The sequence below is a fragment of the Akebia trifoliata genome, chromosome 2 (genome assembly GCF_017979445.1).
Source record: "Akebia trifoliata isolate Shusen 1 chromosome 2, ASM1797944v1, whole genome shotgun sequence".
Classification (NCBI taxonomy): Eukaryota; Viridiplantae; Streptophyta; class Magnoliopsida; order Ranunculales; family Lardizabalaceae; genus Akebia; species Akebia trifoliata.
The window spans coordinates 5,084,461-5,137,747 of record NC_141376.1 but is presented as its reverse complement, the minus strand read 5'-3'; the positions used below and the strand labels follow the sequence as shown (position 1 = coordinate 5,137,747).

Genomic DNA, 53,287 nt, shown 5'->3' with positions numbered 1-53,287 from the left:
AAAAAATCGAGGGTTTAAAGGCCGAAAGTTTTTTTTTTTTTTTTATAATAAAAAAACCAACGGTTTAAGGGTCAATTTTTTAATTTTTTTAGTTTAAAAAAAAAATTCAGCCCTTAAAAGACTGGTTTTGATTCATTTTGACAAATTCTACCAAATTATTGTTTTTTTTTTTATTTTTTTATTTTTTTATTTTACTAGGTTTTTTATTTTATTTTATATAATTTCCCCTTAATCTCTTTATTGTGGGAAAGCCATCAAAATGGAAAGAAGGAAAAAAAAAATAACATATACTATCAAAAGCAGAGTTGTAAATGGATTGAAGTCCCCAATTTTTTTGTAGATATTTCTAGAGAGTTAATATTGGCACCCCCAACTTTTACTTATTACACCCCAATTAGAATGAAAATAAATAAATCAATGGTTTAGAATAAGTAAAATTCGAGGTGCCTATATAAATTCTCTCTCTTTATATTTTTTGTTTAGATTTCTATTTGTTAGATTTAGGATTTTACACAAGTCTAACCATAATTTTAGACTTCAATGATGAAGTTATGAATGTTTGTGGCGCCCTTCGATCTTCTTATCATAGACAAGCTTCAAAACGGAAAGAAGGAAAAAAAACAAATATTATCAAAAGCAGAGTTATAAATGGATTGAAGCCACCAATTATTTTGTGGATTTTTCTAGAAATTTGATATTGGCACTCCAATTTTTACTTTTTACACCCCTAATTAGAATGAAAATAAATAAATCAATGGTTGAAATAAGTAAAATTTGATGTGCCTATATAAATTCTCTCTCTCTCTCTCTCTCTCTCATTTTTTTTTTTTTTTAAGATTTCTATTTGTTAGATTTAGGATTTTACATGAGCCTAACCCTAATTTTAAATGATTGTTTCAATTTGTAACGTTGATGTAATAACATGAACCAAACTTTTGTAATGGGTTTAAAAGTGTGTTTTCATTAAAGGTGTGATAAATAATTTAAGAAATTAATGATGTAATAAGTAAAATTTAGGGAATCAATAACAGCTCCCTTCCCCTAATTTTAAGCAATGTTTGAGGCTCTGCACTAAACAAACATATAACTGGAAGAACTATGATTGATCCAATACCTATCCAATATATTATCAAATTGGATACTTAATTGTCAAAACCCAAATGCCTAATCCAAATTCGAAAATGACTCCAATTTTGGATTTGATTTAACCTATTGATAAACATACTGGTCCTAAACAGTACAAGGATCATGTAACTCAATGGCCAATCAATTAGGGTTTGGTATGTTCATGCCTAATAAGAGGTTAAAGCCACGAGTCACAATAATCTAACTTACTCATGTGGCATACTCAATCAACATCCCTGGCATGACATGTTCAAAAATCGTAGATTTTCACTTCTCAGAATATAAAACTGCACTTTTTATGGGAAAACACAAATCTATTCGAGAGGAGTGTAGATCTCCAATTCCCAAATATGTCATGCCATGAGTGTCGATTGAGTATGTCACGTGGGTAAGTCAGATTATCATCATTCTAAAGCCATACTTACGTGCAGGCCACCTCCTTAGAGTTGAGTCGGGAGGTTAAGACTGATATTAGAATTTTCCTTCTCACTTGTCACTATCTCATAGAGATGATTGTGCACAAACAAATCTGGCCAAGGAAATTTTTGCATTCAAATATCTATCTATGGTCCCATGTACAACATGCTAATATGGACAATTTAGATTTTGACTTTAATGACTAATCTTATCATCGAAAGTGTTAAAGTAAACAAATTGGATAGCAATTGTTAAAGTAAAATACTGGCCACACAAAGACTTCTGAGGCTCTCCACTAAATAAGGTTCAGTAGCGTGTGGCTTCAAATCTCAATTTGACGTCACCTCTCGTTTGTGGCTACCTTGTCATAGGAAGTAATTTATGGATTGTAGAAATAATTTCAAAACCTTTGAAATTTGTAATCACAATCTCTTAAATTCTACAAAGATTATTATACTTTCTTAAAGATAAGTGGAAAACAATGACTTAATAGCTTAGTCAAGCTAGCCTGACTAACTTAGTAAGATTTCAAATCTTACTGATCAGTACTACTCACATTGTGGCATCCAAAAACATGATACAATACTACTCAGGTGCATGCAGTGCACAAAATTTTAAGGACATATATTTGTATGGGTCCCGTTTAGCAACAAACATTTTGGCAAAACATTTTTCAAAACATGGGTTAGAGGTTTTGGAATTGGCTCATTTTTGGTGAAGATGATCTCTACGGTGAGGAGATCATCCACACCAAAAATCAGCCCATTCCAAAACTTCTACCCATGTTTACAAGTTGAAAAATTGTGGACCGTCCATTTTTTGTAAACCATTTTTGATGGAGTTAGAAGTTTTGGAATGAGCTGATTTTTGGTGATAATGATCTCCTCATCGTAGAGATCATCCTCACCAAAAATCAGCCCGTTCCAAAACCTCTAACCCATGTTTTGCCAAAATGTTTGTTGCTGAACATTTATCTATATATATATATATATATAGGGAAATGTTCAGCAACAAACATTTTTCAAAACATGGGTTAGAGGTTTTGGAATGAACTGATTTTTGGTGAGGATGATCTCTATGGTGAGGAGATCATCACCAAAAATCAGCTCCTTCCAAAACTTCTAACCCCATCAAAAATGGTTTATAAAAAATGGACGGTCCACGATTTTTCAACTTGTAAACTGGGGCTAGGAGTTTTGGAATGGGCTGATTTTTGGTGAGGATGGTCTCCTCACCGTAGAGATCATCCTCACCAAAAATCAGCCCATTCCAAAACCTCTAACCCATGTTTTGAAAAATGTTTTGCCAAAATGTTTGTTGCTGAACGGACCCATATATATATATATATATATATATATATATATATATATATTGCTTAATTCTGATTTTAAATTGTAGAGCTCAATAACCATCTATTTTCAACACTTTAGATAAATATCAAAACAGATTTTTTTTTTCTGAATTTTTTTTTTTAATCTGAGTTTTCATGAAATCCAGAAGATTGTGGTGACTGGTGACACTCAATCTACTCTCCTAATGTGATAAGTTTGGGTGCCGCAGATCTATATGCCTCGGGATACACAACTGCACCTCCCCATAAAAATGTGTAGCCCAAGAGAACTGTGTATCCCAAGACTTACATATCTACGGCTCCCAAACTTTTCATGTCAGGATACTGATTGAGTGTGCCACGGGTAATCCGATTATCACGACTCTTTAATAGAGAGTAGTCGGTAGAGACCAGCAAATTTAAAGGGATAAGAATAATGATAAATGCACGCGGTCTTGGTAAGTGGCTGGATACATAGCTGACATGGCAAGGGCACAGAGCCACACATCTTTTTCTTGTGTATCCCAACGAAAATGATCTATGATTCTATGCCCTTATCACGTACCAAGGCCACATGCATTCACCACAACTCAAAGGCTAATTATGACTTTACTATTATTCCATCTCAACCGTTTATGTGGAGATTACTGTTTTCCATGTTTTTATTTTTTTGATTATAATTATTTCCCAAGTCTATAAATGAATGTAAAGTTATACTGAAGTAGTACGAAAACTGAAAGCCATGGAGTCCCTTCAATATTTCTCATCCCCGGCTACTATTACCACCATCTTTGCTTTCTTATTCTTTCTCTATTATCTATTCTCATGGAGAAGAAGTGCAATTGGTAAGGGTAAAATGGCTCCCGAAGCGGGTGGAGCATGGCCCATCATCGGTCACCTTCCTATGTTAGGAGATCACCAACCACCCCACTTTACGTTGGGGACCATGGCCAACACGTACGGACCAGCCTTAATGATACGGCTAGGTGTGTGTCAAGCACTGGTGGTAAGCAGTTGGGAGGTAGCAAAGGAATGTTTCACAACCAACGATAAAGTATTTGCCACCCGCCCAAGCTACATGGCCATGAAGATTATGGGCTACAACAACGCCATGTTTGGCTTCGGTTTTTACGGGCCTTATTGGCGTGAAGTGCGCAAAATAGCCACGATCGAGCTTCTCTCGAACCATAGGCTTGAGTTGCTAAAGCATGTACGGGTCTCCGAGGTTGATGTGTGTGTAAAGGAGTTGTACCAATTGTGGGCGAAAAATAACAAAGGCAATGGTGTTTTTGCAGAGATGAAGCAATGGTTGGGTGACATGACACTTAACTTGGTTGTTAGAATGGTTGCTGGAAAGAGTTATTTTGGTGCTAGTGCTGCATGTGTGGATGACGAGGAGGCGCGGCGATGTCAAAAAGCCTTGAGAGATTTTTTTTACTTGTCAGGATTGTTTGTGGTGTCGGACTACTTGCCACTATTAGGGTGGTTGGACGTGCAAGGTCACGAAAGAGCCATGAAGAGAACTGCAAAAGATTTAGATGATCTTCTTGAGAGATGGTTACAGGAGCATCGACGAAACAAATTGTCGAGTAAGGCACAAAGCGATAGAGACTTCATGGATGTGATGCTTTCAACTCTTAATGATGAAAAGCTCTTTGGTTGCGAGGCCGATGTTGTGATCAAGTCCACGAGTTTGGTACGTTTAACTCAAATTAGTTTCGCTATATAATTTCTAAGGAATGCTTCCCATCTTGTGGGGGCCTTGGGGATAAGAATTTTCTTCTATTTTTTAAGAATAATGATAAATTGACTCCCTCTATACAAACTCTCTTTACATGGCTATGCATAGAACCATGGAAAAACATAGATTTTTTCCTCTGGGCACACAATTGCACATATTAATGAGAATGTGCAATTGTGTATCCTTATGAAAAAATCTATGGTTCTATGCAAAGTCACATGAGGGAGGGAGGAAGGGAGATTTTGTCAAAGAGGAGAATTAGAAAATCATGACTCAATTTTTTAATGAATCATGATAAATGACTCCCCCATGTGGCATATTCAAAATACGCTCCTGACATATCATGTGCTAGAATCATAATTTTATGCCTTGGGATATGCATCCCCATAAATATGTGCAATTGTGTATCACTAGGAAAAAGATTTATAATTGTAGCATATGCCTAATCAAGAGAGTATTTTTAGTATGTCACATGATGGAGTAAGAAAATCATTACTGTTTTTGAATAGTTGGGAAATTGAAGAATCAGTGATTATTTGCTCACAACTCAACATTATTTTGACACGTGGCACTGATGATATGAGTAATAAGAGGAAAACTTTTCTCTTTCCCGTGATAGCGAAAAAAATTGAAAATTTCTAATTATATCATCTTGTGGTATTAAAAAACATGATTCTTTATCACAATCCCACGATACATTTTAAGATTTGGAATCTAAAAATTAAAGTTTCTAAACAGTGGGGAGAAAAAATTTGTCTTATTACTTACAAATCAACCTCAAATGTCAAATCAGTGTTGAATAGTGGCTCTCTCTTTCCTTTTTGGGAACGTTCTAGTTGGTATACGTGCCTACAAGGATTAGTTAGGACTTAAGGACCACCGATCCTTATGAGTCCGATTTTAAAGCGGGCAGTCCGCTTCAAATTTTGAAGAAACGTTCCTCGTTATCAGACACGTGGAGCTTTGCATTTATTTTACACTCTTATATTTTCATCAAAATTTGAAACACCTCCTTGAGGGAGGGAATGCCACATGTCATCCAATGGAGAGGGTTTCTTCAACATTTTGAAGTAGGCTGCCTGCTTCAAAGTTTTTTCTAATCCTTATGGGACCAATACTCTCATCTCTTCTCTAGAAAAACGGTCCTTACCTCCCATCGCAGCTTTTTCTTACTTTTCACCCCTCTTTACAACTATAGGAAGACAAGTTAAAAAAAACACATAATTTCTAGAGATTTGTGGCAATCCTCTGGATTAGTACAAGTCATCTAAGGATATGTATTTTCTTGGAAATCCAAGCATCTCAATTTTGGCTTGAGAATAGACTAGATCTAGAATAGATCGATTCAATATCGGATCAGTACAAAACCGTCACCGATCCGAAATCTTTGGCCTATTATCCAGATTTGATCTAATTAGATAATTGAATCTTTGATCTGATCAAAATTTCACTCAACCCAAAACTAGTTCAATCCGACACCTATTTTCTTTCTTTTCATAAATTAGATTTTAGGAAGAAAAGCCTAGGGTTGGGGGGAGAGGGAGAGAGAGAGGACAATGGATGAAGATGATGGATTTGGGGAAAAAGGTTTGGAAGAATTTATTAGGTTGAGGAAGATGGGATTTAGGGAGATTTTTTAAGAGAGTAGCTTTTGTATTAATAAAACATCGGATCAGGTCAAGGTTAATTTGAATCTGATCCAAAATTTTATCAGATTTTTTAAATTTATATTCGAACTTGATTCAAAATCCTAATTTCTACATCCGAATCCTATTTTTTCAAATCAAGTGCCGAATAAAAATCAGATCATTGCCATTTCTATTATAAACAAGTTAGGTTATCCTAACTAACTTTGTAAGATTTCTTATCAAAGGTCGTTCAGTCCACATGATTCACCATATCCAACAACACAAACTTTTAGATTTCATGAAAAAAATTCATATTCAAAAGGGAGAAAATAAAATTATAGACTAGACCCAAGCTTTTGAAAATGAATCATTACAAACTCCCAAAATTGAAATTAAAATTTAACAATAAAAAAAATAATTTTTTAATATATGTTCTTTCAAAGTTCTTCAAATTTTGTCCTTGGTATCCGTGTAGCATCCGATCATGTTTTTGGATAACACAAGGGGATGCAGCCATGAAACTTTTTTTAGTATGGAAAGTGATTTTCTATAAATAAGTATGGGAGGACACTAACTTAAAGATCGATGAGTGTGTATCCCATGACCTAGGTTCAGATACTATGAAACCTAACCACTAAGTCGATACTTATCTAAATAAAAAATTACAACTATAGCTCACTAATCTAGTAGATGTTGCTTGTATATATAGGTCCCTTTACTTGATGATTATGCTTCTTGAAATTAGAAGGTAAAGTGACTAATCGACTATTGCTGACCCATTGTAGATACGATTTGTAGTTTTGTTAATGGACAGCTGGTTCGGGCTGGGCTTAGTTGGGCCTCAACCTAGCCCTACAGAGCTAAGCTATACGTTAAATCAGTCCTACAGGTTCAGGCTTAAGTTGGATGGGTTCAAGCTGATTTTCAGATTATATATATATATATAATATATATAATATATTCATTCAATTTAAAAAATAATTTGGAGTCATTCGATGTTGTTTTCCATCAAAATAGAGTTCTATTAGCTATTATAGTTGAAAAATAGTTAGACTTGGTTACATTTATTTGTGCATAATATATGGCTGGACCATGTGAGCATTGTTAGCCCTATTTTGGTCCAGATTTAATGGGTTGAATTTTTTTTAACCCAACCTTACCTTTCTAGTCTCAAAATAAAGCCCCTAACCATTGTATTCCAGATGGTATGGGCCGAAGTAATGATGGGCAGTGAACTCAATTGACACCGCTAACGATTTAGATTCGGAGAAATTAAATTTCGTAAAGGGCTTGTCCAAAGAACAATTTAGAGAGTTGCTATTGCCATGCCAACTTTTGTTAACGCTACACCAACTGTGTGCAATTCTTTGGTGATTAACAAAAGTTGGTGTGGCAATAGTAGCTCTCAAAATTTATATCAGCATATAATTAAATATGGTGTACCATTCTTATAATAACATAAATTAAGGGAAAAAATATAAAAATATATCTCGACTCACCGAATTGTTATACCAACCAACCCATGCTATGTTATTTTCTTTTGTTTTCATGCGTTGTTTTTGTTGGATTTGCAGAATCTAGTCCTTGGTGGAAGCGATACCACATTGATCACTCTAACATGGGCACTTTCTTTACTACTGAACAATCGTCACATACTGAAGAAGGCCCAAGATGAGATTGATTTCCATGTTGGAAAGGATAGATCCTTGGATGAAGCAGATATAAAGAAACTTGTGTACCTCCAAGCCATTGTCAAGGAAACGTTGCGCTTGTACCCGGCCGCTCCATTGTCTGCACCACATGAGGCTATTGAGGATTGCACCGTAGCTGGCTACCACATCCCTGCAGGCACACGCCTAATAGTAAATGTTTGGAAAATTCAGCGAGACCCACGTGTATGGGCCAACCCTACTGAGTTCCAGCCAGAAAGATTTCTCACAAGCCAAGCGAACGTGGACGTTAGGGGCCAGCATTTCGAACTTATCCCTTTTGGGTCTGGCAGAAGGGCGTGCCCAGGGATCTCATTCGGTCTCCAAGTAGTGCACTTGACTCTAGCACGTTTGTTGCACGCGTTTGAGTTTGTGACCCCATCTAATGCACCAGTAGATATGACCGAAAGTGCCGGCCTCACCAATCTCAAAGTTACCCCACTTGAAGTTCTAATCACCCCACGACTCCCTTCTAAACTTTATGATTAATTAAATTATTTAAATACTGGGACAGATGACAGGTTGTGATACCTGCTATATGTACCTGTATAAGAAATCCTATGTTGTGTATGAGCTCCATAAATCAATGTAGCATGTAATAAAAGATGATCTTATCTCTAAAGAGAACTCTACATGCTTATCTTATGCTGGTGGCGATTTTAGGGCAGTTGATCTATTTGATTAGACCTAAAATTTCAATATATTCTGATGATTAATTGCTTGGGACATTACTCAAGAATTTGGGTTTCAATAAAATCCTGATCCCAAAAACTAACCTTAATTTACTACGTGAAAAAAGGGTAAATTTGACATGAAGTTCCGTACAATTTGGCTAAATTTAAGCAAATTTGATGTACCAATGGCATCGAATTTACCCTTTTTCACGTAATGTAAATAAGTTTTTCTTATAAAATAAACATGAGTAACATTGTACATCTTTTGTTCAATCAAAAGTAATATCAACATTTATCATAATGTATACATTAATGAAAAGAATAACAATGATAAATTAACTCAAAAAAGATACTCAATTGACGTGGAATGTGCACAAAACCATAGATTTTTTTTTCGTGTGTATCTTGAGGAAAAAGAAAAAGAGTCGTCATAATATGACTCATCATGTGGCATACTCAAATGACTACATGACATGACAAGTTTGGGTACTGTAGATATGTACACCTCGGGATACATCATCGCACTTTCCCATAATAAAGTGTATCTCAAGTGAACCGTGTATCTTAAAGCGTAAAAATCTACAGTATCCAAACTTGTCAACGTCATGGAGTCATTTGAGTATGCCACCTGGTGAGTCATATTATCAGGACTCAGAAGAAAAAATATTTGATTGTGTGCACATGTCATGTCAATCAAGTCTGGTTGGTTTTTTTTTTTTTTTCGGTTTATCACAACTCTAATGAAAATTCATAAGAATAATGATAAATGCACGTGGTTTTAATATGCATTTAACATGGCAAGGGCACATAACCGTACATCTTTTTGTTGTGTATCCCGATGAAATCATCTACGATTCTATGCCATTGCCATGTCAGCTGTGTACCAAAATTGCGTGCATTCATTACGACTTAATTATTAATTTATCTTAAAACTTCCCTTAAATACTTATGCTCATAAAATTAGCAAGAACTTCACAGACAAGTTGGGAGGCTTTCTAAGAATTGCCTTTAAATATAAGTTCGTGAATAAGAGTAGTTTTTCTATGAAAAAACACTTTCCTTACCACCCATCCATGTGGAATACAAAAACATAATCAGGTGTTACATGTATAGCACAAAATTTAATAATGCTAAAGTGATCTCAAGGATTGACCTCATTTCGCACTTTCCTGATGTGGAGGTGTGTATAAATCATAGATTTTTTCATCAATATGTAAAACATCTATGATTCATACACACCTCCATGTCAAGAAAGTGCGAAATGAAGTTGATCTTGAGGTCACTCCATGACCCCACCAAATTTCAAGAACTTGAAAAAGAAATTAAAAAAGGTCATTTCCCATAGTTGGATTTTATTTACTTTTAAATTTGGAAGTGTCCTGGCTATTAATTATCAACTTGGATCAAGATATAAGTAAATAAAAAATTCTTTTTTTCAATTTTGTTTAAATATGATCCATGCCGATTCTAGAGGGCTGCAGTGTTATTTTGCCAACATGGCAACCCATGTGGGTTCAACGACTTTAGTAAGATTTGAAATCTTATTAAATTAGTCACATTAGCGTAATTATTTTTCTATTACCTTAGTTTTGGTATAGGGTAAATCTGGAGTTAAATCTAGATATCCTACACATGTCTGGATCTAAGAGAGGTTCGATGACCGAGTTGATCTAACACAGCCGAGACCTGTGTTACCCATGAAGCACAGGAGCTCCACTTGGCACAATTCGGGCAAGTGAGCGGAAGGTCTACTCTTCCTTAGGTAAGGAGAGACAAACCTGACTGTCATGACAAGGTAAACTGTCATATTATGTTAGATAAACTACGCCATACATTTTTCCTTGTGTACATCGAGGAAAAATATATGATTCTCGGTGCACATGCCACGTCAATAGACTATGTTTTTTAGTTGAATAATGATTTGTTGACTCTTGCTCTAACTTACTGTCATGGTGCAGTACATAGGACCATAGATCTTTTTTCTTAGGATACTCAACTACACATAATTATCATGATATGCAATTGAGTATCCCGAGAAAAAATCTATGATTTCATGCACTATCACGCCAAGGAAGTATGTCAGAGGGGTGTCAGATTATCACGACTCCTTTTAATTTATCACCACTCTTCTCATTATCAAAACATTTTCCTTTCGTAATTGTGCTTGAGTGACATTTTTTCTTACATTATTAACGTGGAGGTGCACACAAAACCATAAATGCTTCTCACATGCATTTTGAAGAATGGTTCCGCACACAAATCTACATCAGTAATGTGTGAAACTATGTAAATTTTAATGTCACTCAAGCATTTTCCTTTAAAAATAAATCCATCTCTAGGTGAATATTATTTTGCAATGTGTATCTTCTAAATCATGTGTTTTTCCTCCTTTCTTGTCCGTGTGAGTCATACAGAAAAAACTTCAAGCAATGTATGTGAAGTTAGCCAGGTTCAGGCAAAATTTTAAGGGAGAAAATGAATTTCATTCACAAAAGCAATCAATCAGCTCCACTCATTTCGCAGCCATTTTTGTCTTGTCTAATGTACTGTAAGATACAGAGCCGTAAACGGATTGAAGTCCTCATTTCGCAGCCATTTTTGTCTTGTCTAATGTACTGTAAGATACAGAGCCGTAAACGTACGGATTGAAGTCCCTAATTTTCCGTGTATGTATTTTTCAAACATTAAAGCAATGTTTGCTGAGGCTCTCCACTAAGCATAACAGCTTGATATAAGTGGAAAAACAATGATTTACTTAGGGATTAGTGGATCATTAAAGGTATTTAATCATTGCTTTTATATTGTATACATTGTTCTAGGAATATTATCCCATCTCAATCATTTGTTTGAGATAAATAAACGTTTTCAATTTTTTTTTCTTTTTTTAGTATTGATTTTCAGACTTCTCCACGTGCATACTCAAAATACTTTTCTAATGCAGCATGTTTTAAAATCATTCACATTTTTTCTTAGGATACACAATTGCACATATTTATGGAGATGTGCATATGTGTATCCCGAGACATAAAATTTATGGTTTTAGCATATGCCATGTTAGGAGTAGGGGTGCAACTTGATCTGGTTCAAATCGAGAATCAAATCAAACCAATAGTTTTGGGGTGGTTTGATTTGGCTTGGAACAAGTTGTGGTTCAATTCCAGATTACAAAAATAGATAACCGATTAATTTGATTCGATTCTCGGATCAAATTTGCATAGAACCAAACCCCATGCAATAAATATACATATATATATATATACATGGATTAGTATTTTTTGTGTGGATAAACTAATGACTTTTTATGGATAAATTATTGATTATTGTATGAAATTTTATGTTTATTTTATATGTTTGTTTTTTATTAAAATTATTATTTAAAATTTATAAAATATTGACAATCCGTAGAACTGAACTTAACCAAACCGAATTTAGTTTGGTTTGGTTCCAATGGAATTTGTTTAAATTTTGGTTCTTATTTAGTGGAATTGACCTATATTGATTTAATTCCAATTTGACCTCAAAACGAACCAAGGTGGTCCCCTAGTTAGGATAGTATTTTGAGCATGCAACGTGGGGGAGTCAGATTATCATGACTTTATTTTTTTTCCTTCAATTATTTCCCAAGTCTATAAATGGAGGTAAAGTTGTGCCACACTGAAGCAGCGAAAACTGTAGGCCATGGAGTCCCTTCAATGTTTATCATCCACTACTACTATAACCACCATCTTTGCCTTCCTATTCTTTCTCTATATTCTTTTCTCATGGAGAAGAACATCAAATGGTAAAAGTAACAAGGCTCCCAAAGCAGGTGGAGCGTGGCCCATCATCGGTCACCTTCCTATGTTAAGGGGTCACAACCCGCCCCACTTCACACTGGGGGCCATGGCCGACAAGTATGGACCGGCCTTAATGATACAGCTAGGTGTACATCGAGCACTGGTGGTGAGTAGTTGGGAGGTAGCAAAGGAGTGTTTCACTACCAACGACAAGATGTTCGCCACCCGCACAAGCACCATGACCGTGAAGATTATGGGTTACAACCAAGCCATGTTCGGCTTAAGTTCTTATGGGCCGTATTGGCGTGAAGTGCGCAAGATAGCCACTCTTGAGCTTCTCTCGAACCATAGGCTCGAGTTGCTCAAGCATGTACGGACCTCTGAGGTTGACATGTGTATAAGGGAGTTGTACCAATTGTGGGAGAAGAATAACAAAGGTAATGGTGTACCAACGTTGGGTGACATGACACTTAACATTGTTGTTAGGATGGTTGCTGGGAAGCGATATTTTGGGGCTAGAGCTGCATGTGAGGATGAGGAGGAGGCTCAACGATTCCAAAAAGCCATGAGAGATTTTTTTTACTTTATGGGTTTGTTCGTGGTGTCGGACTATATGCCATTGTTGGGGTGGTTGGACGTGCAAGGTCACAAAAAAGCCATGAAGAGAACTATCAAAGAATTGGATGATCTTCTTGAGAGATGGTTACAAGAGCGTCGACAAAACAAATTGTCAAGTAAGGCACAGAGCGATAGAGACTTCATGGACGTGATGCTTTCAACTCTTGGGAATGAAAAGCTCTATGGTTATGAAGCTGATGTCGTTAACAAGGCCACATGCATGGTACGTTATCTCGCTGATTAACAACGAAAAGTATGTATTAAGAGCATGCGTTTTCTTTTTTCTTTTATTTATTTATTATTTTTTTTTTTTGTAATTTTTCATTCCAACTACCAAGCTAGAATCAGTTTAGCTACGAAAATCCTAGAGTATCTCAGTGAACAAGAATTTTCTTCTATTTTTTTATTATTTGGAAAAATGTAAACTAGGATCTCTCTCTCTCTCTCTCTCTTGTTTTCACACATTTTTTGGTTGACTTTGCAGACTCTAATTTTGGGTGGGAGCGATACCACATCGATCACTCTAACATGGGCACTTTCCTTGCTACTAAACAATCGCCACATATTGAAAAAAGCCCAAGATGAGATTGATTTCCATGTTGGAAAGGATAGACCCTTGGATGAAACAGATATAAAGAAACTTATGTACCTGCAAGCCATTGTTAAGGAAACATTGCGCCTATACCCAGCCGCTCCATTGTCTGCACCACATGAGGCCATTGAGGACTGCACCGTAGCTGGCTACCACATCCCTGCAGGCACGCGCTTAATTACAAATCTTTGGAAAATTCAGCGAGACCCACGAGTTTGGTCCAACCCTACCAAGTTCCAACCAGAGAGATTTCTCACTAGCCAAGCGACCATGGATGTTAGGGGACAACATTTCGAATTCATCCCTTTTGGGTCCGGTAGACGAGTATGCCCAGGGATCTCATTCGGCCTCCAAGTGGTGCATTTAACTCTTGCACATTTGTTGCATGCATTTGAGTTTGTGACGCCATCTGATGCAGCAGTGGATATGACCGAGAGTGCCAACCTCACTAATCTCAAAGTAACCCCACTTGACGTCCTAATCACCCCGCGACTCCCTTCAAGACTTTATGAGTGATAAAAGGTATAGAGGTTGTGATACCTGCTATACCTTTATTAGAAATCCTACACCATATGTGAGCTTGATAAATCAATGTAGCATGTAATAGCATAAATTATCTTATGTAGGGCTGCTGGCTTGATTGCTTCGATACAGATGACTGTGGCCTGTGGGTTGCATTACCCTTCATTGTAGCCTTTTTTTTTTTTTTGTGAGTTGTTGTCAATCCTTGATCAGGATAGGAGTGGTAAGCTTTACCGTAGGTTGTATGGCTGGTTTGGGTCTGCCTAAACCCCGATAACTTTTCAAATAAGTGAATAAATTATCATATCTCTAACGAGAACAATATGTGCTTATGAAGTACCACTGGAGGTTTTAGGGTTGTTGATCTATCCGATTTGACCCAATACTCTTAATCTATTCTGATCCAATAACTTACGAGCCTAACCAAGAATTTTAGTTTCAATAAGAACCTGATCCCAAAAAGGTTAAATAAGTTTTTCTTATAAAATAAACATGTGTAACATTGTCTTTTTGTTAAATCAAATTATAGATATCAATATTTACCATAATGTAATCTGGCTCGTATTACATTAATGAAGATTCTTAATTAAGGAAGGTTTTAATAAAACTGCCCTTAAACAAGTTTTCCTTTTAAAATAACAAGAACTTCATGTCCAAGTTGGGAGGCTTTTTTAATAATTTGCCTTCAAATAAGTTGTTGAATTAGCGAAGTTTTTTCATAGAAAAACATCCATTCACATGTGACATCCAAAAACATAATCAAGATGCCACATGTATAGCACAAAATTTTAAGAACTTAAAAAAAAAGTCATTTCCATTGGTGGATTTTTTTTTTTTTTTTTTAATTTTAAATTTGGAATTTGGTGGACAGTAATTTTCAACATCTTAGATCAAGATTAAAAATGTTTTTGTTTTTTATTGACTTTTTTTAGGGCTCTCTCCCATGCTCGTTCATGGGAGAGAATACATATAATTTTTTTTTTTTTTGTTTTTGTTTTAATTCTAATATATGCCATGAACTCTAGGGGCTCAGGTGTTATTTTTCGAATATGACAACCCATGTGGATTCAATGACCCTTGGGAGAGATTATTTGCTTACTGAGTTTTCCTCACCATGCTCACAAGCTCTCCATTACACGCCACATCAAACCTAACAAGGGTAGTTTTGTAAATTAGGGATGCCATTATGTTGGTCCCAGAGCTTGTGAGCACTGTCAATAAAAACTTATGAGAAAAAAAAAAATCAACTCTAAATAAGATTTGAAATCTTATTAAATTAGTCTATATATGTATATTTGATGACGAGAGCATCCAAACCATGTAAACCTGAGTAGGGGTTGAGGAATTGGCCTCTTATTAGAGCATATCTCACCCACATCCTCCAGGTACATGTGATACCCGACAAAACTTGTATGTGTGGGTTACTTCTTTTATATTACCTCAACTTCTTTTGCAAAACTTTTATATTACCTCAACTTCTTTTGCAAAACTTTTGGGGATTTGGATTGCTAATGTGATAATCTATGGTGAAGAGATCATTTTCAACAAAAATCAGCCTAATCTAAAACTTTTAACCCCATCAAAAATGATTTACAAATTAACGGCAGAAAATCGATAATTCAAAATTTTAAATCACTTTTGATGGGATTAGAAATTTTATACTGGGTTGATTTTTTATGAGCATGATCCCCTCACCATAAATATTTTCTTTATCAAAATGCAGTCAAATCCGAAACTTTAAAGTCTTATATGATAAATTCTATCTCCCAATGAAATTTCTAACCCCATCAAGAGTGGTTTGTAATTAACGGTAAACAATCGACGGTCCACAATTCTAAATCACTTTTGATGGGATAGAAAATTTCATATTGGACTGATTTTTAAATGTTTAGCGATCATCCTCACTAAAAATCAGTCCAATCCGAAAATTTTAAGTTTTATAGGACAATTTTATTTTTCAACGTTATCTTGCTAATATTATGTCCAACGTTACCTTGTACATATATGATTTGGGTTTGGTGCAAAGTGTTGAAAGAGGATGAGAAGCCCCAAAACTTAAAATTAAATTTTAATGATGAAAAATTATTTTTTCGAAGTTCTTAGAGTTAGAAGTTTGTGGCATGGATCTTGTTTTTGGATGCCATATCTGAGCTCAAGACCCAGTCTAAGTATTGAAATCTTACTGAGTTAATCAGGGTAGACTAACGCTTTTTTTAAATGGCCAATGATGTAATAGTTCCGGTAGTAAGTTAAGATATAACTATCTTAACGGACAGCCCTAAGATTGGGGATAAGATGGCGCGAACGCAATTCGAGGACAGTTTGAGCTGAGATATGTAAAGATGGTCCAGAGATTGATGAGGGATGGAAAATAAAAGAAATACAAGTTTGAGAGGGAGGAGAAACAGAGATGCAAGGTCTCCAACACCACCGACAGCAGTTAGCAGCTCTACTCTCTGTAGCTCTCCCCAAAGAAGACTCCACTACCTCATCTTCCTCCAACGAAGAAGACGATTCCACTCGACTCGGAGCCATTAACTCACTTCACCGAGCGATTCTCTACCCTCCTAACGCGTTGCTTGTCGCCCATTCTTCCTCTTTCCTCTCTCAGGGTTTCTCTCAACTTCTCTCAGACAAGTAAGCTCTGTTCTTCTTCTTTTTAATCAAATTGAAATTAAAGTTCCTTTGTACTTGGTTTCAGTTTTTGGAATTTGGATTCACAAATCACAAGAACTGCTTGAATTTGGTTTATAGTTTGTTTTTTTAGGGAAATTTTAGGAAATTGGATTAAACTCAAACCCTTGATTTTGTATGTTAAACTTCGATGATGATGGATTAGCTTTTGAAACTTACATCCCAGGCTGTACTCGGTGAGGCGGGCAGCCACAATTGCCTACGGGGCTCTCTGTGCCATAGTTTGTTCCAGCCCGATAACATCAAATGGAAGGCAAAATCACGCAATAACTGGAAATTTAGTTGATAGGTTTATCAATTGGGCTTTGCCTCAGCTAAGGGAAGTTGTCGGGGGAGATGGGTCGGTTGAATTGGCCCTGGAAGGCCTCCGAGAGTTTCTTAATATTGGAGATGCAAATGGAATCGAAAGATATGTTTTACCAATTCTCAAAGCGTGTCAAGAACTTCTCGAGAATGAGAGAACCTCCTTGAACTTACTTCACCAACTTCTTGGTGTCTTAACTTTAATTTCATTAAAGTTTGGTAGATTTTTTCAGCCTCATTTTGTGGACATTGTTGATGTGTTACTTGGATGGGCATTGGTACCAGAACTTAACGAATCAGATCGATCCGTTATAATGGATAGTTTCTTGCAGTTTAGGAAACATTGGTTGAGTAATCTTCAGTTTTCATTGGGATTGTTGTCGAAGTTTTTGGGTGACATGGACGTTCTACTTCAAGATGGAAGTCCTGGAACCCCACAACAGTTTCGGAGATTGCTTGCTTTGTTATCCTGTTTTTTGACTGTTTTGCGAGTTACAGCTACGGAAATGCTTGAAATGAATTTACTTGAACAAATTAGGGAACCCCTCACTGTGATGCTTCCTCAATTGTTGATTTGTCTCTCCATCGTTGGAAAGAAATTTGGGTGGTCGAAATGGATTGGAGAATCGTGGAAATGTTTGACTCTCTTGGCCGAAATTCTGTGTGAAAAGTTTTCTACTTTTTATTCAGTTGCTATTGATATCTTATTTCAAAGCTTGATCAAGGAGAGTGCCACCCGACCAATAAAGGTTCCATCTTTTCAGATTCATGGGGTGCTGAAAACTAATCTTCAGTTACTATCTCTACAAAAGCTCAGCATCCTCCCATCATCTGTGCAGAAAATTCTGCAATTTGAGTCTCCGATATCTCAGCTGCGTTTGCATCCGAATCACGTTGTGACAGGAAGTTGCGCTGCCACTTACCTTTTCTTGCTTCAGCATGGGAATGGTGAAGTTGTTGGACAAGCGATGTCCTCGCTGATTGAAGAGCTAGAGTTATTAAAGGGTCTGATTGGAAAAAAATTGGATCGGGAAGATCTGACCAATGAAACAAATGGTTATAAACCATATTCGAAGCTTGAGTTATTCGCATTAGTTAAATTTGATTTGAAAGTCTTGTTAAGTTGTGTATCCTTGGGTGTTGGTGAAAGTTTGCTGGGTCAGCTGGACATTACTGTTTCCTACAATCAGAGGTCAATGAAATTGGTGTCTTTTATTCTTGAAAAACTGAATCCTTTTGACTTCCCTATTCAAGAGTTCATGGAGTTACAAGTCAATGTTGTGAGGACACTGATCAAGCTCAGTGAAGTTGAATTCTTAAGCAAACTCACCATAGCAAAACATTCAAACACGTTGGCTCCTATTGATATTGTTGCTGAAAAACTCTTGGGTCGGAATGATTTCAAGAATGAGCTTTCTGTTTTAATTATTGAGTATTTGAGGAAGTACAGCTTACTCCTTATTAAATCTCTTCATGCTTCTTCTCCTCTCACAGTTAAATTAGAAGCCCTGCAATGGGTTCGTAGTTTCTCCGAGGTTGTTATAACTGTGATTTGGGATCCGAAATCGATCAATTATTATTTTGATGCGTGTGGTTGTATTGGTATTGGCCGTAATTTGATTTCTGCAGTCTTGGAGGCAGCTTCAGATAGGGAGATGAAAGTGAGGTCTCATGTTGCATCTCTCTTGGAACTTCTTCTGCAGGCAAGGCTTATTCATCCCGAACACTTGTACACCATCTCAGAAGTTGTCCTTGACAGACTTGGTGATCCGGATATTTCAATTAAAAATGCATTTGTGAAGGTTCTTTCTCTTGTCTTGCCTGCCACAATTTGTGCACGTGGTCTGTTTGATAATGAAGTGGGTACCACCACTTGTAGGCCTGCCATTCTTAGGTTGGGCAATAGATCTTTCCTGCACTGGAAACAAGTGTTTGTGCTCAAGCAATTACCTCAGAAACTTCATTCACAGCAACTTGTTACCATTTTGAGTTACATCTCACAGAGATGGAAGGCACCCACCCTTTCTTCTTGGATTCAACGCCTCATTTACAGCTGTCATGGTAAAAAGGACTTCATAGAAGAAACCGGAAAGCTTGGTACTGATGGGCTATGGATGGACCTAAAAGTAGAGGGAAATATGCTCAATAAAATTTGCTCAGTAAACAACCTGGCCGCTGCGTGGTGGTCCATACATGAAGCGGCTCGTTACTGCATTACCATCCGCCTTCGAACCAATCTTGGCGGCCCCACACAAACTTTCGCCGCCTTTGAGCGCATGCTTTTGGACATAGCTCACATGCTGCAACTGGAATCAGAGCAAAATGATGGTAATTTGAATATTGGTTCATCTGGTGCTCATTTGTTACCAATGCGGCTACTATTAGATTTTGTTGAGGCCCTAAAGAAAAACGTATATAATGCTTATGATGGGTCTTCTGTTTTACCGTGCGCTACCCGGCAGAGTTCCTTGTTCTTTCGGGCAAATAAGAAGGTCTGCGAGGAGTGGTTTTCTCGTATATGTGAGCCAATGATGAATGCGGGAATGGCACTGCAGTGTCAAGCTGCTACATTTCATTACTGTGCATTGCGCTTGCAAGAACTTCAGAATCTAGTTGCATCAGCTTTGAACGACAAATCTCGGGGACAGATAGCTGAGAATCTTCATCATATGAGAGGTAGATTTTCAGGAGACATCATGAGGGTTTTACGGCATGCGGCCTTGGCTTTGTGCAGGAGTCATGAACCTCAAGGCTTAATTGGTCTCCGAAATTGGGTTTCTATGACATTCTCTTCCTTGTTTTTGGAGGAAATCCAGGTTATAGGTCACACTGGGATTCTTGGACCTTTTTCATGGATCACGGGGCTTGTATATCAGGCACAAGGCCAGTATGAAAGGGCTGCTGCTCACTTTTCCCACCTACTTCAAACTGAGGAGGCACTCAGTTCAATGGGTTCGGATGGCATACAGTTTGCTATTGCACGTGTCATTGATAGTTATACTGCACTTTCTGATTGGAAATCTCTAGAATCTTGGCTATTGGAGTTGCAAGCACTTCGAGCTAAACATGCGGGTAAGAGTTATTCTGGTGCTTTAACTACGACTGGCAATGAAATAAATGCTGTTCATGCCTTGGCCCGCTTTGATGAGGGAGATATTCAGGGTGCATGGGCCTACCTTGATTTGACACCCAAAAGCAGCAATAAACCCACCCTTGATCCAAAACTGGCATTGCAGAGGAGTGAGCAGATGCTTTTGCAGGCAATGCTTCTTCAAAGTGAGGGGAAGATAGATAAATTGCCACACGAAATAGAGAAGTCCAAGTCGATGTTGGATGAAGTCTTGTCAGTTCTTCCCCTTGATGGATTAACCGAGGCAGCAGCATATGCCACGCAGTTGCACTGCCTGTTTGCTTTCGACGAGGGCTATAAACGAAGGGGCAACCAAGATGGATCAAAACAACTCGAGACAATTCTAAGTTCATATAGTCAAGTAGTGCAGTCTCCAATTAGTAGAGTTCATCAAGATTGTAACCTGTGGCTTAAGGTTTTTCGTGTATATCGTACTGTGCTCCCAATTTCTCCCATAACTCTGCAGCTTTGTTTGAAATTAATCAGTCTAGCTCGTAAGCAGAAAAATTTAATGATGGCACACCGTTTGAGTCTTTATCTAAGTGATCAACTCTCAAGTTTCTCTGAAGAGAGGTATCATGGTTTACTTTCTGAAAATTTGCAGTATGAGGGTATCCTGTTGATGCATGCCGAAAGCAAGTTTGAAGATTCATTAAAAAATCTCTGGTCTTTCGTATGCCCTTTTATGCTGTCTCCAATAACATCGGTTTCTGACATTGCTGAGAATAATTTAAGGGCAAAGGCATGCTTGAAACTCTCAGCTTGGCTAAGACTGAATTATTCAGATACGAATTTAGAAAATGTTGTTTTCAAGATGCTTGATGATTTCAACACTTCCAATGATTTAACTTCCAAGCCAAGCTTCAGTCTCATTCTTGAAGAAATTATTGGTACGTCTACAAAATTGTCTTCACGTCTCTGTCCCACTATGGGTAAGTCATGGCTTTCTTATGCATCTTGGTGTTACAGTCAAGCTAGGCAGTCCCTCTCTGCACCAGATGATACTGTTCTCCAGTCATGTTCTTTGTCTCCCATTCTTCTTCCAGAAGTTCTACCTGATAGATTTCATTTAACCAATGAAGAGATATCAAGAGTGGAAACTATAATCGTAGAGCTTTTTCAGAAGAAGAGAGATGCCGAGAATACAGACGGTACAGGTGGAGAATGGATTGTCTGGTCTGATTCTGGAGAACTTCTGCGAAATGAGAATCTGGTGAAGGATTTGGTTCATCAGGTAGTAAATGTAATTGAAGCCACAGCTGGAGCACCTGGAGTAGAAGATTCTGTTGGTGAATGCCCCTCTGCTATGCTAACTTCTCAGTTGCTGATGTCTTTCCTCCGTGCGGATGCTGGCCTAGAGAAAACCAGCATTTTATCTTCAGTTAATGAATTGGTTGATGTCTGGTGGTTATTAAGGCAGAGAAGGGTTTCACTCTTTGGACATGCAGCTCATGGTTTCATGCAATACCTTTCATATTCATCTTCCAAGCTTTGGGAGGGCAACTTGACTAGCTCTGATTTTGATTCTGTGAAGCAAAAGACTGAAAGTTACACTCTCAGGGCTACGTTATATGTCCTAAATATTCTTCTTAACTATGGAGTGGAATTAAGAGAGACACTAGAAGCTGGTCTTTCAACAGTTCCGTTGTTGCCATGGCAGGTGTGGTATATTTGTTTGTAGCCATAAAAGCCTAATATAGTATTCTTTCAACCAAACTCAAGTAGTTTAGTTTAAGTCTGTCTACCATCTTTTTGTAGGTAATAACACCGCAACTGTTTGCTCGGTTAAGTTCTCATCCTGAACAAGTAGTTCGAAAGCAACTAGAGGGCTTGCTGATGATGCTGGCCAGGCTATCTCCTTGTTCCATAGTCTATCCTACACTAGTTGATATAAATGCTTATGAAGGGGAGCCTTTGGAGGAGCTTCAGCACATACTGGGGTGTTTGGTAATGCATCCATCTTCAAAAAGTTGTTTAACATTGGTGGTGTGCCTTTACTATATACTATAAACTTTATATTGTCTTTTTGTGCCAGTCATTTAGGGTAAAAGTTGAATGCAAAGTTGCTTAGGATGTTAGCTTTGTTTTCAGCATTGGTGATATTTTTATTTGACTAATCCAGTTTTTGGTGTTCATATTATGTAGTTGGGACCTTGTGTTTCATTTATTGTATTCAATATATCAGTCTTCTGATTTGGTGCGGTGATGTTTATTTATTCATTCTGTTTGTCTGAGTGGCTTTGGAGCTTGCTGACATCTTCATTCATCATAAACTATGGGCCTCTTGTCACACGGGTTGATAATTATTCCATGTTCATGGCTTCATCTCGTGTGACTCTCTCTCTCTTCTTTTTTTTTTTTAACTTCTAGCTCTGTTAGTTGCTTTACCCATAAACAAGTGTAGTAAGTTTCTTTAATTATTTTTTTAATAAATAGTTCGGAGTACAGCTAGAGCTGAACTGAGGTTGCCACCATTGAGAACTTGAAAGATATGATCAGTCAGATACGAGTGGACCTACCTACTATAAGCATATGGTTATTCAAGGAATTTCCTCTCTCATTACAAACCGATTCCCATATAAAGATACTATCTTCGAAGGAATCTGTTGGATGAAATTGAAAGAATGGATAGAAAGGAAGATACATTTCTACATACTTGCCATAGGAATATTTAATTCAGTCAGATATTTTGTTTCTAGCTATTATTTATATTTAATGTCTATCAGTTTATCTAAATTTATTCATAATAAGAAAATATCAGCTTATCTAAATACATTACTTTTATATTGTATACTCATTATGAGCTAACGTATCGTATCCCCTCATAGAAAAATAATCCTCTGGTCCTTAACCCCATTTACCATTTATTGTGGAACTTGGATGAGAGTGGAAAAATAGGATTTTTGAAGGAGAAGGAGCATTCCTTGCAAGAGGTCCTTCTGTCCGTAGTGGGGTCATATTCTTCTGGAGCAATATCTTGAAAAGGAATTCAGAGGGGTCTTCTTTGAGGATTTTTTATTAGGTATAATCTATTATGTACAACTTGAGAGTATTGTAGCTAACCCTTGCTTGCCTGGCAAAATCTTTGTGAAACCACTTTGGCCTCTATTTTTCTTTATTGATTACTAAGAGCTTTACCTATAAAAGTTGTAAAAAAGTGTCGATGTATTGGGTTTGTGGGAGTTTGCATGTTTGACATTCCATACACTTGTTTGATGCTAACCCACATGTCTCTGTCTTTGCTATCAGGATTACTGGGGTCCAGGATATGTATCATCCTTGACTTTGCTTGAGTCAGCCTGATTCAGTTTCGACTCAGTATTCAACTCATTTTTTACACAAGTTGGACTTAGCAATGCCTTTGTCTCTCTTTTGTCTCACATTTACTTGGTTCAGATTGTCTGAGTCAACTCGGGTTTGGCATTGGACGATCTGAACTCGTCCTTGGACTGAAACCTTGTTTGTTCTTGTTGTAACTTGCTTACTTTTGATGTATGATATATATAAATAGTTGATTATCTTAAATTATATATATTTTTGATCTATAATTTGTTTGTTTAATTAGGAATAGGAGAATATTGTAATGTGTTTTTTGTAAAATGCAGGGAAAACTTTACCCAAGATTAATTGAAGATGTTCAGCTCATGATAAATCAGCTAGGAAATGTAACCGTTCTTTGGGAGGAACTGTGGCTTAGCACACTTCACGATCTCCACACAGGTGGCCCTATCATGTTTATAAACATCAAATCTTGCAAAAATATCATGGTTATTTGTTATATGGCTAGTTGGGCCTTTTTTTTTTGGCTTGTTCTCGTATCTAAAGCATTGTTCTGAATTTCTTCTGAACCCAGATGTCTTAAGGCGCATAAATATGCTAAAAGAAGAAGCTGCTCGGATTGCAGAGAATGTCACACTTAGTCATAGTGAGAAGAATAAGATAAACGCTGCAAAATACTCAGCCATGATGGCACCCATTGTTGTGGCCTTGGAGCGCCGTTTAACTTCCACTTCTCGTAAACCTGAAACTCCTCATGAGATCTGGTTCCATAGGGAGTACGGTGAACAATTGAAGTCTGCCATTCTTACCTTCAAGACTCCTCCACCATCTGCAGCGGTACTCGGTGATGTGTGGCGACCCTTTGACAGTATTGCAGCTTCTTTAGCAATTTATCAGAGGAAACCATCAATTTCTTTGGGTGATGTTGCCCCACAGCTTTCCCTGTTGTCATCTTCTGATGTTCCAATGCCCGGTCTTGAAAAGCAAATCACGATACCTGAATCTGCTGGTGGTCCTTTTACTGATCTCCATAAAACTGTCACAATTGCTTCCTTTTGTGAACAGGTTACCATCTTATCAACCAAGACCAAACCTAAGAAACTTGCTATAATGGGCTCAGATGGTCAAAAGTATACATATCTCCTGAAAGGGCGAGAGGATCTGCGTCTGGATGCCAGAATTATGCAGCTTTTGCAAGCAATTAATGGGTTTCTGCATTCGTCCCCTGATACTTATAGTCATTCTCTTGCAATTCGTTATTATTCCGTGACTCCAATCAGCGGCCGGGCTGGCCTTATTCAGTGGGTAGACAATGTAATAAGCATATATAGTATCTTCAAATCTTGGCAAAACCGTGTTTGGTCAGCACAGCTCTCTGCAATGGGCACTGGAAATACAGACACTGCAGTCCCTCCACCTGTTCCTAGGCCAAGTGATATGTTCTATGGAAAAATTATACCTGCACTCAAAGAGAAAGGCATACGAAAAGTAATCTCGCGAAGAGACTGGCCCCATGAAGTCAAGAGAAAAGTTCTTCTGGATCTTATGAAAGAGACTCCTAGACAACTTCTCCATCAAGAAATTTGGTGTGCTAGCGAAGGATTCAAAGCCTTCAGCTCAAAATTGAAGAGGTACTCTATGCCCTCCCCACTAAACTTGTGAATTCTCTTCCCTTTTGTGCCTTTATCTTACTAGACACCAAAAGCATAATTTTATATATGCACATGGAAGGCTATATTATCTTGTCTTAAAATTTTGAAATTCTGCCTTTTGATCCATCCCTCTTTCTGTTGGCCACTGTTATTTTTCCTCCTTCCTCACTTTTGTCAATCTGCACTCCTATTTTGATCATTACGCATTAATCCCAAGGTGATCTTTATATATATAAACAACATACTCACGAGCTATGCTTTATGGAACTGAATGTTGGATAGTCTAGAACATAGTCACCAAGTCAGGGTTTGAGAATTAGTTGACAATGGAAAATTTAGTAAAATCAGGAAAAAGTTGAAAAAAGAGAGGAAAAAATTGAGTTAGGGTTGTGTGATCATTCCTAAGAGGCAGTGTTATCATTATTATATCATCAAATCCCATACTAAATTGCATTAATAAATCATCAAACCCCATATTGTCATCCATGCATCTACTACAAATAACCATAGGTTCTCAATATATTCAAGTTTTATATTGTTCTTAATGTAAAAAGATCACTATCATGAGTCCAAGTTCAAATTTATCATCTGGTCAAAATCAATGTTATCCTCATTTGCATCGTCATTATCTACCACTTTATCAGTAAAATGGTCACCATCATCTTCATCAAGGCCATCTTTCTTTTTTCCTGATTTAATTGTAAAGTTTGTAATTTAATTGTGAAGTTTGTGATTTAATATCAAAATCCGTGCCTTAATGAAAGTGTCGCAATTAAATTGTGACTGAATCGGTAAAGAAAAAAGCCACGATTTAATTGCAATCTTTTCAATAAGTCAGAGAATTTGGTGACTATGGTCAAGAAGTTTCATGTAAATAAATTTACACAAGATTAGTTTAGTTGACCCAAATCCTTGGGATGAGGCTTGCTGTTGTTAAGATGCAGTCTTTTCCGTACATATTTGAGGCTATTGCCTCAATGCTATGAGCCTATGCCTCGCGTTGAGGTGTACCCCATTTTTGCCTCATGTATATAGCCTTTTGAACATGTCAATTATACCACTTCAAATGAATTAATGTGTGTATGAATGACTTGAATAGTTTTTGGAACTGCATGATATATTTACCTGAGTTTTGACTTTTCATGATGGTATATCTCTCACTTCAGTTTGCTGGAAACGGTATAAGTGCATTGGTTTCTTGCTTACATAATTGTGAACTATTTGATCTTTTGTTTTTTTTTCACTTGCAGGTTTTCAGGGAGTGTAGCAGCCATGAGCATGGTAGGCCACATTTTGGGTCTAGGGGATAGACATTTGGATAATGTTCTCATGGATTTCTGTAGTGGGGATGTCGTGCATATAGATTACAATGTGTGTTTTGATAAAGGGCAAAGACTAAAGATTCCTGAGATTGTCCCCTTCCGCCTAACCCAGACAATTGAAGCTGCTTTAGGATTGACTGGAATTGAGGGTACCTTCAGAGCCAATTGTGAAGCAGTTGTTGGTGTTTTGAGGAAGAACAAAGACATAATCTTAATGTTGTTAGATGTATTTGTTTGGGATCCATTAGTAGAGTGGACACGTGGTGATAACCATGATGAGGCAGCAATAGGTGGTGAGGAAAGAAAGGGCATGGAGTTGGCAGTTAGCTTGAGTTTGTTTGCATCTCGAGTGCAAGAAATTCGTGTTCCGTTACAGGTATGTTGTGAATTAAGGTTTTTTTTTCTGAGAGAGAGAGAGAGAAGTGGGTGAAAATGGTTTTTGCAATATTACCACAGACGAACTTTACCAACTGTCCGAGCTGGCATATTCATTTTTGCAATGTTTTCGTAGAATTCCATAAACCTCCACATGTTTCAACTTCTGGAGGGAATGAAATGTCTGTTAGAAGTATGGTTTCTCATTTCTCTCACATTTAACATCAGAGAACACACCTTTAAAGGGTCAAGCATTCTTGTTTGGCAAACAAGATAAACCTCTGGAAACCCTTCCTTTACCTATAATTTTACTCCTGTCCTCTTGAAACAATGGACCGGCCCTGCTGATATAGCCAGTAGTTCAGAAATGCTAAAACGACAGACTTGGCTGAATGCACTTTTCTTTTCTTGTGGCATTAGTCTTCACCTTTTATACTAATGAGGTAAAAGGATGAATAAAAGAGAAGAGAAATATGGAGTGTATAATTTCAATTTATGCGGAAGTTATTCAATGATGCAATACTTGACTTCTTTAAACCTTGAATCAGGAACATCATGATCTTTTGTTGGATACATTACCTGCTGTTGAATCCGCACTCGAGGTACGGAGATATACTTCCCAATGTTTTGAATTTCTGTGTTCTATATTTACTAATTATGTTTAATTTGGAACATTTTCAACTGTGGGCTTGTATATATGACAGAGGTTTTTAGAAGTCCTAAATCAATATGAGGTGGTTTCTGCCATTTTCTATCGTGCGGACCAAGAGAGGTCAAGCCTTGTTTTGCGTGAGGCATCTGCAAAGTCAGTTGTTTCTGAAGCAACTTGTAAATCAGAGAAAGTTCATGCCTCTTTTGAAATACAGGCACATGAGTTTGCTCAAGTGAAAACTTTGGCAGCTGAGAAAGCCCAAGAGGCAGCCATGTGGATGGATCAACATGGAAGAGTCCTTGATACTTTACGAAATGATTCAATTTCAGAAATCAATTCATGCATGAATTTGAGTGGCATGGGAGAGGCTTTGTCTCTTACATCTGCTGTCCTGGTGGCTGGAGTGCCATTAACCATTGTCCCTGAGCCCACCCAAGCACAGTGTCATGATATAGATAGGGAGGTTTCTCAGTTCATAGCGGACTTGGATGGTGGATTCTCTTGTGCTGCAAATGCACTCCAGGCATATTCCTTAGCATTGCAAAGAATTCTACCATTGAACTACATCACAACGAGCCCAGTTCATGGTTGGGCACAACTTTTGCAACTATCAGTTAATACCCTTTCCTCAGATATTCTCTCTCTTGCCAGAAGACAAGCTGCTGACATTATTGCAAAGGCACAAGGGGATGATCTTGATTCCATCCAATGGAAGCATAGCGATCTATGTCTTAAGGTGGAGAGATATGTAATAGAGATAAAGAGGGTTGAAGAAGAATGTTCTGAACTGGTGAACTCAATTGGCTCAGAGACCGAAGCAAAAGCTAAGGATCGCCTGATATCTGCTTTCACAAAGTATATGCAATCTGCTGGTTTTTCAAGAAAAGAAGATGACGCGTCGTTTATTCATTTGGGTCAAGTTAAACATAGCATGGCCAGGGATGCAAGATTGCATGGAGAACTGGAAGAGAAGAAGGAGAAGGTATTATCTGTTCTACACATAGCCGCAATTTCTCTGTATAACGAGATTAAAGCTAAGGTACTTGACATCTTAAATGATTCCACTGCGAGAGTTGGTTGGAGACATGCAGAAATTAGTTGTCATTCTGATTCAAATACTATTTTTTCTGAGTTCGAAGAGCAAATAGAGAAATGTATACTTATTGCTGGTTATATTAACGAACTCCGCCAGTTTATTGGCTTGGATTTACCATACGTTACTACGGATATGGACCTTGAAGGGAACTGGGCTTCTAGTTTTCAGGCTAGTTTACTTTCCTGTAGGACCGTGGTTGCTCACATGACTGAAGTTGTTCTCCCGGAGTTGATAAAATCTGTTATTTCATATAATTCGGAAGTTATGGATGCATTCGGATCCCTCTCACAAGTCCGGGGATCCATTGATACAGCACTGGACCAGCTAGTCGAGGTAGAATTAGAGAGGGCCTCCTTGGTAGAGCTTGAACAAAATTACTTTGTGAAGGTTGGACTAATCACAGAACAGCAATCGGCTTTCAAAGAAGCTGCAGTTAAGGGTAGGGATCATCTTTCATGGGAAGAGGCAGAAGAGCTTGCATCACAAGAAGAAGCTTGTAGAGCACAACTGGACCAACTCCATCAAACCTGGAATCAGAAAGACATGCGGACTTCTTCTCTCATAAAGAGGGAAGGTGGTATTAGAAATGCACTGGTTTCTTCTGAACGCTGTTTTCTATCTCTAATTAGTGCTGAGCAAGGAAGGGATCCACACATCTTGAGAAGCAAAGCCCTTTTGGCTGCATTGGTGGAACCCTTTTCGGAGTTGGAGTCTATTGATAAGATGTTGGCCTCTTTTGGTTCCCATGCTGCTTCATATTCGAATGGGTCTTCTAATCTTGTGGATTTGATGAATTCTGGGTACTCTATATCAGAATCAATCTGGAAGTTTTCCAGCTTATTGAACAACCATTCCTTCTTCATTTGGAAAGTGGGTATCATGGACTTCTTTCTTGATTCATGCATACATGACATCGCTTCCTCTGTGGATCACAGTTTAGGATTTGATCAGTTCTACAATATCTTGAAGAGGAAGCTTGAAATGCAGCTTCAACAACACATAGATCGGTACTTGAGGGAACGAGTTGCTCCTGCCCTCTTGTCTCGGTTAGAGAAAGAAAATGAGCATTTGAACCAACTAACTGAGGCACCAAAAGAACTTGTATTTGATCAAGTAAAAAGAGATGTAGGGGCCGTGAAAAAGGTGCAACTCATGCTTGAGGAATATTGTAATGCACATGAGACTGTTAGGGCTGCAAGGTCTGCAGTTTCCCTCATGGAAAGGCAGGTGAGTGAGCTCAAGGAGGCTCTTAGGAAGACAATATTAGAGATTGTTCAGATGGAATGGCTGAATGATGTTTCCTTGCCTTCTCTATGTAAAAACAGAGCGATATCTCAGAATGTTGTTGTATGTGACGATAATTTGTACTCTGTAATTCTAAACCTGAACAGATCTAAATTGTTGGATAATTTACAAGCTGCAATGTCATCCATAGCCAGATCAGTGGAGTGTCTGCAAGCTTGTGAAAGGACTTCTGTGTCAGCAGAAGGGCAGCTTGAAAGGGCCATGGGGTGGGCTTGTGCTGGCCCCAGTTCGAGTGGAAATACCTCGCTTAAGAGTTCAGGAATTCCATCTGAATTCCATGATCATCTAATGAGACGGAAGCAGTTGTTATGGGCAGCTCGAGAACAGGCATCAGATATGATAAGAATCTGCACATCCATATTGGAATTTGAAGCATCTAGAGATGGTATATTCCAAATGCCAGGGGAGGTAGCCCTGGGTATGACTACTGGGGATGGGAGGACGTGGCAGCAATCTTACTTGAATACTCTAACGAGGCTGGATGTTAATTATCATTCTTTTACATGTGAGTTTCCCAGCTTACTCAATGTACCATTTTTTACTGAACTAGTTTCTTTATATATATATATGTATTCCCTTGTTAACAAACTTTTGGGTATGCTTTAATACGTTAGCAATTTTTTTTTTCTTGTTTCTTGCAATTATCAGGTGCCGAACAAGAATGGAAGCTGGCACAAAGCAGCATGGAAGCCGCTGCCAATGCCCTGTTTTCTGCCTCTAACGAACTCTGTATTGCTTCAACCAAAGCCAAGTCAGCTTCAGGTAAATTATACATTTCTTCAATAAAATATATGTATATAAATAAATGCTTTTTGGTATATCTGTATATGTAGTTGAATGTGTAAATGGAAATTTTTTTTCCAGGTGATCTGCAAGACACACTTGTAGCAATGCAGGATTGTGCCTATGAAGCCAGCTTGGCTCTTTCTGCTTTCGGTCGTGTTACAAGGGGCCATACTGCTTTGACTTCTGAATGTGGATCCATGCTTGAAGAGGTATAAATCCACATGCTGTCTGTCATAAGATAACTTCGAAGTGAAGAATACTCATATATATGTTCCGATTGTGATTATCAGTTTAATAATATTATACCTGTGATGTTGTAAAGGTTTTCAAATCCCCAAAGTCCTAATTTCACTTCAATCCAATGATTGTGAGCAACTGGTAACCGTGACTCGTGTAAATTTTGTTTCACATTGAGTGTCCTTAATAATTTCTGAACGCATACTAGGTTAAAAAAATATGACACAATATGAATTAGGGGCAGGACACTTGGCAAAGATTATTGGGCGTAGTAAATTTACAAGATAAATAAATTCATCACAACCACACAATTGCTAAGGCTACGTGAGGTTCGCTAGTCTGTATTGAAGTACAAGCGTTGCACCATCCTTAAGTTTTCATCATGCCCTGAACCTTTATGTTATCAGCACATAGTAGATGAGTTGCTGAAGGTTATTGTCATTTTCATCCAAGTCCTAAAAGGGATTAAGCTAATTGATGAGCAAAGTACACAATTCATTACTCTATTTGATACACTTTTTGAGTTTATTTTTTATTATTATTATTTTGATAGGCATAGAAGAAAATATTATTAAAAAATGTAAGGAAGAGAAAGGGAGGTAAAGATGGCTGCCCAGCTACAAAGGGACCAAAAAGAAACAAAAAAAATGCAGAAAAAAGATACATAAACAACACTTTAAGCATCGCATTATACATCCCATCTAGACATAAAATAGTAGAGGAATGTTACATCGGGCATGGTTGCACTCTCTTTGAAGAACCTACTGTTCCGCTCCAACCAATCACCCCAACAAATGACAATTGGGGTTAAAGACCACATGATTTGTTTTTTGATAGTGTTTTCTTTAACGTGCTAACTTTGGAAAAGAGTGAGCTCATGATGGTGTACATATCTCACAAGCAGGTTATTAAAATTTGATTTCAATGTCTATATTGGTCAACTTGCAAATAGAAATATTTTGATCAATTTAGAAATTAATGTAATTTTCATGGAATGATGGGAATGTCGTGGAAACGACAGATATTGAGGAGATTTCCATTGAAACTTAATGAAATGGTAACACAAACAATGGAACATACTTGTAATCCAAAATAGAATAAATGATCATATGGTGTGTGGAAATGAAGATCAACGGTATTGTGTTGTACGTTTACGCAAGTAATTAAGAGTCTAACAACCATATATATATATATATATATATATATATATATATATATATATATATTAATAATAATATCACATTAAGTACATACACCTTAACATGTAAAATGCTTGCTTAGATGAACAAACTAATAGGTATTACATTCAAATATATTTATATTTGATTTTTTAAATATGAATGTGCTAATATGCTTAGAATACATCAAAATAAGATGATATAGATATGTAAGTCATATTTTGTTTCTAGTAATGAATGAATACTATGTGTTTCTTCCATTAGTGAATGTTATTATTATTTATAATATACAAGTCTTTTTAACAAGCATTTATATTTTTTTCTTTTTTTAAATGCTATCAATCTTTTTAATAAAGAATATTTCAGTAAAATTTTACTCTTTTTGTCCAAAATCTTACATTTTTTACACCTAAAATTTGGTTGTTTGAATCAAAATTCACAGTTCACTGTAATATTTCCCAAAATATATATTAATTTCCACCAAAATATATACAAAAAGATTCGTCGGTTAAATTTTGTGTTAGAGACTTTTGGGGAATAGAACTATTTCAATATGTTTTGTGAAAATATGTCAAAATTTAATATATGCTCACAAGCAATTATTGATTTAAAATGCAATTATTTTATTTTATTTTTTTGCATATTATTTGGTAATATCATTTGTTCTTATCTGTAGGTTTTGGCAATAACTGATGGTCTACATGATGTTCATAGTTTGGGAAAGGAAGCTGCTGCAGTACATAATGTTCTTATGGAAGATCTTTCAAAGGTTTTCCTTCATCTTTTAATCCAAAAAGCTTTTCCAGTCATCTGGTTGTCTTTTTGTTGAAAAATAGATGTTTTCCTCAACCTTGATAACTTGCTAAATTGTTGCATCTCCAAATAACTGCTGAATTAAATGATTTTATCTTTGTGCAGGCAAGCACGATCCTTCTCCCGCTTGAATCAGTGTTATCTAAGGATGTAGCTGCGATGACTGAGGCTATTTCTAGGGACAGAGAGAACACTATGGAAATCCCTCCCATTCATGGACAAGCAATATATCAGTCTTATTGTTTGAGGCTTCGGGAGGCATTTCAATCTGTAAAACCCTTGGTGCCATCACTCACTTTCTCAGTGAAGGAGCTCCATTCGATGTTGACCAGGCTGGCACGAACCGCGAATATCCATGCAGGAAATCTCCATAAAGTAATGTCATTCTTGAAAGCAAAATTTTAAGTTTAATTATAAGGTTCTGGTGTAAAAATACCAATCTAAGCTCATAACAGCTTAGTTTAGTTCATTATGTTTCCGAAAAATGTGTGTACTCCATATGTGTTTTTTTTTTCCTTCTTTTTTCCATCAAAGTCTGTCTTTGCTCTTTTTTGGGTGCTTGTAATCCAAAGATCACAGCAAAACCTGTTATTTTGTCTTCACAGGCACTGGAAGGACTAGGAGAAAGCCAGGCACTAAGATCACAAGAAATAGCTTTGTCAAGGTCAGATCTTCCAGGTGGTGAAGCTTTATTTGATAACAAGGAGAGGGATCTCTTTCCCAGAGCCAACGGAGGAGAAAGCATCCCAGAGTTCCTGGATGTTGCCAGATTTTCTTTGCAAGATGAAGGATGGATTTCTCCTCCTGATAGCATCTACAGTAGCAGCCCAGAGTCTAACACATCCATGGCTGAAACACATCTTCATGAAAATGTCATTTGTCAAACAAATGTGACAGAACAATTTTCAAATGGATTTAATGAAAGGGAGGACCCAGAACAGTCAGAATCACAATATTTGGAGGTCAAGAATGGTGGTACTGAACCTGCAAGTACTATGGTTGATGATCCAACGGAACATTTGCAAGCTCTAACACTATTAGAAGTCAAAGCCATGAATTCCAATGTTATTCCTTTGCATCCTTCAAATGAGGAAAAATCAGAGGAGGTGGAAGAGGATAAAGATGAAAAGACAACATTAGGCCAAGTCAAGGGACAAAGTGGAAATCACGATGATCCTTCTCCAAATGTTGATGGTGCGACTCGAGTCATCAGGGGTAAAATCAAATCCAATTTCTTTCCTGTTACTGGTAGAATATATTACTTTACTACTTCTGCCTTTAAGGTTGTTTCTTCATTGCTATGATGATAAGACCAATAATGATTACAAGTTGTTTCTATACTTCAATTTCATCATACATTTGATAAAATTAAATTCAGAATTAACTCAAGAAAGTTCAATTCAATTCGAAAGTCTGCTAACCTGTGGAATTTTGAAGAATTTTTGGCAAAACATTGAAAAAATGCACTAATTTTTCAGGATATATAAAACAAACATGCCAAAGCCCGTAACTCACTATATAATCATTGAGTGCCCGGTCTTGTGCTCGCTCATGCCGATACTTCAAGCATCTTAGATCCAGGCTTGAAGCACTTATTTATATATAAGACTATAACTAGAGCATACAAATAATACTCAAAGTCAACCTTTGATGTAAACCAAATGTTTTAGGAACTCATTTTTCTTATCAATATTTGTTTCACGCTAGTCACAACTATCTCATATATGTCCTTACTTATGTCAATATATCTATATGGGATACCTTTTACTTTTGTTTTTTTTTTAATAAGTAGAATATTTAAAAAGAAAGCAAAGGAGGGTGGTACAGAAGACCGGCTAGGAAACAAAGCTACAAGCAAAACCACAAACAAGACCCAAGCATCTACTAAATTACACACCGAATCCCATCTCACTGAGAAGTCTTCAAAGAAGAACCCTCTAAATTCTTTGAACACTTTACCCTAAAAAAACAATAAACCCATGATTGACATGATGATACCTGAATGAGTTTCCCTTATTTTCTAAGTAGATGATTAATGGATTCCCTGCTAGTGACAAAAATTATGCCTATAACAATAATTTGGTCCATGTTTAGAATACTGACTAAAGCTTCCGTCCCAGGGCAATAATTTGATAGGCTTTAAAAGGATATAGTTCCTTTCTTAAGCATTGAAATACAAGCAGAAAACATTTTGAAAGTCTTTTCTTATATATAAAACTCCTGTTTATGTATAGGTAAGAATCCTTATGCTTCGTCGGTGCTAAGGCGTGTCAAAATGAAGCTAGATGGCCGAGATATTGAAAACAACAGGTATGATCAATTCCTTCAAAATAAGAAACTTCAATTGCAGATGGTAGAGATTTTTTGAACTGTGGACATTATTGGTACTTTTGCAGGGAAATTGATATTTCAGAGCAAGTAGATTATCTTCTTAAACAAGCTACTAGTTTGGATAATCTGTGTAGCATGTATGAGGGTTGGACACCTTGGATATGAACCTTCTTTTGAAGCTTATGCATTCTATATAGGCCTTGGAAGGTGCAACTCGATACCTTGTGGACACGAAGGTGGCATTCTTAGCTGTTTCCCAGGCTGGCAAGGACATGAAGTTGCCTTCATTTCTCAAGATCCCTCTCTCACAAGAAAGTGAGCCCAAGACGGTTAGGGTGAGAAATTTAAGGGAATCCTCAATCCATCTTCAAACAGTGCTTCTCAAATGGCTTAGTTACAGGCACAACTAGGGGCCATGCTTGGGCGTGGGCGTGAGTGATCTCTGATTTCTTGGCGAAAGACTCCATGGACATCAAGGCAGACTAAGAAATTTGTCCTGTCAGCTAACCAATCCCTGGTTCGCACTGCACCAAGTTTTTGGCATGCAACCTGCTTCAAGGTTGCTTATTCATCATATGGTCCTTTAAGAGAGAGAACCTTCTTGTTCTTCACAGGGTAAGCCTCACAGTCACACTCTGGTCACCTGGCTATGAGGATGTCAATCTTCTTAAGGTGATATCTCATTTTCTTTTATTTTTGGTAGGCAATCAGGTGAAGGCGGTTTTCATTCCAGGTATATACATAGTCCTCTTTATTGGCAGTGAAAGGTCACTCGCTCAAAATAATATAATCGGCTTCCAGGAGAGAATTGCTGGTCCTCAATAAATGGTAGTTAACAGAATAGAATGACACTCGTGAATTGTCCTCCAATATAGATGTTTCATTTTATTTTATTTTTCTGATCCAGTTGGCCATCTAGTTGACTAATCGAGTTGCCAAAGACAATTGTTTTATTTTGTGTATATGTCTTTTCCCTATTTTTATCAACCGATAGTTTTAAACCATGTTGCCAACTTTTCAGTAGACGTGTGAGTTGTGTATTTTTCATTGTATCCCATACTAAAACACACTATTCTCATATGTATTTTTTTTTTTTTTTGCTGAGTGTCCGGGCCAGCTTGCGCGCACCACAACTAATCTCGGGGAGGACTACCACAGCAATCCACCGTCATGGTCCCCCAATTAAATCATGAGAAAAACCCAAGAGGGGATTCGAACTTGTGACGTGCACCTAACCCACACTTCACGTGCTCGCCCTTACCACTTAGGCAACCCATGTGTGGGTTATTCTCATATGTATTAAATCCGGTTTAACCAGTCTCTTTGTTGTCTTTATGCCTTTTTAGCTCCCTATCTCCATTTCAATTGGTGAGTTCAATGATTCAATTGTCAAGATCAATAATTTAAATAATTGACATCAACATTTGTTCAAATCGTTGAGATCAAAATTTTAAAATCATTGATCTCGACAGTTGCACATGAATCATAAATATCAACAATCAAATTATCAAGATTGACCTCGGTGTTTGAATATGAATCATCGTGCTCAACAAATGTAATTGTCAAACTTGACAATTTGATTTGTTGATCTCGACAGTTGGAAGAATCTAATAATTTTTTTTGATTTTGACACACGTGGGCTTGATTTTATGAGTTTGCTGTTTATAAGGGTGAGGGAGCACTAAGAAAGAAAGATTTTACTAATTCAGTTGTAAAGATATCACCCCAAAGCCCAAGGTGCATTTAGAAACATGTCCCTCGCACGTGGTCTGGCAAGCACATCTTTCCTTTTGTTTTTCTAGGATTTTATGAAAGAGTCGTGCTGAAGTAACATTGAAAAGTACATCGATTATCACATTGGTGATGTGGAGGTGCACATATAACAATAGATGCTTTTCACGCGTATCTCAATGAAAAGAATTTATGATTTCATACATATATCCACGTCAGCGATGTGAGAATTGATGTAAATTTTAATGTTAATTCAGCATTTTTCTTTATGAAAAAATGACTCTTTTAGGTCCGTTTGATTGCATGGAAAATGCAAATTCAGAGATGATAAAATCCTTGGAAAATGGTTCTGTAAAAATGGGCTCCAATGAAAATGGTGGAGAGAGAGAGAGAGTGTGCGTGGACTTCGGCGCCTTTCTCGACTCTCGACACAAAACCCAGATGACTCGGCTGAGTTTATATTAATTCGACTGATTTTTAAAATATCGAACGAATCAACTCGGATCACGAACGAGATTCGAGAGTGAGACACTAAACCCTAAACCCTATTCAATGTTCAAAGTTCAAACCAAACAGTGAGGAACTGAGAAGGAAACAATTTGGCGGAAAAAGAGTTTATAATTTATTTATTGGTTTTCAAACACTGAATCCTGAACTTTTGTTAGTATCAGGTATTCTTCTGATGCCATCAGCGTTTACAATCCCCTCTGATTCTCTCAGGATTCAACTTCCATGGAAAACCCACAAAACTCACTCCATTATTCCAAAACCCAAACTCAAACTCAAGAAACCTGGAACCCTAGTTCCCTCAAACTCCTTGAGAACTTCATACGGATTTGAATTTGAAGGAATCGAAAGAGACGAGGGACCTGTGGCATTAAGTCTTCCCATCGTAATTCGCAGGTTTGGTAGGGTTTCTCGTTATTTCTGGGACGGAACCCATTTGCAGTTGGTCTGTATCGATGGGGAACCTTCAAATTGGTTTACGTTCGATGATGGGTTTTGTAAATTATATAGGTTTTGTAGTTCAGCTGTTCGGGATTTTTTCATTCCTCATCAAGTCCATGGAAACTACATGGAGTATGTAAAGTGGAAATTCTTGCATAGGGTTTTCAGTTCTGCTCTCCAGGTTCTTGCCACTCAGGTGAATAATAGGGTTTTATTTGTTTTTTGGAAAATAATCTGGTTTGGAAGATTAAATTATGAGCTTTTGATAGAAATGTCTACTCGTGTCTCAGTCGGAATGTTTTTATTTTGAAATTGGAAAATTGTTTTTTTTAATACACAGTTATGGATTAAAAAAACCCCATCTTTCCATCGGTGCCGATGAACACAAGTGTTCTATGCCATTCATAGGCACCAGACACTTAAAGAAAAAAAATGTTAGATAATGTTTTTTTTGTGTGGATAATGTTAGATAATTCTATGCATAGAATTGGTTAAGATTTGTGATGTTAAATTTTGATTTCTACATTTATGTGCATTTGCCGAAGAGAGGTGAATTGGATTTCTCTCATCTTAAGACAGTAAATGGTGATGATAGGCAATGTTCCGAGCTATGGGGTTTGGGTACTCGCGGTCCCTTTCATCAGCTGCTGCCCTTAACTGGGTGTTGAAGGACGGGCTTGGACGGCTCAGTCGGTGCATATACACTGCTAGCCTGGCTTCCGCATTTGACACCAATTTGAAGGTATTAAAACTTTTGTTCACATTAGAATTTGATGTGATGACTTTAAATAACATCAGTTTTTTTAATATGCATGGTTCTTTTTGTAAAGAGGGTCAGGTTTTCAACTTCAATTCTGTTCAGTTTGAGCATCGGCGTTGAGTTGCTGACTCCATCTTTTCCACATTACTTTTTGATTCTTGCAACTGTGGCCAACGTTGCTAAACAAATAAGTCTTGCTTGCTACCTGGCAACTGGTGTAAGGCTCTCCATCTATGAAAACCTCTTAAGGATTTTGGCTGCTTAATATGCTTTTGTTTCTGATACTTCTACTAAGAGTAACAGTTATTATTATTAATTTTTAACTTAATGTTACTCATTCTATTATTTCAATTTTGGGGTTTGTCATACTTTTACGCAATATCAACTGGCTGAGTAAGTGTTAATAAGCATTCCATGGAGGCTGGTGGATGTATCAATATTAGTTTTGCCATTGCCAACTAACATTTACAGTCACCTGTGTTTCATAAAAGTGTAAGTTTCCTTTTGGTTTCTATAATCAAGGTCACACCACTACTCTCACAGGGGTTGCCATGAATTTATCTAACATGGCATTCATGTTTAGACAAATATACACCAATCTTAATGTTCAAGGTTATCTTTTAAACGCTGATGGAAAATATCTGTGCCTCATCTTTTATTTACAGTGGACCCTTTTTTTATTTGTTGCTTGGATTCTATGCAACACGAGCACTGGTATTTGTTGGCGTATGACACAGAAACGAAGTGTCTAACACAGCATCTTTGAGCAGCTAAAAAAAGGTTGACATGTTAGTACACATGATAATTTTCAATTTTATCTATATTTAATAAAGAAATTTTGGAAAGAATATATGAAACTAAAGGGAAACATTTCTAACACCTTACATGATAAACGCATCAAATCATGGTTGTTGTTTAACAAATTACGTATTGAAGATGAATTACACCAACTCTTTTCCATAAATCATTTTTTTTTATAGAAAACCATTAAATAAAGGATGACAGTAACCTTGCATGTTAGGATATGTCTTAGGATGTGTCCCAAACGGCAAATTTTCCTAGCAGTGTCATGTTCTTTATTACATGGCTTGCATTTCTTCTTCATTTGTAGAGCTCTGTTTATTTACTCGCTTTCCATCATTTAGCAAAGCCCCATTCCCAAGTCTCTGGGAGCTTAGAGAATATGTTTCTTGCTGCAAATGATTAGTGAAGTTGATTCTGTTGTCCCGTTGTTTGTGGAGCTCTAATATTATCACTGTATGAGCAGTCTGCCGTACATCGAAGTTTTGCAATAGCAGATAATCTTGGTGAAGTTTCTGCCAAATCACAGGTTAGCTATAACTTTTATTATTTTGTTTCTTCTATGTTGCTTGTTAGTTCTACTTTTTAATATTTAGAATGGTCTCTGTTTTGGGTTTTAGATTCAAACGGTGTGCTTCGATAACCTTGGTCTGATGCTTGCTGCACTCTTGAATATATTCTGCAAGAACCACCAAAGGTTTTCCTTTCCATCACTAAAACCTATTCAGTTCTTTGATAATGTTTTCTGAAATTATACTTTGTGACCTTGGTTCCCATTTAAAATGGATATGCTTATATTCTAGTGAATCTCGCAACTTCAAAACTGAACTTATTGGAATTTATTGATATCCATCAATAGTTGACTATTCTTCTAGTAATTGTCACATCACGGTACCTATATTTCACAACCTCTTTTCTATGACCCTTAAATACACTGTTAAAGGATACAGTTAGCTTTGTGTAGGGTTCACATAGCTTATTCAAGAAGTTCTTGTTTATATTTATACTGCTTTAGAAATCCAATAACTGAATGCCAAAGACTTGAATCTCTCCTTGTAATGTTGCTTGTCTTTTATTTTTTGGGTTGGTCATCCCGACCTCCCCTTTTATTCTTAACAAAACTTTCTTTACTTACAAAAAAGAAAAAAAAAAAAAATGTATTTGTTTGCAACCAGATAATAAATTTCTTCCTGCCATTCAATTTGTTGTTGTATTACATTTGTTTTTATTTTTTATTTTTTTGTTAGGATCGAGTTGCATTACATTACTGCTATGTGAGTGAGATCATGATTGAGAATTATGCTTATCTTGTTCCTGACTAGCTACCCATCAATTAACAAGATTGCAAGCAGCTCTGCCCTTTGTTGTATACCCAATTTTCTCTGCAATTGATCTCTTTGGAATCTATCAAGGGCTCAAGCATGTCCATCTGCAAACATTGACAAAGGTTAGTTTTGTTCATAGTTCTTTTATTTCTTATATTTGGTTGTTAAAAAAGTTGGTTATTTTCGGTAGCTTTAAATATCAACATTCTTACATCTATGTGTAAGTATGTTTCGTTGAGGGACAAATGGTCCAACAATTTTTTATTTTGTAGCCTTTGGCTTCTCTTTTTTTTTTTTTTTTTTTAATTACCATTCAATTGGAGTTTAAAATCATACTGGATTTAATGTTCAGGATAGGCTTGAAATCATACTGGATACATGGATTCAGTTGGGGTTTGTCCCTTCACCTGCAGAGGTGAGTAGGGAGGAAGGAATTGATTTACCATGGAGAAAAGGTAGAGCCTGACCCTAGTAATTCTATTTGCACTGTTTGAAAATTGAGAGAAATCAACGATGAAGCTTACATATGATTGGTGAGGTTGGGATCAGGCGGAAAGCAGTGGCCAATCAGAATCGGGTGCATAGATCCCAAGGATCCAATTCTCAAGTTTGCTTTGCTAACGATGCGATCTTTGAGAGTTGAGGATTTCTACTTCATCTGCATTGAGACCTCCAACAGGACCTTTACAAGAAATGGGCAAGTTAGTATATCAAAGTAAACTCTACCTGGGACAATGCATGGTTTCAAGACCTTTTGACTTCCGTTTCTAAAGTTCTGGTATTTCTATCTTTCGTAATTTCAGGGGGGCATTCTTTTTTGTCTACGCGAAGGAGTGGGGACTACAGATATTATCATGGGTTTGTTGCAGGTAATTGAACTTTGTAAATAAAATCAACATAGGGCTTAGACCCATAGCTCACTTGGTTTGACTTACTGCAGAGCAACTCTGAGGTTGTGGGTTCAAGCCCAACTTACTTATATATATAAAAAATCTAGTCGACATTCCCTATTATTTCTTTGTTTTGATGCATATTCCTAGTCTTATGCGACACCCTTGATGATTATATGTGAATCATATAATATGATTGTGTTGTAGGCATGTCGCATCCGGGAGACACTTCTCCTGGGCAGGAATAGATGGGAATGCATTATCGAAGCTAATGACATCTCAGAGTCTGTACTTAGGGATTGGTTTAAGATGGTTGCAGATAGCAAGAGATGTGTGCAGGGGGAGCTTCACATGTTGAAGGAAGAAATCCAAAGATCTGGTTGGGCTGTTAAAAACATCTTATTGAGTGTGCAGGAACAGGAACGGTATAGTTTATTAGATAACTAAAGATGACACTTGTAAATTCAAGTCAGCAAGCAAGCTTTTGATACTGATGGAAAAATGGCAGCAGTGATCAAGGGGATATAGGTGAACATTCGTTAAATTGTTGGCATGTTTTTGGGATATAGATGGTTGGATTGGCTCTTTTTTGTTCCCTCTTGTATTCATTTATTAGATGCCAACCAGAGTACCTCATTTTTTTTTGTTGCAGAAAAGCAGAATTCATTGTTTTAAGGTTTTCAAATATTTTTGGGGTCATGTTTTTGGATTTTTTCTTGAGGGAGGTTTTGAATGATTCTGAATTAATTGTAAGAACTCTGATTAGGTGTTCCATTAATACCTAGATGGTATAGAGTGGATGATACAATTTCTTGATGAATGTAGAGTATGTTAATCCAAGGTGATGTAATATTATGGCTCATTAAGCTAATAATATGGATTGAGGGTAGGAAAGAAAAAAGTTGGCAAAATCAAATAATAATCAAAAATAAAACAACCTTGGCATCCCCACCAAGATTGCTGTACCCACTACCGCTTAAGTTGTTACAGAGTACAACCGGATCAACATTGGGGCGCTTCTGTGGTAAGATTAGTTCCTTAGTTGAAATTACCAAATGTTCTATATGCCCAGTTAACAAGCAATTTGGTGTGTGTGTGTGTTGGGGGGGGGGGGGGGGGGGGATTGGATGCAAGAATATCGGAGGTAGGATGAATTTATCCAATTAAGACCAAAAATACAAAATAAACTTGTCTGAGCCCAGGTTCGAAACTAGCGTGATAACCAACTACACTACCCAGACTGATTCGTTTCAAGGTTACTCCATCAAATTGAAGTTTATTTTTATTTATTTATTTATTTATTTTTATGAAACTAAACAATAACGTGCCATTGGAGCACTCATTATGATCCTGATAAGAGGGAGTCCAAATATGTAGAAAGACGGGTGAGCCATTTGGTTTCTGTTTTCATGAGTCAGTGGGACATCAGAACACTAAAGGGGAGACACGCAGTCACATTCCCCGGTCCTTTACTAGGACTCAGTCATCAACATGCTGTGTATTATTAGATCATAATCACATGTATTCTTCCTCGATTATGCTGAAACTAAATAAAACTTTTTTTAAAAATTGATACATTTTGATGAAATACAGCACAAATTTGACAAGTTCAATTCGAGAAGAAAAAGTCAATTCCATATAATTCAATTTTAGCACCCGATCATTATCTCAATCTGCAGTGTCGGTAGATTCAAACGAGATTATTTCTACTCAAGTAGATTGTAGACTACAAATTCAACAACATAAATATTCCTCTGATGGATGATCATGAGCATTTGGCATCTGGAAGCGATAATCTATCTTTGGGAACCCTGGAATTATCCTTTTATTACATGAATCGAACATCTTCTTTTCCTTTACATGAATGTTATGTGCACTAGAATTGAGATATAATGTTAAAAATAACAGGACACATTTTACAAGCCATTTCAATTTAGGTATCAGGAAGACAAGGAACTTACCTCGGTGCTAAAAATGGAGTTATCATTAGGATTGATGTTGCGCGTCTCTTCATCCCACTTCAGAATTTCCCTCCCATATTTGAGAGCTTCATTAACCATATCAGGCTCCAACCCATTCACCAATGAAACAAAGAGCCTATGTTCAGTGAGATCATAGAAGAGTGTTTTGAACTTGACCGCAATATAGTGGAAAGCTTGCTCAGCAAGTGAAGCAACGGTGTTGATGTTGTTATTGGGCATGGACCGATGCCGGCTAATCACAGGATTGAAGTCATCGAACCAATTGCATTGGCTGAGTGGGACTTGTTCAATCTTTTCCTCAAGCAGATCGAATTTGTTGAGTATCAGAAGGAATTGTTTTTGTTCAAAGGATGGATGAGTGATAATGTCTTGAAAGAGCTTCCTACTTGCCAGCATCTTGTTTGTGCTCCCATCGTCACAGAATTGGTCATAGTCACTCAAGGCGACGCAATAGATAACCATCTGAACATCTTCAAACATATCCAACCATTTGCAATGTTCGCCAAGGCCTCTAGGATGTGCTCTAATGAGTTGGTACCTGCAAGCACCGAGCAATCCGATGTTACGGACTATAATGGCACGCATACTGACACGTGTCAAAAAAAAAAAAAAACATAAACACTTGCACCACCTCTGATCAAATAAAGGGTGATGTAGAAATGTTAGTCTCAGAATAATTTCTGAATTCTGAATTGAGTAGTAGAAGAAAGCCAATAAATATGAATAAAAAGTGTCTCTAAATCTCAACTCATCTTCTCCTTCATTGTGAGTTGGCATGTTGCATTTGATCTCATTTTTTCTCCTTGTTTAAGGTTTTTTTGGTGTCACCCCCACTTGGTTATTTCTCTTTTGTTCGGGCGGAATTCTCCTTCCTTTTCTGGTAGGTTGAAGATTCTTTGGAAGCTCACTCCCCCCCCGCGGGCGAAAGCACCTCTGCAATTTGTTGGGGATTATGGAAAGAAAGGAATGGGCAGACTTTTGATGCAAAGGAAAGTTTGGTGCAGGATATAATCATTAGAATTCTGAGCTTATTGTTCTTTTGGTGCAAGCAATTTAAGGATTTTAGAGGGTTGTTTTTCAAGGACTTATTTAGATTACAGCTTATGGAAAGAAAGGAACGAGGGGGCTTTTGATGGAAAGGAAAGTTTGGTGTAGGATATAATCATTAGCATTCTGGGCTTACTATTCTCTTGATGCAAGCAATTTAAGGATTTGGAGAGTTTTTTTTTCGAGGACATCTTATATAGATGGGATATTGTAAGTAAAGGGAGAATTTAGGTTGTAATGTTCTTTTGAGGACACCTCGTCCTCTCATTAATAAATTTTTTGCTTATTGAAAAAAAAAAGAAAAAAAACAGGCTCCTTAATATTGGCAGCACACGGATTGTACATTTATTTAAACATGGATACCAACCTTAACAAGGGGTCGTGCCGTTCAGCGGTATCACCAAGGCCTTGAGGTGCAGATTGAGGGAATGAGAAGTCCATGGAAGCAATGCCATTAGATGAAGTTATTCCGTTTGCATACAAGATGTCCACATTGGAAGGCTCGTAGTCTGCACTTGATATATCAACAACCTACAGAGAAAAGATAAATTTAAAACCAAAAGAAAAAAAAAAACTTCAATTATGATGATTGTAACCAATTATCTCTGCAAACTTAGAAAGCAGATGGATAAAATTCCAAATATGGTAATATGAAAATAAAAACATTGAATGAAATCAATCAAAATAGTTGGAAAAGGAAAAAATCGTACCCGCTTTAAGAAATGACTAGCAACACTAGGTAGCATTTGTAATTCACCTCTCCGCTCAAATGTAGCCTGAATGGCAGCATCATTCCACAATTCCTCCACTAATGGTGCATACTCACGACTTGCAGCAGGGAAAATGGCATCCAAATTACCTGAAACCATAACTTTAAGTAGCCAATCCGAGAACGCTTTTAGCTTTGGGCCAATGGAATAGATAGATGTATCATCCCCTTCAACATCTCTCCCTGTTGTCAAACCAAATTCTGTTTCAGAGGCTCATTATTCCATCATGTTGATATAAATAATGTTCAATTCAAACAATATGATAAGAAATAATCAGAAAAATCTAGAAGTAACTTTAGTACCAAGAATCACAAACAATTAGGAGTTTGTTTTGAGAAGTAAACAAATAAGTAAATAAGAGCTTATAAACCATCAGAGGTACCCAATGAACTATTTTTAAAGAAATAAGTATTCTAACTTTCAATCTTTGCAGCCATTTTACAAGATGCTAATCAGCCATTACACTGCCAGGCCTATACTGTTGAAGTAACTTTCCATACTACAATATTTAAATAAATAAAAAAACACTCAACAGTGCCCTGGGTCTACCAATCACACAAGAAGCAATTCAATGATTACACGTAAAAAGTTGGATAATGTCATTATGGTAGTGGTAGGCACATTTTTCATCAGTGATCAATGGAACATAAATTCTCCCTCTCTCTCTCTTCAGCAATATGAAATATATAGCAAAGAAATGCAAACCGAAGGTAATTCATTGAACCCCAACTCTCCATCTCCTTTGACAGACTCGTACCAACAAAGATAGGTATATGAAGAGCTGAATTGAGTTCATTACTCCATTATGCGGGCAGTAAGGAATGAAAAAATGAATCCTATAACAACGAATGTTGAAAATCACATCAAAGTAATTGCTTGTTATCCACAATGGCAGTTTTATTAATCCAAGCCATCATATAATTCAGTTTAGAATTCAAAATAATTTTGGAGATGAACAATTATTATGCATAATTTGCAATTCCACAACCATGAATCTCATATCCAAAAGCCAAGAAACAAGAAGCAATAAGCGTGTTTACTCATTCAGATATACAAGAGATGAAATCAAGATCTACTTGACAATCATACCTACGCCATCAAGTTGATCAAGCGACAGCTTTTTCCTCTTTTCATTCAAGCTTTCCTCTTCAAAACGCTCACGCCCCTCAAGTAGTATACCAAGATAAATGTATACATTGCTTAGGATCATTAACTTGATATCCTGACGCTCATCTTCTGAGAAAGGCTCAGCATTATACAAAATCTTGGCCTGAAACAAGCATGTAATTGACTCAAACCAACAGTTTCTTCATGTCTTAGCAGAACCTGTGCATAACTTTTAATCCTTTTTATTTATCCAAAAAATAAAAAAAATTGTAATCCTTTTTCCTTTCAACCTCTTTATTTATTTTCCATTAGTTTGTGCTCAAAACATAAGTTTTTCCCGGAACTTAATAGCCACAGAACTCATGAATGAATCTATGAAGTTTCCCATAATATGAATTAGGTTTCTGTCATTCCAAAAGACGCCTACATATTCTTGGTCACTCCAAAAGCTATTTGTTGGTGAAATGCCGGCAAATGGTCTAACAATAAAACAGTGGCTCTTTTTTTTGTAGTAATTCTAACACAACAACACAACCGATAAGGCCATAAAATGCCGGAAAATTTTGTCATTGATTTGATATTAATAGAATCAACCAATTGAAATTAAATAGAAAAAACTGGTGAAAGATGAAGTTAGTAGTTCATATAAAAAAGTGTCACCTGTTTAAATATCGTACTTGTCCCAGATCCATCATATCCAACTAAAAGAAGTTTTTGAAGCTTTCTCTGCTTAAGGTAGTCAGGAACAACTCTATTAACTATATTATTCACTTCTTCCGCACAAGGATTTGCATCCTTTGAAGGAATCGGCAGCGATAAAAAAGCACAAACCAGCTTTGTTCCAAACTAAAAAAAGCAAGTACACCCAAAGTAAGTTAATGCCCAAGAAAGAAAATAAAATCAGGAAAATAAACATGCATAAATCCAGATGACTACCGTGTTCCATAATTTTCCTTTTTCTTTCTTCTGTCCCTCTTCTTGGCACTTCCCATGCTCATCCACCCAAAAGTGAGGGTTCCCGTCACAATGGACGCCTGCCCACTGCAAATTTTAACAGAATGATATTGACTTTTAATCTTAACCGTTAATTGAATCTAATCTCAACAGAATCTCGTGTCTAGAGCACAGAACCTTAAGCATGTGTAGCTCCTCTTTTGTAATCTCCCGATGATTTATAAAAACCTTTGTATTTCCATTGCTAGCATTAGGCATGATATCACCGCCGACGTTCATATGGGGACTAATAATCTTGCAAGGCTTTTGTCCCTCCTGTTAGATTTTAGAATATAAAAAATAAAATTCATAATTATGTAAAATTTTGGAAAACTAACGGCAGATGTTTTAAAGTTTTATTGATTCCTTTCACCTTCCCCCAAAGACCAGATGTTTTGTCGTACCAATAGCGGCCTGGTTGTAGTTTTGTTGGTGGCTTTGGGCAGCTCTGCAATAAAATGAGTTCCTCTTGACAAAGCTTCCGCCCATTCACGGAAATTTGCTCCGCGTGTAGCTGATTTGCTTCACACAACTTCTCCACCCTCATAAGTTGTTGAGTTTCCAAGTCGCTTAGCAATCGTTTGAGCATTCTAGAGCATTTACCTAAGCTCCCACGCTTTGACTCATCAATTGGATTGCCAACACAATTAACACATTTCCTTCCCTCTGGCATCGAACCCATTGCACTAAGCACACAATTACTGCAATACTTCGCATTGCAAACTATGCAAGCTTCTTTTTCAGTGAATCTATTTCCTTTAAAGCATTTATAGCACAATCCTTTCTTTACCTTCGCGACGGGTTCTTTACTTTCATTGGTACTTTCGTTTTCATCAGAAATGAATTCCTCATCTCCACTGTAACTCGATTCAGCGTCACAGAAAGTAACAACAGATGGTCTTCTAGCATGGGTTGGAGGTACATTATTGTCATCCTCAGCCTTGCAAGAAGACGACTCATTAGACAGAGACTCTGAGCTAATTTCTGACTCAACTGGGCTTCTCATCTTGTTTGATAACTTGTGAGATTCATCACTACTGTTAGAGAATTCTAATGTGTGGGCGTTACCAATTCTGCTCGATAACTCAAGTGAACTATCGTTTACATCTGACACTTTGCTGGACTGATCATGGTCATTGGAAGAACTACTAATTTCATCAGATAATCCACAATTATGACCATCTTGGGCTCTCGACTCAAAGGCAATCACGGAAGTTGGAGACACAACCGAATCAGAACCTAAGGTCGGGTCTTTCGAGTGTTTTTTCACCGTAAGTGGTTGAATGATGGGCAAGGACAATTCTCCGGACAGCGAGGCAGGGACGAACAAAGAAGCAGATGGGATCCATTTGGTGTCAACGGGAATCGCTCGGGGGAGATCGTAGGCGACAGGAGGACCATTGTACTCCATGGCGATTGAGTACTCAGTTTGATCCTCATTAATGTCGGGAATCGAAGCCCCAAAAGGCAAAATTTTGCTCAAAATCTCCTTCATTATCTCTTCCAAGAAACTTTAATTGTAACTAAAAGAGTACAACAGCAAAGGTTGCCCGTTCTCTACTCCACCCAAGCAGAAAAGAAGCGTTTTTCATTGAAGATTTTCCTCCATTTCAACAACCCTAGTTTTTTTTTGTAAAAGAAAACCCTATAAAGGAATCCAAATGTTCTTCCTGTCTGTAGTGATTTGAGAATCCTTTATGATTAATATAGAAAATATAAGCTTCAATGCTTCTTCTCAGTGAAGATTTGAAGAAAAAAAAAATCTAAAATTATAAGAAAAATTCTACAACAAATTGGTTTATATGGTCTTACCAACAGAGATCAGAGACTTTAGAAATCCACAGCGATCTGATCTCTCTCCTTTTGTGGAATTTTTTTGGAAAAAAAGGTTGGCAGAATTCGGCGAAGAAACACCATGGAAGGGAACTAGACTTTAGAGTGGGTTTTTTTTTTTTTTGACAATTTAGATGAATCCTATTGGCTGGCGTGGTTGACACGTCGGATAGTAACGGAGGCAAACGTGTTTTGAATTTCCCGAGAGTTGATTAAGTCTCTAGTCATAACTGTTGACCGTGATAAGGAAGTTTTGACTCTGACCTCTATTTGTTGACTAACAAGGTTTGTCTAATTAAAATTCTAAAAACACCCTACGAATTAATAATAGCAACCAACACCATAACAGAATTATTTTGTCTTATATGAGTTAAAAGTTTCATCATGAATTGATTTTTGGTGAAGATGATTTTTACGAGGAAGAGATCATCCTCATAAAAAATCAGCCCATTCCAAAACTTCTAATCCCATTAAAATTAATTTACAAAAAAAGTTAATCATTTATGATTCTTAAATTTGTTTTAATGGGATTATTAATTTTGGAATAGACTGATTTTTAGTGAGAATGATCTCCTAATCATATAGATTATCGTCACTAAAAATCAACTCATTCCAAAAAATTTAACCTATATAAGATAAAATAATTGAATATGATGTGAGTGGCTCTTATTAATTTATGGAGTGCTTTTATAACTACCCCCAACAAAACACGCGTGAGAGTGGGGTCCGATTCCTACTTTGAAGCAGGTCTGCTGCTTCAAAACTTTGGAGCATTCCTCTCCTTCACACGATATGTGGTTTATTATTTAGGCTGATGACGTAATTTATAATAAAAATTTGAAAAACATTTTTCTTACTAAGGAAAGTTCCTTGATCGCATCCCATTGGCATAAAAAATATGAACTGATGCCATACGGTTGCAGAAGACGAAATGTTAAGAAATTTGAAGAAAAAAAATATCATAAAAAAATTAATTTTTACCATTAAATTTTAATTTAAAAATTGGGAGTTCATTGCAGTCCATTTTAAACACCTTGAACAAACTTAAAAATGATTAATTTTTTTTAATATGAGTTTTTCGATGAAATCTAGAAGGATGTCATGTTGGATTGTTAATGCAATAATCCATGTGAGTCTAACGACCTTTAGTAAGATTTGAAATCTTACTAAGTTAGTAAGGCTAGTCTGGTTATAGGGCTTAGACTGAGAGCTTAGTTGGTTTGACACATTGCAAAACAACTTTGTCATTGTGAGTTCAAGTCTAACTTACACATAAAAATAAAAATAAAGGCTAGTCTGATTCTAAAAAATTGGATTTTTCTAACCTCAACTATGGTTGAAACATCAACATCTACGACCATTGAGAGTCGAGGAAAAATACAGATTTTTCTAATATTCTATTGAATAAAACACTTTTATCTCTATTGTTGATGGAGAGCGTCAACCCATTGGGTGATGCTAGTATTTTCTTTAAAAAAAATTGATCTCAACACCCTCGTCATCATTGTTATCGTGGTCTTCGTGGAGATTTTTTTTGTAATTCACCTTGAGATACCTGAGATTTGTCGATCATCATCAAGATTTCAATCCTGATCTAGATTCCACACCCACGAATCATAAAAATAACATAAAAGTATATAAAAGACAAGAAACACAAGATATTTTTTCCATGTTAGGCACGTTGTGCCTACATCCATGATTTCAGGGAGTTGTTCCACTATAATCTTTAATCCTATTATATGACTACATTCTCCCTAGATCCCTACTTTCCATTCATTTTTTTTTTTTTTTCTCATCTTGTACAATGACTTTTAATCATTTAAATAGAAAAATCTTAAACTTAGAAAAAGAAACCGTAACTCTTATTAGATTAGAATTTTCATATTTACCTCTATTCAAATAAAATAATTATCTAAGAGGTAAGAATCATTTCAAATTAGATAGAGTTTCCTTAAACATTGTCACGTGTCCATCTCAAGATGTGTGTCAATTAGTGCGAATAAAATATCTAGATGGGAGTAAATTTTTTCATCCACTAGCTCACATCATTAACATTATCAAATTATCTAAAAGAAGTTGGAGACAAATGATTTTGAAAAATAAATTAAGAATTTCAAAATATTTTTCATTAATCCATAATTGAAATCGAGTTGAAGGACTATGCATGTCATCAATATGAAAATATAGGATATTTCAATTATTCACCGAAAACATAAAGGTACCACATATCTTACAAAAAGGAGGATTTCTCGAAAATTTTGAATCAAACTGTCTGCTACTTCGAAGTTTTTTCAACCCAAGTGAGCAGACAAAGGGATGCACCAAGCTATGTCTTATGCCAAGAAACATTGCATTAATACCTTTAACGCTTTGTTTGGGTTGAGAGAAATAAAGAGAAAAGAAAGAGAGAAGAAATCTAGTTTTTTTCCATCTTGTTTGATTTAATAATAAAAAAACACAAGTTTAGCAAGAAAAAAAGGATACGGAGAGAAAAAGGAGAAAAGCAAAACTGGTCTATTTTTCTCTCCATTATTTTTCTCTTCTCTCCTAATTTAACAATCCAAACAAGAGAAGCTAACTTCTTTTTTTTTTTTTTTTAATCTCAATCCAAACATACTGTTACTATCCAAAGTCCCCTCAAGGTCTATGTAACGAATTCATATGGCGTGATGCAAGTTCTTTATGAATGATTTTCATGTAGGTAGTTTAAAATATTAGACACATGGAGTTTATGACTTAAAAAACACAATTATTTTTAATGTATATGTATATCAAGTTATCAACTAATGTTGATGAATTTGAGTAGGTTTTATTCAGAAGCAGATAACTGATCGGCCCAATACAAAATAAATGAATATCCTTGATATAGTACTTATGATGCACGGTTTTGAAAATTGTTCGATATTGGAAATGATTCGCCTTAGATATCTTAGTATCAAGCTGTAACAGTCATCATTAATCTTCTTCTTCCTTCTGATTCCCAGATTCAAACCAAAAAAAAATTCGTTCTAAGTACATCAAACTAGAAAGTGACATGTGCAAAAAACACATATGATGAAGGGCTTATTTATAATTTAAAATATCAGTTAATGATTGTTTTTGAAGATTAGATAGGAGAAAAGATATATTTTTTAAAAAATTTAAGAACTAACCAACTTGATTTTAGAGATTTGGGATTGCAATTTTCTTCTTTGGTTTTTGATCAAAATATATTAAGTTTAAATGTCAAGGTGGGGGCAATTTTAGAATCCAAATTTTGGTGGCGAACCACTTCTACTCCGCCTTCTCTCATTATAATAGTAATTAAAAGATAAGACATGAAATCAAGATTTCAAACCATGTTATGTTGATCTATTAGTCCAACGGTATTTTTGACTTTGCAAATCTTATCTTTATTCAAATCGAAGGGCCCACTGCTCTCGTTTGTCTAACATTGAATTTTCCTTTACATTAAAGCATAGAAAGAAAAACTTCTTTCAAATTAAATGTTTGTTGGAATGAACCTTCTCACTCATCTCCTCTAAGTTGACTCTTACTTCGTCCATTAACCACGTCAAGACGACTCGGAAAATCATCTTTGTTATCTCAAACGAAATGGGAGTTTTCTACAGATGTCTGACCCGAGAAGAAGACAATAGTACTGTTCTTTTCTTGTTACAATATCGACATGACTCGAGTGATTGAGTCATCTTACTCAGATGATTTTTGAAACTAGACACATAGACTTATGGATCATCGTGAATCTGCAAAATCATTTTTCTATATTTTTTTTAATAAAGATATCCATTAACTGCTAATGTGTATGATTTCATGGT

The 53,287-nt window shown here is 36.7% G+C and overlaps 5 protein-coding genes across 14 annotated transcripts; 4 read left to right on the top strand and 1 right to left on the bottom strand.

Annotated features, from left to right (window-relative positions):
• Positions 1 to 3,590: 3,590 nt before the first annotated feature.
• Positions 3,591 to 8,595, top strand: LOC147409021 (cytochrome P450 CYP82D47-like). The gene is made up of 2 exons (XM_086424705.1): positions 3,591 to 4,568; positions 7,816 to 8,595. The coding sequence occupies exons 1-2, from the start codon at positions 3,615 to 3,617 to the stop codon at positions 8,437 to 8,439; spliced, it is 1,578 nt and encodes a 525-aa protein (XP_086280831.1). The 5' UTR covers positions 3,591 to 3,614; the 3' UTR covers positions 8,440 to 8,595.
• A 3,684-nt stretch (positions 8,596 to 12,279) lies between these two features.
• Positions 12,280 to 14,336, top strand: LOC147409020 (cytochrome P450 CYP82D47-like). Its single transcript, XM_086459057.1, has 2 exons — positions 12,280 to 13,241; positions 13,503 to 14,336. Exons 1-2 carry the CDS (start codon positions 12,303 to 12,305, stop codon positions 14,124 to 14,126), a joined length of 1,563 nt encoding a protein of 520 aa, XP_086315183.1. The 5' UTR covers positions 12,280 to 12,302; the 3' UTR covers positions 14,127 to 14,336.
• Positions 14,337 to 16,484: 2,148 nt separating this feature from the next.
• LOC147409019 (uncharacterized) lies at positions 16,485 to 36,891 on the top strand. 8 transcript variants are annotated; one of them, XR_015172343.1, is made up of 17 exons: positions 16,486 to 16,769; positions 16,993 to 21,919; positions 22,018 to 22,206; positions 23,865 to 23,979; positions 24,113 to 25,169; positions 26,441 to 26,888; positions 27,436 to 27,489; positions 27,592 to 30,445; positions 30,589 to 30,702; positions 30,805 to 30,935; positions 32,818 to 32,910; positions 33,060 to 33,329; positions 33,560 to 34,169; positions 35,189 to 35,264; positions 35,351 to 35,900; positions 35,997 to 36,113; positions 36,403 to 36,891. XR_015172343.1 is itself a non-coding variant. In XM_086424648.1 (15 exons), the coding sequence occupies exons 1-15, from the start codon at positions 16,543 to 16,545 to the stop codon at positions 35,448 to 35,450; spliced, it is 11,265 nt and encodes a 3,754-aa protein (XP_086280774.1). In that variant the 5' UTR covers positions 16,486 to 16,542; the 3' UTR covers positions 35,451 to 36,337. The 8 variants fall into 8 exon arrangements, 1 of the variants encoding a protein (XP_086280774.1); XR_015172342.1 differs by having other exon boundaries at positions 36,391 to 36,891; XR_015172340.1 differs by having other exon boundaries at positions 35,989 to 36,113.
• A 304-nt stretch (positions 36,892 to 37,195) lies between these two features.
• On the top strand, positions 37,196 to 42,580 carry RUS4 (root UVB sensitive protein (Protein of unknown function, DUF647)). 3 transcript variants are annotated; one of them, XM_086424687.1, is made up of 10 exons: positions 37,196 to 38,160; positions 38,560 to 38,706; positions 38,795 to 38,941; positions 39,992 to 40,054; positions 40,146 to 40,222; positions 40,867 to 40,972; positions 41,203 to 41,305; positions 41,400 to 41,565; positions 41,654 to 41,719; positions 41,948 to 42,580. In XM_086424687.1, exons 1-10 carry the CDS (start codon positions 37,699 to 37,701, stop codon positions 42,096 to 42,098), a joined length of 1,488 nt encoding a protein of 495 aa, XP_086280813.1. In that variant the 5' UTR covers positions 37,196 to 37,698; the 3' UTR covers positions 42,099 to 42,580. The 3 variants fall into 3 exon arrangements, with proteins under 3 accessions (XP_086280813.1, XP_086280819.1, XP_086280806.1); XM_086424680.1 differs by having other exon boundaries at positions 37,215 to 38,160; positions 41,400 to 41,551; XM_086424693.1 differs by lacking the exon at positions 38,795 to 38,941 and having other exon boundaries at positions 37,205 to 38,160; positions 41,400 to 41,551.
• Positions 42,581 to 43,353: 773 nt separating this feature from the next.
• LOC147409017 (extra-large guanine nucleotide-binding protein 1-like) lies at positions 43,354 to 49,568 on the bottom strand. The gene is made up of 8 exons (XM_086424672.1): positions 48,013 to 49,568; positions 47,778 to 47,915; positions 47,583 to 47,687; positions 47,307 to 47,492; positions 46,629 to 46,809; positions 45,480 to 45,721; positions 45,137 to 45,300; positions 43,354 to 44,260 (listed from the first exon to the last, which is right to left on the bottom strand). Exons 1-8 carry the CDS (start codon positions 49,132 to 49,134, stop codon positions 43,681 to 43,683), a joined length of 2,718 nt encoding a protein of 905 aa, XP_086280798.1. The 5' UTR covers positions 49,135 to 49,568; the 3' UTR covers positions 43,354 to 43,680.
• Between the last annotated feature and the right edge of the window lie 3,719 nt (positions 49,569 to 53,287).

Excerpts from the sequence above, each read along its gene's own strand:
- LOC147409021 (XM_086424705.1), top strand. The coding sequence starts at position 3,615 with ATGGAGTCCCTTCAATATTTCTCATCCCCGGCTACTATTACCACCATC. Across the intron at positions 4,569-7,815 it reads TGATCAAGTCCACGAGTTTG|AATCTAGTCCTTGGTGGAAG; the intron begins GTACGTTTAACT and ends TTGGATTTGCAG.
- LOC147409020 (XM_086459057.1), top strand. The coding sequence starts at position 12,303 with ATGGAGTCCCTTCAATGTTTATCATCCACTACTACTATAACCACCATC. Across the intron at positions 13,242-13,502 it reads TTAACAAGGCCACATGCATG|ACTCTAATTTTGGGTGGGAG; the intron begins GTACGTTATCTC and ends TTGACTTTGCAG.
- LOC147409019 (XM_086424648.1), top strand. The coding sequence starts at position 16,543 with ATGCAAGGTCTCCAACACCACCGACAGCAGTTAGCAGCTCTACTCTCT. Across the intron at positions 23,980-24,112 it reads ACTTCACGATCTCCACACAG|ATGTCTTAAGGCGCATAAAT; the intron begins GTGGCCCTATCA and ends TTCTGAACCCAG. Across the intron at positions 30,446-30,588 it reads TAATTATCATTCTTTTACAT|GTGCCGAACAAGAATGGAAG; the intron begins GTGAGTTTCCCA and ends TGCAATTATCAG.
- RUS4 (XM_086424680.1), top strand. The coding sequence starts at position 37,699 with ATGCCATCAGCGTTTACAATCCCCTCTGATTCTCTCAGGATTCAACTT. Across the intron at positions 38,161-38,559 it reads TCCAGGTTCTTGCCACTCAG|GCAATGTTCCGAGCTATGGG; the intron begins GTGAATAATAGG and ends TGGTGATGATAG. Across the intron at positions 41,720-41,947 it reads TTATCATGGGTTTGTTGCAG|GCATGTCGCATCCGGGAGAC; the intron begins GTAATTGAACTT and ends ATTGTGTTGTAG.
- LOC147409017 (XM_086424672.1), bottom strand. The coding sequence starts at position 49,134 with ATGAAGGAGATTTTGAGCAAAATTTTGCCTTTTGGGGCTTCGATTCCC. Across the intron at positions 45,722-46,628 it reads TGATCAACTTGATGGCGTAG|GGAGAGATGTTGAAGGGGAT; the intron begins GTATGATTGTCA and ends GTTTGACAACAG. Across the intron at positions 45,301-45,479 it reads CTAGTCATTTCTTAAAGCGG|GTTGTTGATATATCAAGTGC; the intron begins GTACGATTTTTT and ends TTTTCTCTGTAG.